The following is a 72,089-nucleotide window of genomic DNA, read 5'->3' on the forward strand; positions in this document are numbered from 1 at the left end:
ACAAATGGATCAAGATGGTTGTTCACACCAGACTGAGATAGTCAGTGCACTATTCATTTATGGAAGGGGTATGCAAATATCATTCTGATTGGTCATTTCACAACATCACAATAAATTCACCTTCCCCTTGGCCTTCTGTCCATCAGTGAGATCATGTACTTGGTGTGGTACAGCACAATACACAGTGGCATTGTTAGAAATGCAAAGCAGTGTGCTCAGCTATCAGTGAGCAAGTTCAGTACACGTTATCATTGTAAATGTACATGAAGGATTTAGCATTTATTTCTGCAATGCAACTTACCTTTAAAAACAGCAACCAAACACGGGTCGCACTGTTTATATGAGCATATTACCCTGTCTTCGTAATGCTTTAGTGATAGCGCAGACAATGTACTGTTGAGTTTCTTGCAAGAAAAACTGAATGAAAGCCCAGTTCAGTGTTGGCATCGTATGGGCATTTTTGGACATTTGCACAATTTCTTTTCGTGAAAACAAATGCATAGTACATGATAACTTATTCACAATCTATTGAAGAAACATCAGTTGTATTAATAGAAAGTAATAGAAAGGTTTGGCTGGTGCAAATATCCATATCTACACACCTGTTTAGAATATCTAGCATGGATCTCTTCACAAGGTAAGGTAGATAACCACTGTGAATCCCACGACTTTTTGCCACAAATGGCTCAAATTTATTACTGACAAACAGTGTAACTACTTAATTTCACTCCCTTTCCTCCATGACCTAAAGCAACATAAAAACAACAACAAAAAAACAAAGTTCATTGGACTGCTTCATTAAAAATGAAGGTCAGGCATATTCACACACGGGGCGCTCTACTCCATAACGCCCGTGTAGAAAAGGGTGTCAGTGTCTGGATTGCCCCGCTGTTTGAGAGGCGAGAGGATATCCTTCAGGCCAGTCCAGAAAAGCCCCACCTGCAATGCTAAGCCGCAGGTCAGGGTGTATGTCACAGGGGTCACTGTGGGGCGTCGGCGATGATGTCACCGCTCTCTCTCTCACTGGAATAAATCAACAGCGATGTATTCAGCTCGCAGTGTGCCACACCCTTCAGTGGGGATTCGGGCACAGCTGCAGGGAGACAGGGAGAATGTGAATGTAAGGCCTCCGTGCTCAATAGCAATGGCAAGGGACAGAAATTCACTGTTTAGCCAAGGGAAATAATTACAATAATAATCAGTGTAATTCATAGTAATGGTCGAATTGAATTTCACAGCATTGCTCGAAGCACTTATATTTAATGAATGTAGCTTGTGCCTATTTACTAAAAAGGTTTTTAGCAGAAAATCGATAATGTAACTCCAAATGCACAGCTTCTAACAATGATTGCAATTATTTGGGACTATGAAAGAATCTAGTATTAGCACTTTTTTTAAAACATGAAGAAATGTAATTTAAATGCAAAACCTGCATTCTTTTTCCAATCTGGTTGATGTTTATATTTTAGTGCACTGTAATTGTTTCACCTTTTCACATTTGTTTAACATTAGCTCACTAAAATCTGTGTTTTTCCTTGTAAATTGGAAATGCACCAGTGCTACGGTATTATTCTTTCACATCACTGTTCTGGGTCACGGATCTTGTTTCTATACCATGTAAAGGACAACTGTGCTCTTAGTCTATGGAGTCAGTACACACTGTCATACTGCACGGGCGTTGGTGGGTCATCCCACCTGACAGCCAGTATCCCACCACTCCCTGCTAAAAATGAACAAAATAAAAAGCAGAAGTATCAAGACATTTTTACTATTGAGCGTTATATTAAGTTTTAGTCAACACCGAGTGATATAGCCAGAGAAAGAAAGAAAGAGAGGTGGAGAAAAGAGGGGAGAGTTTGGGGGAGAGAGGGAGAGCGAGCGAGAGAGAGAGATGAGATTGTGGAAGGTTTAAGGTTACAGGATAATTTCCCTGTTGTTACCTTTAGGCTGCAGCATTACCAGTCCTTCTGTGTTTTTCCACAGGGAACAGTACAATCTGTTATACTGTAATGATCACCAGCTCTTTCCCGGCCAATGATTACCTGTAATTAGGCTTTTTCCTGGGCTATTACCCTAACTGGCTGTTGTGCGGCGGAGAGGAGGTGTGTGGAGCCGGCTTTTACAGACTCTCCGGCAGAAGCACTCCACGCCGCTCCATTTTTGAATTATCAGGTCCCTTTCCTTTTGAAGTCTCTGTTAGCTCACCTCCTCTTTATGAGATGGCGATGTACTTAAAGGTCAGAGATGGATCAAGAGGTCCAAAAGAGGTCTTTTCGCTGAAAGCACGCCGATGCTCTCGCTTCCCGGCTGAATGGTCTTCTATTAAAAAAGTGCATCTCCCCTAAGTCAGACACATTCACACGTTAATGCACCGTTCCATTTATCTCAGAAAAATGCAACAATTCAAGAGGGAATTTACATCGAGGGCAGTAGTGCTTTCAATATCATTTTGGGCTTTTTCTGTTACGCCAGATTCCAGCTTGTTTTATTTACTATTTATATGCAGTTTTCTCTCCTTTTGACAAAAATGTGGCAAAGTTCCTATTTATTGCTGAGATTTTGTAATTGCCGTATTACCTCTGAATCTGTCGCTGAAATTGTGTGCCGTAATTTTCGGGTAAATAAAGACCCAGAAAGTAAAGGTGAACATTTCAAATCCATCCATGATAAAAGGTCTTACTGTATATTTTTTATGATCATGTCCATGTTTCCAACCAGTGAATACATTCCTAAATATCACAGGGTTTGTCTTTTTTCTTTTGTATGTAGGCTTTATATGGAATTAAATATTTTAAGTATTGTTTCTATCATGCAATTCTGTCAAAATATATAATGTTAGTGTCTCTCTTTATAAACAGCTCTCATGAGGGTGCTGGGATCAGCATCGGTTCAGTTCATTAAGCTGTCGTGTGCACTGTGTTTTACAACATACTGTTTTCTTTTTACGTAAGCAGGTGGACACAGCTTCCATTAGCCAGGACTTGCTGATCATAGAGCTGAATCATTATGTACAGAGGGAAGATGATCTGGATTCTCGAGAGACACAAAAGTTGAGGAGGCCCAAGATTCCTGAACTTGAGGGCTGAAAGATGTTCTGATGTATTGAGAGGATGAGGTTTAAAGACATTGTTCCTTCAGGCAGTGTGCTGATTTTTGCCAAACAAGGGCTCCAACAATGCTTTTTTTCTCCCTAGCTTCTCTCTGCCCTCCACCTGAGGGGGGGGGGGGTGAGGGCGGCACTTGGTCACACCATGTTTCATCTCCGGTCTCCACAGATACGACGCCCTCCTCGGTCATGCGGTTTTGTTTTGGAGTGCCCGCCCTCTGCCCGGCACATGATCCAAATGGAAGGGGAGTCTTAGGGGCTCCTCTTTCAGAAGCTCCGCTCCAGTACTCCCACCTGGGTAGGCCCATACCACTTCAGATTCCATCTACATTCAGCATGCAATGTGAAAGAGAAAGCCAAAGCCAGCAGAGCCGGTTTGGGTTGCATGTTTCTGCGCTCTTTGTTCTCTCTCTCGGATATTGGCTAATGCAGCGGTGTTGGCGGTGGGAGCCCAGTGCACCTGTTTCTCACAGTCTCTAGCTGGTTTCCGCTAATGGTGATGCTGGCATTGCTGTGTTCCTGCAGCTATGGGCGTACCTTCTCCAAACCAGACAGTTAAAACATTTTAACATGATTCATGGCACAGCAGCGCTGATCTGTGCTTCTGTGAATTGGTTGGACAGGTTGAATTCTTTTTGTTTGTTGTCTTAGGCTTCTCCACTGTATTCTTTCAGATTAATCTGAATCCAGACATCTACACCCAGCTCATGTCTTTTTTGTCATCTCAGGCTGGTGTTGTGCAATCATTAATACTGAATCATCTGACTTTACATACATTACACAACGTTGGGATATCGGATAAAAGTAACAGTTCCATTCTGTAGCTATGAAGTAGACAGTCCATTGCTGTGGGTTTGGCATGGGCTCACAGGACTGCAGTGAAGGCTAATTCCCTTGATGGACAGTATTAACAGCAGCCTTTATAGTTTTTTGCAATTGCTAAGACACAAAAACTGGTACTTGTGGCACAGTTATTGAAACCACTAACTCATGTAGCCTATCTATTGACCAGGTGTGCTAAACCATAAGCACACTGTCTGCTTTACACTAAGTTTGAAATTCTAAAACACACTTTTTGCAAATAACTAAACACAGTTATCTACATTAGACACATCATTCAAAACTAAAAGCCTCTGTGTGTTGTTTGTTAAACACTGCCATTGAAATGCCAATTTGCTTTCTTCTGAGGGAAGGAATTCAGTTAGTCTTTAGTATAGTGCTCAAAACGTGCAAACATGTAAACATTCAAGTATGCATAATAACCATGGCAGGATCAATAAATTTACTGTGAATTCGTATGCAAGAGCTAAAGCATAGGGGCTATTTAAACACTGAGTCATGGGTTAGGATCTCCCATATTCAAATTGTACTACATCATTATTAAGTACTTATGCACAGAAATGCCCTGAAAATGAGCCCCTTTTTTTGTGATGGTGCTTTGTGTTAACATGCGAACAAACAAGCTTATATATACAGCATATATAAACACCTACAGCTGGACATTTAATGAAGTGATTGAGGTGAAGTTGCTGTTTGACCACCAGTAGAGTTTAATGAAACTTTAATGAAATTGTGTCATGTATACTGTTTCTGTGCTGGTGAAACTGGTCCACTGTAATGGTGGAGGACCAGAGAGTAAACGTGGACATCAGTTAGAAATACGTCTCACACAGTAGACTTCGTTTCCACACAGCTACCAAGGCATGGAAAAACCCCACTTCAGAGACCACAGGTTTCTTTAAGATGATAGAGTCACAGTGTTATAGCCAAATGATGAGCCAAGCTGGGCTGAATGGCCCCTTCTCATAATTAAATGTTCAGATGCTCAGTTAGTAGAAACAGTCAGAAATTTGCAAAGGCAGTACGGACAAATGAATTGATCCAAGGACTCTATAAATCTGCAATTCAAATGCACTATATCCACAAAGCCAGGCCAGCCAGGTTTGCATTAAACATCAGTACAGTGCACTTGCTGATTTTGCTGAAATGGTTCCTATTAAATAACTTCATATTAATGTTGTCATTATTAGTCAAAGATACTGTTTATAACAATGTAATTATGTGACTGCACTGACAGATAGATGTGGAAACTGGGAATAGTGCTAAGAATGTATTAATTCCAGATAATTAATCTCCCCATGAGCAAGATGAAGTCCACAGAGGAAAAACTGTCACCAATGAACAGACAGGTTCAGGTACAACCGTTATTAGAACATATCTCAGTTTGTACTTCCCCTGAATAAAAACTGAGCCTTGATTTTATCCAGGCTTTGTTCTCATCCCATGTTTCTTGCAGAGAGCACTGTCCTCCCAATCAGCTGTGATTATTGGTGATCATTAATATTTCTAAACATACCACAGCAGCGTAAACTGTATCTTTTGTTTCACTCTGCCGGTAACGACACAATTAGGGTCGGCCGCGCTGAGAGGAGGCGGCGTGAGAGCGGGTGTCACATCGATTTGGCTGTGTATTTGTTTAACTAATGTAATCCCCGGACTCAGCCTGTTTGTCTAGCGCCCGCTCATTCAGAACAGCAATGCATCAAAGCCCGGCCTATAAAAGCCTGGCCCTAATTCATCAGCACCCATACCTTCTATTATTATTATTGATAGCTCTCGCCTTCAGCTTGTCTTTTTATGAACAGATGCGTGACAGATGACAGTGACCCGGCGCTGCGCTGGATGCTGTTTCGTTGGGCGGCCATGCCAGGAGCGATCTGCATGCCGGTGCTGCATATTTATTGATCTCCATTGTCCCAATAAGCTGATGCGTGTCACATTTGACAGCATTATGTGGAGAGGTCAGCACGATGGGGATAATGAAACTGTTTAAAAGATGGATGCTGTTTTCTACAACATTAACCTTGCAAATAGCTGTCAGAGGCATGCTTTTTCGCATGGGTGATGCCAGAGCACCCACCCCCCCTCCCGCAAACACCCCCCCACCCCTTCAACTTTGTCATTGTTGACATTAACATTAAACAAAAGCCCAAACCATTAAAGCCTAATATTTATATACTCCACTGCGCTGAGTCCAGGCTCCGTGGCAGTCTAAATGAAAATCTTATTACCATCACGCTGCGCTTGTGGCAAAATCCGGAGTAATTCCAAAATTGTCTTGGCTGTCAAAAATGTTTGACGGATTAAGCAAAGATGATGTAAAAGTCAAGATAGGTAACTGCATATTAACTGGCAAAAGCAGAACCCTTGCTAATGCCTAGATGGCAGTGATCTAGTATCAAAATATCATTTATAAAGGCACTGTGTGAAAAGGGTGGACACTGTGGAGTAAATGTCATTCAGACAATTAGCCGGTAGAGCAGCCTGTTGATGGTAATATCTCTGACCTGCATGAACAGCACCACACGTAGTTGATGGTGATGAGAGTCATAACAGCAATAACAATAACGGCGATGTGAAGAATTGCTTCAATGATTCTGATTCTTCTAACTGATTTAAGAGTGATGAATATGTGTGTGCAGGGATGGATGAGGTTTTATGAGCTCATACCGTCTTGTGACTCTCTAACATGGGCACTATAATTTGACTCAAGGTCAGGCTTGATGTTTTGAATGCTGCCTTATTGATATGGCTGATATGGGCCTGAGGTTAAAGTTGCAGCATTTAAAAAAACAAAAAACAACTGGAGAGCAAAAAGAACCAGGAACATCAGTCAGCTGAGTGAGCAGTAAGACCTAAAAAGTGGTGGTAAAAGGAAATGACATTAAAACTGCAAGATGACCGGCAGTTCTTCACCTCTTGAAAGGTTTGACTTGACGATTAATATGAGAACTTTTCACCTCCATGATGCCTGATAGATTTGGAGTGCTGTCAGAACCCCAGTTATCCTACATGGGCAAATTACAGTTAAATAATAAACTACATAAGTAAATCAATGAAAGAGAACACACAAAAGGTTCCATCCCTCAGCCGACACCCAGTGGAACACAGGCAGACCCCGAGCCGGAAAGGTGGGTGTTGACCGCAGGTGGAGCTTAAGCAGGTAGATGGAAGCATAGATGCATGGTGCTCTGCACTCCCCCGCACCGCTGCGGCTCATACACAGGGCCAGTAATTAAAGGCTTTGGTCAATAGGAGGGGATAGATGGCTGGGCCTGTCTGTGGTTATAGGGCCCTGGAGAGACAGAGACACCCGCCATCCATCCTGCTTCCCCGCCACCCTGCATGCCGCACAGACATGCAACCTGTGATTTATTCATATCGCACACTTCAATTATTCATAATATCGCACCTGTGTGGATGTGACAGCCTGACTGCCTTTGTGTGGGTGTGCGTGTGTGCATGTGTGTGTGTGTGTGCTGATAGTGAGGGTTACGGTAATGCTGTGTGTGTGTGTGTGTGTCTGGGTATGTGTCTATGTCTGAGTGAGTGCTCATGTCTTCATTTTCATTGTTGTCTAACTTCGTGTCTAACTACATTCAGCCAGTTTAATCTGAGTACTGCTATTATGCATCTCCATTTGTAAGAACCTTTTTGTAGGGTAAATAAACTCACTGGAGAGCCCTGGCTGTTATCCTGTCTCTCTCCAGGTCTTCTGAAGCAGTGGGTGAAGCTCTGCCTGTTAGGTGGTAGCTTGAAGCTTGAATAAAGTTAGTCCCCATTGGCCCACTGACCCCAGCACGTGCTCGCTGAGGTCCACAGGCACTGGAGAGGCCCGGAGAGAGGTAGCAAGATTTCATCACTCTTTCTCATTTCCACTTCCCGCTTTCTTACAGCGATCATGTTTTCACTCAAGTCTGCACTGCTGACAATTCAATAAAATGCCTCAACAGCAGACGTTTCAAGAACACGTAGTGTCTGATTTTATCACATACCACATAGTTATTGCTCTCTCTGGAAGTCCACCTCTGATCTGAGGAACCTGCTGGTCAACTGGAGGGCATGTGGATTTCAAAACACTCACTTTGGCCGTTATTCAATCCAAAAATGTGTTATTTCATCGTCTTTGTATTTTTTGGTCACTTTTTAAGACCATTCTTAGCTGTTTTAGGATATAAGGAACAGGGACCAGACCTGACATCCAGCTGAGATCTTATAAGGTATGGTGAACAGTTTCCCCTCAGTGTGAGTGAGGATCTGATGTCATATTGGTCTGGAAAATGGTGAATCTACCTGTGTTCTGGTTAGGAAAGGGGGCGTAGGGTGGCATTGGTCATTTGAGTTCAGATACTACCCCTGTGGGGGTATTAATAGCAGCTGGCCACATGTAGACAGCACTGGGCCTAACAAAGGGTCAGAGGTCAGGCAGCCACTGCAGGTAACCTGACCGCACGGGTTTTAACCAGGAGGAAGAGCCTTTACAAATGGCAGCCTTCGCTAATCACCTCTGCTGAGGAGAGTGGGGCAAAAAAAGGGAGAAATAAATGTTTGAGTGAAGAGGTTGAGGCAGAGTCATTTAAAGCCGCCCTGCAGCCTGTGAATAAAGGCATGAAAGAGGCTCCAACAAGGGGCGCCAAGTGAGCCAGCCCCAGCTCCGTAAACGCACAGCCTTTCTCCCCACTGATCACTAATGTACCTGGCTCAATAGCCTCGGCTGAAGAGCGGCGGGCTGGTGCAGCAGAGTACAAAGACATTGAAGGTGTGCACTTTCTATTCAATAATTGGCAAAGAAGCTTCATTTCACTGACTGATTTCCTGTCTTTTTACAGCTTTTAACAAGTGTGATGCTTTTAATAGAGGTTTGAGTACAGGCTATTCTCCGAGCCGCCCCCCCTTCGCCTGCTCCACCTTCCCTTATTTTTTAAAGCAGCATTAACCATATTTTTCTTTTTTTTCCCCTCTTTTTTAATATCTCAAAACTCCTACCTTTAATCATTTCTAGATGATCTCCAAACAAGCGGGCCATTTCCTACATTCAATTACTCCCCGAGCAACATCAAAAAAGAGGGAAGGGAGGAAAAATGAGAAACATCTTTATCCAAAAAAATCCTCTGAATGCTTCAGGGGCTTTCAATGAAAAGTAGTCATCTACGAGACAGCTTTGACTATCACGAAATGTTTGCTGTCTTTTATCCGGCCTGAGCTCTCCGGTACAGATGGATCATGGAGAGGGGCCGAGCATAAAGGCCTGTGAAATGGGCCTGCAAATTACTACATTTTCACAGAATGCTGCTTTTATTACCAAGGAAAATATATCAAAAGGTACTTCACAGAGAAAAGTATTTTAATAATACATTACTTTCCTTATAACTACTCTTAACCTTTAGATACAATGCATTTGGGATGAATACAGCTGTCAAGGAATGGTGTCACTGTAATGAAAGATCCCATTTTTATTTACAGTTGGCTCTGTGGACTCGGCAACCCGAGTCAGTCCATATAGCCACGTATATACGTCTGATCTTTTGGTTTACGCTCAGTCCTCAGTGTGAAAAACGAATGCCGAAAACTAAGCTAATGCAGTGAAATGTAAAAATTGGTTTAGGATTGGCACTTCAAAATGACATGTAGAAAAACTGAAAACATCTCATTTAACAGGTGCTTTATTTACAAAATTGCATCTGTATTACAAAGAACATTTCTGTCCATATTGAAAAATGACTGGATCAGTCGACAGGATCAGATAAATTATATTAAATGAGTAATAAAACGAGGGTGCAGATGCTGGAAAAGGTAAAAACACCTACAGATGAAATTTAATTTTGTGTATTACCGACTTGGCTGAACAACAGTTTGTACAGCATTGTCTGTGATTAAGCAATTACACTAATGATTTCACATGACTGGTTGAGTAAAGCATTTTCCTTTGTAGTGTTCTTTTCAACCTTCTCTCCTTGTGCATAACACACTACGCAGTACAGCACACAGTGTGGATGAGAAAGGTGTTCAGTGTGTACAGTGAAGCCATGGCTTCTGGTTCTGATGTGTTTTCCTCTTCAGACCCCATCTACAGTATCTGATGCTTCTCTGCTAGTGCTTAACAGCACATTTGCTTTATGGAGAGATTATCAGAATGACAGGGATCAGCCTCTAGAGCCCTTTACTGAAGAAACATTCGCTCTCCTGAGTCGTAAACAGGTGTGTGTTTACCTCTCTTCAGTCTTAACCCGCCTGTCACCCGACTTTTGGCTGAGAATCTTCAGAAGCACAAACCCGATTACATGCACTGAAGAGAGGGAAAAATAACAATCTCCCTTTCATATTATCACTATTACGTCATGCATATGATATGGATGTATGGATGTATGGATGTATGTGTATATACAAATGAATGGAATTTCACTGAATGCGGATGCTGAATTAACACTGAGGAAACAAAGCTAAAAGCAGATAAAACAGGAAATACCATAGTTAAAATGTGCTGTAGTTTACCTGAATTTCTGCAGGTATAAAAGATTTGACAACCTGGTCCGGTGTTCCCACCAGCTGTTTTTTCATACTTAATACATTATCGATGTCCCATTTTAAACCGTGCGGCATTATCACGATTTCATGGCAGGAATTTAATTGACAGCAATCTTAATTGGCGGTAAAAATGCCGGCGGCCAATGGCATGCAGACCCTGCCCTCTCACATTTTGTACACTGCTTTAGGGGATTGTCAATACTTTCTTCCACAGCGTTACTGTACACAGCTGCATTACGGAGGCCAGGCACAGCGATATTAATGCATGTTGCATGGTTTGCTAGGAAATGGCGATTATAATTGTGTGTATTAACAGCTGCCTGTGGTTACCGTTCTGATGGCAGGCTGTCACGGCTAAACTGATATTATGATGATTTATGTGTTTCTCTTTATGTCTCGCAGAGTTCTGCAGAAACGCTCTTTGTCTGTATTTGTGTAACAAAAGCCTCCCCTGGTTCTCGGTCTTTGCTGTGATGTCTGCTGCAGGACTGCACTGAGGTCAGTTTCTCCTGCCCTAATGGCTGGCGGGAGACTGACAGGAGACTCGTTCAGAGACCCACTTTGGGTACATTCCAGCCAAATCTCTAATATTGCCAGTGGATTCAATAGTGTTTTAGCGAGATGGTTTCCTATTTGGAAAATAAATGTCTCTGTAAATGAATATCATATATTCATTCTCTCAAAGCAGGAATAGCTGTTTGTTCAGACAGCAGGCATCATGGATCTGCCTGTAGATGCAGTGATGCGATTTTCATCGCATTGAAATAAACCGCATTCATTTATCATACTCGGGACTTGTTCACCCAGGATTTCTATCTGCCAAACACAGCACTGTGGCTTTATTCATACACTGATAACCACCTCAGTCATTAACAGCAATTTTTACATTTAGTAAACATTTTAACTGCTAAGGTGTGAAAAAAATCAAAGCAGAACAGTTATGCATATTCTTTTTATATGTAAAAATAAATGATTGTAGCAATTGTTTTTGGACTTTTTATATACCTGAGCATTTATCCTGACTATGAAAGCAGGAGTAGGTTTGATACTAAGAGCAGGGAGTAATAAAAGGATAATAAAGAGTAATAAAAGTCTGAGTAATAAAAGAGTAATAAAAGTTGGTCATAACTATATGTATATTCCTAGGGTCTGAACATTTAATTTCATCTTGATATTTTATAAACTACAATAACATAATGTATGAACAATAGTACAAAACTATCATCACCACACCCTACGTATTGTCTGGCTAGACAAAGTGATGCTGCAGTTTGCATGCTAATCAGAAGATATATATCACTGCCCATGATATCAGTATCCCTACACAGTCAGTGCAGGCTGTGTCCCTCTCATGGCCATTGTGTGGGCAAATGGTACATCTAACTGGTGGTCCAAAGCCGCACAGAACAATGTCTCCTTTCATATGTGGGGCAGAATGCGTGGCTTTGGAGGCCTGACCCTTCTTGTCCCCCTCTGTCCCGGACCTGCAGTTGCACCTGACCGCTGCAGAGTCACCACAACCCTAAGGACGGCCCTTGACTGGCAGCCTCTCTGCCCATAGGTCAGGAAAGTGGAGCCAGGGGCGGAGTCTGCTCGGTACCCTCCCACATTTTCAGGGATGGAGATTCACAAGGTGGCATCAAAATGGGATGTTATTTCTGAGATGAAAGGTAGCCAAAAAGCAGCACTTCATTCCACTCAGGCTTGTTAAAAACCATAAACCAAAAAACAAATGAACTAAAACACATACAAACAGCCTCAGAGTGAGTGCTAGTGAGGTACCTGTATCCAACTCAACTGCTCTAGCAATCTGTTTGCAAGGTCATTTACATCCTACCAAAGGGAAAAGATGTTAAGGCTGGTATTAAAAACTTAAACCCAGACATTAGATTTACTTAAAATATCAGTTGAAAAAAAAAACTTCTGTATATTCTTTGAAATTAAAAATACAGTCCAAATGGACTTTGATACTCCAGGAAAAAAGGCCACTGCAGCAGTAATGGAGATTTCAGCCAAAATAACCCACTAATGGCTAATGGTAATTATTGTGGACTTTGAAGCTTCACAATAAGGAGATCAATGCGAGAGACAAGTAGGTAGTATTGCTATACTTTTAACTGACATTTGGAGAAAGCACAGCACTAGAAAAGGGGAATTACTTTAGAGATGCTGCCGCACAGTTTGCTCATTTGTTTCCATAATTCTATAGCTTGAAAAGAATCTAATGGTACAACAAAGGTTCCCTGGGCCTCGGACCTGCACTCGATGAGGACATCTTCAGTACTTCAGTGCTTTAAACTCGCACTGTCTTCATAGGCTTTCAGTCAAAGTGCTCTTACAGTGGCAATACACAAAAAGGTCTATGACGCAAACTCGCCTCGTAATGACGCTAACTTCTCCCCTGTTCACTGGCTTAACTTATTGTCACATTATAAATGTTATGAATCATTATCAGACAAATCTGTTTCTTATTTATCTATCCGCGGAAAGAGATATTTTCAATTCGATGCCAACACTTTCTAAAACAAACAAAAATTAGAAAGTAAGGAGTCACAAATTTTTTTTTTTGTTTTGGGAATTATTTCTTGCTGTAAACCATACAGACAGGAGACACGCTGCACAGTCAGTTATTTTCATCTGATTATTGCTGAGTGACACAAAGCGTAACAATGATGCACACTGTTGCTCAAAGCTGACAAATAACCTTCTGAGACATTAATTTCATGCTAACATTACACAGTACAAGTCAGTTTCTGGCTTTTACTACATGAACTACTTATTGCACAAAAGGGACAGAAAACGTTTTCATCTCTGGAAACTTAATTTAGCAACCAGTGACGTGGAATGGATCGGTTATAGCGTTTATGTTTGTCAGTGTACACTGATATTATAATGATGCAAGAAAACTCTAACTGACCAATAGAAACAATGGATAGCAACTAATAATTTTTAATAAGTACTTTTCGTCATAGCACTGCTGCCTGTCATGCAACTAATTGCTTTCAGGAACTAAAATAACACTCAGAATGTGATAAGCTGATTGTGTGATTTTCATTGTGTAAATTACATATTCATCAAGAATATTAAAAAAACAGACATCTCATAAATTTGGTATTGGGGTTGTCATCAAAATTGTTAGCCACATATCAAGTAACATTAGTCCTTAACACTAACAGTTAACTGCAAGTGGTACTTAATTGTCACAAATACAATTAATCAGCAACCTAAAGAAGTGAAAGAAATAGTTGGTATTGAAAAGGGTGAATCCTGCAGAGTTAAAGATATTTACCCAGGGGTTAAACTCTGTGACTGTTATATTGTTATACAGCGGTCATTCTGGCCCAGCTCCGTTGCTGCATCTCTGTTCAGATTTCATGCTGCTGTAGATGGCAGACGGATGGAGGCAGGAGAGAGCATGCTGCAGCCCTCAGCACTGTGACTCTCAGCTCTGTGAGTCTCAGCACTGTGATTCTCAGCTCTGTGACTCTCAGCACTGTGACTCTCAGCTCTGTGACTCTCAGCACTGTGACTCTCAGCTCTGTGACTCTCAGCACTGTGAGTCTCAGCACTGTGATTCTCAGCTCTGTGACTCTCAGCACTGTGACTCTCAGCTCTGTGACTCTCAGCACTGTGACTCTCAGCTCTGTGACTCTCAGTTCTGTGACTCTCAGCTCTGTGACTCTCAGTTCTGTGACTCTCAGCACTGTGACTCTCAGCTCTGTGCAGAAATGCCAGCTCTGTGACTCTCAGCACTGTGCCTCTCAGCACTGTGACTCTCAGCTCTGTGAGTCTCAGCACTGTGATTCTCAGCTCTGTGACTCTCAGCACTGTGACTCTCAGCATGCTGTCCTCAAACAGGTATGGAGAAAAAAGGTATGGAGTACTTATATGATCATATTTATATGTGATATTGGATTGCACATAAAAATCATTAAATATATGTGATTTGATCCTACTGTGAAGGAAGCATTGGTCGCCCTCTGTAACTGGTAGGTAGAAAACTATGAAGGTCATTTTCTTGTGTTAAATTCAGGTAAGGTTTCTCACCCACAGGAGGAAGTCCACTCTTCTTCTGTCCTTATTGTTGTTATGAACAATTAATTTTCTCTTTTGATCTTTTTGGTCATAAAACACTGATAACAGGCACATTGGAGTCCCACATTAGAGTCTCAAGCCAAAGCCCATTAGACCCCATTTCTGAATACAGTCAACTAAAGGAATATTCCCCCTTGTAGCTTCCTGCCAGTCTCCTTCAATCTGTGTCTGTAACTCCACGCTAAAGTCAGCATAATCTTCACAATTATGAAGCGTTCAACTGATGATAAAATAGTTTATCAAAACAGCGAAGTTTGAGTAGTGATCATTCGCTGCATATTTCTGTCATGTGACAGTATGTTGTTGTAAACTTGTTGAGACAATGTGAGTAGATCTTTGTTTATAATGCCTTCATAATTACTGTGCATTCTGATATGATTTGTAATTTAAATATTTAACATTAAAGCTTTATCGGGCGAAGAAGGAGTGAAATGGACCACTGGAGTGACAGGATGCAGGGGCTGTGGCGGTTTGGCTGGGAGATGGTCCTCTTTCCTCAGCAATATCCTGTTTGACTTTGCTCTACCTGAGAGCCCCATTGATCTGCTGCTGGGCCCGCCCGCCTCCGCCGAGCCCGGCTCATTCCAGCGCGGATCGGTTTACCTTGTTACCTTGTAGCACTGCGTCCTATTCCGACCTCCACCTGGTTTTTCCCCACCCTGTCCTCTCAAATGCCGGCGCTGCTCCCCACAAAAGCCCCTTTGTGTGACGCTCAGCCACAGCAGGGCACGGCAGACACCCCCTCCTCCCCGCCACGCTCCAAACATCACTCATATCTCCCAGGACCCAGCGAAATTGGTGATGGATATCTCCAATCCTCCTATCGGGTCTTTGATGTGAGCCAGCGGCTGACGAGCTGGACGCACCGGCAGGCCGCTGATGATTGACACAGACACTCCCTTATTAGGTGCACATCCAGCATCCAGCTCAGCTGCATGCAAAGGTACAGAGTGGAGCAGACAGACAAATGCTGCAAATGAGCACAGGCCTGAGCAGCTCATTTAAGGCCTGCTCTCCGCAGCTTCAAGGCCTGCCACTTCAGGACAGCTCCAAATAGCATCAGGTTAGTTACAGCACAGACAGGGGAAGAGGCTCATGAAGCCTGCATATCATAAGAGATTATATAGCACTGCTGAAACTGACCTGAAACCATCTCAGTCCTATGAGTCTGCCATTAAGCTGAAAGCATCCACTGATACTGGACCTGCCTCATGCACAGCTGAGAAAAATGCGTTGTCAAACTTTCACCAGGCAACAAGCAAAGCAATTCCACAAGGCTGGTCTAGCCATGCTTTCCCCCCAGGCACTGTCTCTGTCTCACAACCTGCATGAAACAGCCGGGCCGGGGTTTGCATCAGCTCCTTTTCAGACTTGTTTTTGTGCAGTAAGACCGAGTCTGTGCCCAGGAAGCACGTTTTAAGAGGCTATGAGTGGAAAATGTCTTTAATGTTGCTCTGAGTGCGCTTCAGCAGAGCACTGTGCATTGCATTATGGGATACGGACGCCAGCATCCTCATGAAAGCCACGCTTTCATCTCTCTCAGCCTTTGCCAACAATACGCCCTCAAGAACAGCCTCCACAGTTTCATACACCGACTGATGCCTATCTCCTTTCACTGTAAACAACCAACAATACAAACACTGGAGTAAATAGAATGGCGTATTACATTTCCATATAAATGAAAAAGAAAAAGAAGCTGTGAGCATCGTAATACAATGTGGCGGTTCGCTGGGAGGCTTCAGGGCTGTTTAAAGGGCTTTAGCACAACCTCCTTAATCATTTATTAACAGAATGCCAAATAGACTGAAATTCGCACCATTCTGAGTGTAGAATGGAGGTAATGGGTTCAGCAGTGCTCTCCCTGAGCTCTGATTTATGTCTTCAGCATTTCTGTTTTTTTTGGCCTTCGCTCATTGTGTTCTTACTCATCACCACAAACAAAAGGCTGTGGAGTAGCTACTGCTGCCTTCCTCGGATACAGCCTCACAAACGCCTGGCCCAGCCTGCTCCGCAAGCAGCATGCTGTACAGTTCCGTGAAAACAGTTTCCTCCACTGAGACGCTGCCCTGCAGTAAGTAAGGGTTCGAAGGTATGAAGAAAACAGACACGAATAGCTAAGATCAAAACCCAAAATATCTGATAGCAAAAACTCGCAAGCATGTGCATATGCACACATATACCCCCAATACACACACACACACACGGATGAACGCACACACATACACATACACACACACACGAACGCACACACACATATACACACACACGTGCTGGTTACCAGCAGAGATCAAAAGGAAGTGTTAAAGCACACCGCCAATTGATAGGCCTAACTACGGCAGTGCTGTAATATCAGAGATTGGTAACGGTAAGTGTACCAGCAATCCAGCCACAGTCACAATGACATGCTTCTCTGTTCTTTATTGTGAATCCTTCAGCTTTACAATTTAGGTAAAAATAATTACATTTTAACAATATATTATTTTAACAAGAGTGAATGTTATCATATTCCACAAAGTGCACATAAATATATCCATATTTGTGCACCCATTCAATAATATATGGATACTAAATAAACATTTGTCCTATAATTTAATATCTTTAACATCAAGGAGTCAGCAGAACAGCATGCTGTAACTGATACCTGCCTATTAATGGAATGATGACCCACAGAAAGACTGAACCCACTAAATACAGGCATGTAAATGTCACATTTCTGACTGTAAATTAGGTGATTCCTGGGAAGGGGGGTTATTGACCGTTGCTAATGGAAGATACAATGTGTTCATAGTAACAAATACTTTTGTTTGATCAGATTTCTCTGATAAAAAAAGAAACTGTCATCATTTTAATGAAAGAATGTGTTTATTTATATGTCTGTGTTTAGTTTTTGCAAGTACATTCCTACCCAACAGCAATGCATGCATTTAATGAAATGTGGTGTTTTCACAAAATTATGAATAGGCCCATTTCAAAGCCCTGTCTTATCTTTGTGGGCTGGGCTTTTCTTTAGCAAATAAATAATAATATCCAATCATCTCATGACTGTTTTGGGGGATGAAGAAAATTGGAGGCCTGTGGATTTTGCTCTTCAGGCTGTAATGTCTTCTTTTCAACAGGCAACAAATCAAGGTCACAAGGTGACAATTGACTATATGGTGATGCTGTATAGACTATTTCTTAGCTATTAGCCCACAAACGTGGAAAATTTCAAAAGGTGTGTGTAGTGCTTTCCCTGTCAGAGACATTATTTGACTATAAACAGCCTCATAAATATGTGGGTGTCTTTCTTAGTTATTACCTACATCTGAATGAAGTTGACTGAAAGGTAGCTATAGCTACAAATTAAATCAGGCTAGCAAGCTAGTCTAATTAAACAAGTTCACCTCATCACAGAGTGGGTCAACACACTAAATGAAGTGATTCCTGCCGCCTCTCTGTAGGGGAGACAGTGAACTATAGGCGCTTTTGTTGGTTAGCTAGCTGTTGTGCTTTGTCTGGAATAAAAGACACATCAGGGACAGAGCTAAGCCCACTCGACAGGAGCCCAATGATTAGCAACATGCAAGGTTAGTAAGGCAGTGGTGCTCATGTAGCAACCGAGCTGGCTTTACACATCTGGTCATGAAGGTCTGTGTGTATCCTAAACACAAGATATCACATGCAGATAGATGAGTGTTTCAGGATCAATCAGCCTACAGGCTGATGAGAGTAAAGCAGTAATGGAAGTATTTCGCCGACAGACAGACACAGCAGGGCAGCAGTTCCACCAGAACAGTCTTCAGTCTGAGTAGCAATGAATTTGAAAGAGTCCATCTCCATACCGCAGTAACTATCGGAAGTTGAATTGTATTATATCACATTGTATCCTGTCCATTTAAGCTCATTGAGGGTCTTTGGGTTGTTTTGGATTCCTTGTATCATAGTCATCACCAGCACCATAACTGGTCCAAATCTGTCATCATTTCCTAAATAATTGAGAGTTAAAACAACAAGCCAAAATCAAATGGCTGACCTGGCACAAATGAATTTGCTAACATATATATACAACCAATAAACATTTAAAAAAAGATGCATCGTGTCAACACTCCGGCCTGAGCTGCTTGGTTTCTCCCTGTCTGTCTGTGTGGGCGTGTCTTTTGTTTTTGTTTACAGGTCCTTGTGTTTCCTGGTCCCGCCTGCCTCCCCGCCCTCCTGTTACTCAGCCACGCCCATCACCTGAAGCCTGTTCCACACACCTGTGTCTCGTCCCCTCATCATCCGCATCCCTACATATAGCCTGCTGTTTTCTTTCTTCTTTGCCAGATTGTCTCAGCTGTTTGTTTTTAAGTCTGCTCTGTTTCTGTTAGTTACTGCCTCTGCCTGTCCCGGATTTCTCTTTTGTCTGCCATCTTTGGATGTTATCGGTTTTCCTTTGGATTTTTGGCGACTGAGTTTGTGGCTACTGATTGTTTTCCTGACTTGTGATTTTTGGACTCATTGAAGATTAGCCTTTTTGTACTGCCCGCATTGTCTGTGCTTGGGTCCTTTCCCCGCAAACCCTGACACATTAGGTGTCAAGTATGTTAAAATTATATTCACCACCAGCTTTTTCAGTGTGATGCCTAGAAAGTCCGTATACAATAGCATGTAACAGCATTAGTTGTCTGACTTTCATCAGGTCTGTGATTTTCCATGTTGGTTAGGGTTTGGTTTACATTACTTTCTACAACTTTATGAGCTGTGATGGCACCTCTGCCTAGAATGGTGCTCTGAAAACATGAACCTGGGAAAATGTTTGGACAGACTATGGATTTATGAAGTCCTTTGAGAAATCCTTTTAGAAGGAGCTTTAAATTAATGGTAACCTCCAATTAGATATGATAAATAATAATAAGATCAAGTACAGAGTTTTTTTTTTTATAGGTAGAAACCATTAACCTTTAAAAAATACAACAGAAATGTGCATAAAAACACCCTTACCAGATAGGGCAGAGTTTGAGCTGCCCTGGGGCCTTGCTGTGTTTGTGAAGAGAGAGTACCATGCAGCTGATAACGTTACCGAACCATACTGATGACAGACACTTTTCCCTCAGCAAATTTCTAATCAAGCATTCGCAAGAAAAGGCAGAAGTAAAACATAATTTCGTTTCAGGTAGAGGACGGCCATTTGAGGAGATCACATCAGGATACAAAAAGGCTTTTTTCACAGAGGTAGCTTAAGGCTCTGATACTGTGATGGGAGTAACTTCATTTGAGTCGTTCCCAGGTCGGGTAAATGGAAGCGTGAGCCGTTAATGCAGGCTCTTAAGGGTGACCATTGTGTACAGCAGAGCAAATATAAAACAAATATAAAAGAGTGGCACTCTGAAGACATATGAACGTTTCTGTTCTTACAACACCAGCATGGCATTCAGACCGGACATTAACCAGCATGGGCTATAACTCCTAACAAACACAGCACAAAACCAGTGCTGTTAGCTGCTAATCATCCAGTAACATCACTGGTAATACCTGATCTGAGATCAGAGACCAAGTGAGCTAATCAGCCTGATTAACACATTAAACACAAACACAAACAGAGTGGCAGAGGACAGAGCGGTTTTGTGGTAGTGTGACGAGTGCTTCAAAGTGTTTAAAGGCACCTGAATTGTAGTTTAAAAGAATCACATTAATTACTGGAAGAAATCTTCATTACCATAAAGGTGGTGCTGAGGATTACAGGCCACTTCCGAATTCACATTAGGCACAATAATAATATGAAATAATTTTTATATATCGTCTGTGCAGTTTGCACACAGCTAAGAGTTGCATCATGCTGAAGATGAGGGTCATTAAACTATATGTGCAGCATGAAACATTGTGAGGTACTCATTGCATAACTCACTGCATTGAAACTCAGTGATAAAATAACTCAAGAGCTTAACAAAGCAAAAATAAAAACAGCCTGTGACCAGAGCAAACTGTACAGAATGTGATGTTGAATAGAAGTGGAGTGTGCTTCAGTTCTGTGGAATGCAGCTCTGCAGCTGAGGCTGACTGGCTGTCAGCATGCTCGGTCCGGATGCTTGGTCCCCCTGCCCCACTGTCTGTGCTAAGGGAGCTGCTCAGTGCAGAGCGCCTGCATGTTGTGAATTTTGGGATCCTAAAGAGCATGTAGGCAAGGCAGGAGGTCGTGCCACCCAAGGCCTCGCCCCGCCAGCCTTGGCCCTAAGGTTTTCACGTCTTTATCACCACACTTTTTCGTCACACACACCGCAACAGACATAGAGAGAGACTAAAGCCACATTTCCGCTGTAGGCAGTGAAAGCAAAGTGGAGCACAAGGCGTCTCTTTGTGAACTTTTCTCATTCTAATAGAGTTCCACGAACAACAGCAGTGCTAGCTATTCTACCTTCCAGATTCCCCACTGTCAACATACAGCTTTCAGTATCCTAAAACATTTATTTTAAATAGAGACATTGCAGCAACAATAACTGGAAAAATGTGGAAAAATCTGTTGCTCTTTTAGCATCTGTTGCCTGGGCGGTGAGAGTAACGTTAGCAGCAAAAGCCACGGAGCACGAGGTGATCCCAAAAGAACTTCCAGATGGATTTTATTCTAATAGCGTCATTATATGGCAAATTAAAAGGCGGGGTAAATGGAACTGTAAAATTTAAATGACTCAAAAACCACATCTCTCAAGCCTGAACTGTCTTTAGTGCGGCAGCTGACACGGTAAATGAGAGTCATGCAACTGCAATGTTAATCATATGTTCATCAAATAGTAATGCAGGGATGAATAGTACAGCAGGGTGGCTGTACACATCACTATCAATAATTTTAATACTCCAGCTGAGAACATAATAAGACATGAACAAAGTGGTTTGCTTTAATCCAGCCATGGAGCTCTCTGCCCGGGATCATAGCCGTTTGCCTCTGCTCACTGCCGGCTGCTTCTGCAGGGGGGAAATAAAGGATGCTGCTGTTTCTCTGCCAGGGGGTGCCTCTCCAGCAAATCTGCACCTCTCTCAAGATTTCAGCGCTGCTGTTTTCTAGACTATTTTGTATCATTTCGGACTGTTTGTGGCTTCTCCTGGCATTGTAAATAGTGTAAGGTCTTAATTCATATTTGTCTTAATTCACGTTAAACCACCATTAATAAGAAAAATACAGACATTATTCTGTTATATCATACATCCATGCGTGAGCTTCTAACAGCTCTCTGTTGTAATACACCTTATTTGTGTATTACATTGTCTTTCTTATGTCTAGTTTGCTTTTTGTATTGTTTTAGCTAGTTTGTGGTTGTGAAGTCTTTAAAATGAGGATAAGGCCTGGTTTGGAGTGTGAAAGACAGAGAGAGATACAGCGAAAGAGTGTGTGTTGGGGAGTGGGGGTTGTTCTCTCAATGGACTTGCAGGGGTCAGCAGGGCTTTGACACTGACTGAGACCCCTGACCTGCGTCTGGATGTCCACCGCCACACGTGACCGTAACCTTTGACCTGCAACAGGCTGTTGTGTCCGGCGCAGCTCACTGGAATCTACTGGGCACCTGGTGCATTCGGGATCCCTGTGGGGTGGGGGGTGGGGGATGGGGGATTGGGGATGGGGGGAGGGGGATGTTCTGCTCCATGTGTTCACTGCTTTACTGTTCATTTATTTCCAGTTTCATACATTCGTAGTGCTGGTTAGATACCTTACAGTAATGTTTTATGCTTATACAGTTATATGCTTAAGCAGTTTTATGCTTATACAGAAATCCATACATCTGCATCTATACCTTATCTGTCTGTTTTTGTTTCAAACCAATTCACCATCAGTGAGAGTGACATTCTCAGTATTTTTAAAGATGCAGCAAGCAGTAAACGCTGGTGATATCACGTGTGAGATGAGTCCTCTTCTCTTGTTTTTACGAGTGGGCTGCAGAAGCCCGCAGGAGAGTCACTGCCTCAATAATGAAGTGAGAAACTCACTCAATTGCCATTATCAAAACAACTCATGATCCTATTTAACCTAACTTAAATAACACACACTGAGCTGCCATTGTAACTGAACCCCTCCTTTGATTATAATTATCTCTGTTCTTTTTTCAGCATTAATTATAATGCCACCATGTGCTTTCATTGCACTCCCCTTGTTGGAGACAGGAGAGAGAGGTTAGCTTGCTCTTGCTTAGAACAAATGGAATTTCTATTTTCACTTTGTTTTTTTTTTTATTTCTTACACCTGCAACTGGCCTTGTCTACCCTGACATTTATGTGGATTTACCTTTCATTTCTCTTCATTCATCTGCAGAATGAGTGTGTGTAATAACCTGATCACTCTGGGAATATCGCCCTTCCTGTTTACTCACCTCAACAATAGGCTCATTAATGAGATTTAGCCACTCTGGTAATTGGAACACATCCATTTCAAAGCCAGATTTAATGGCATTTCTTATTTCGCTGCATTTGGGGGGAAGATTAAAGTCTGTCACAATGCCTATTTACACTTCTATTTTCTTCATTTTAGAGGTGGTCAATTTGTAAATTATTTGTTCCTTTCTTTCATGTCCAGCATTGGGTAGATTGTCGGGGCCTTTTAGTTAATAGTGGCGGCAGCCTGAGCTCAGTGCCCCTGGCCTGGTCCATTGTGTGGGTCATTCTAGACACCCAATAGGCCTTTTATTACCTCCCAAAACATCAAAAGCTGGATAAGCACCTGAGGTGGGGAAAATGGCATTGTATGGGTTTTCCCTTCTCTTTGTCTATAATTGTTGGTGATTATTTTAATAAAGAGGTAGCGAGCGGCTTCACTGGGCCGCTGAGATGGGACAGACACCTTCGCCTATCAGGACGCTCCATAACAAAGCCGTCAGAGAGCAGGACTTACACATACAGTGCAGTTACTGCCACACGCACAATACACACCATCACAATCACATCATCTCCAACACGTAAACACACACACACGGACAATACACACCGTCACAATCACAGCATCTCCAACACGTAAACACACACACACGCACAATACACACCGTCACAATCACATCATCTCCAACACGTAAACACACACACACGGACAATACACACCGTCACAATCACATCATCTCCAACACGTAAACACACACACACGGACAATACACATCGTCACAATCACATCATCTCCAACACGTAAACACACACACACGGACAATACACACCGTCACAATCACATCATCTCCGACACGTAAACACACACACACGCACAATACACACCGTCACAATCAAATCATCTCCTACATGTAAACACGCACACACACACGCACAATGCACACTGTCACAATCACATCACAGACACACACATGCACACACACACAGAGTAGTACCGACCCTCGGATATTTGGTAACAAACCCTCTGTTGCCAAGACACGTTGATTTTTCTTATCATATTTCTATATAAACAATTGTGGTTCGGTTAGCACGTTGGAGCAAGCAGTGTGGCTTCTATTACAATGTCAGTAATATTGTACATGACACTTCATAACAAACGGGTCTTTATTAATCTCCACTAAACAATAGCAGCTTTGCCACTAATAAAACATCCCCACAGGTGGGTTGCCATGGATAATGTTGTATGAAATTCTGCATTTTCTCAGCCTGACATAAGAGCCATTTTACTGCCAAAACGTTTTTTTCCCTTCGGTTTTGAAGAAACCATTACTGCCAGCAGCCATGTAATCATTCTGTTTATGAAGACAGCAGCCAAATCACAATACTTACCTTCTGAAGACCTGGCCAGATCAGATGCAGACATTTCTGAACATTGTTTTGCAATTTATATAATGCTGATACGTGCATGGCCTGTAATTGTTTGAACGTCTGATCAAAACATAAGCATTTGTTCTGCATTCACTCTCCAAAATATCATTTTCGCTTTTACACTGGAACATTTGAAACTGTGACCATATTCGCATTATACATGTATACTTGTATCAAGAAACTTTTTCTTTCTTAAAACTGTCTTTGCAAAAAAGATTTGTGTTTTAAAGCTAAAGAATCAGTGAAAGGCAGATAGAGATAGGACAGGAGATATTTGGAAGCATTAGCAGGTCATCACACCTGACAACCATGTCACTGGATTCCCTTCTTAAAGTGAATAAAATAAAAAGCAGACAAAGTATAGGACATTTTCCTATTGATATATTTATAATATATACTTATATATTGAGGTTTATTCCAGCCTCACACAGAGGGAGGGGGAGGGAGGACAAGTCAGAGGGAGAGGGAGGGAGAACAAGTCAGAGGGAGGGGGAGGGAGGACAAGTCAGAGGGAGGGGGAGGGAGGACAAGTCAGAGGGAGAGGGAGGGAGAACAAGTCAGAGGGAGAGGGAGGGAGAACAAGTCAGAGGGAGGGGGAGGGAGGACAAGTCAGAGGGAGGGGGAGGGAGAACAAGTCATAGACTAAGTCTGTTGGAATCAGATTATCCAAATTAATAAAATAACAGGTCATCAACACATTTATGTAATGTGCAGTTCCATGCATATGATGAACAGCATTTTGAAATATTTGAGTTAATACTATATAACAGAAGATCACAGTTCAGTTTAACATTTCCAGAAAATTCCTCACTCACATCAGAAATAGTTATCACAAGGTTAATTCTTATCTTTGCTTATATGTGATAATCTTTTATTTGCAGTTCATGCAGAACAAAAAAAAAAGCTACATTCCCATTAGTCTGGCACTAATGGCAGAGTAAATTTGCTCTGCACATGGATTTAATCTTGATACATGCACATGGACGCAGTCTTGCTCCACTTAATCTTATCTCATTTTCCTCAAGAGAAACCTTTTTCACATATCAAGCACAAAAGTGGTTTCACAACATGACAGAATCAGGAGTAGTGCTGCTGGTGCCATTTCATTTCGCTGTGAACTGTAATGCATTTTATAAAAATTTCACTCATATTTGTGTGTCATGCCATCCGTTATGTTGTCACCATACACGGTTCTCTGTGCCAAAACAACTGATTTCCTGAAGAGGAAGTTTTCCCATGGTGAGGGACGGCAAAAGTTGGAGGCATCAGGAGAAGACCTGTGATTTGTTTGAAACTTTATGGTGCAAAAGCCCCCAAATCAAAATTGCATCAGCGCGGCGAGTTCTGAGTGAATTCCAAATCAGACCTGTATTAATGAAGTGGGTGTGCGAGGGACCTGAGGAGGAATGGCAGTGTGTATTAATGACGTGGGTGTGCGAGGGACCTGAGGAGGAATGGCAGTGTGTAGCCACAGGTAGTGAAATACGAGCCAATATAAATCACCGCTCCTGCCGAAGCCTTCGGGGTGCAGAGGTACCCACTTCCTTCTGCTTCACCTCCCTGCAGCATTCTGCTGAAGACGGAGGCGTTTCAACATAAGAAAACAACACTTTAGCCCAGAGGGTCCCTCCTCACCGCCACCACATCAATTCAATTCCTTGTTATAAAAAAAACTCCAAGCCGAGAAACATGCTATTTACTTTCTGGACTGGAGCTGTCATGGGCGCTGCTACCTGCATCTGATGATTTACAGTCTGCAGTGGAGATCCAGAATGGGATTGATTTAGGGGGGCAGGCTGCATGCTGTAAGTAAGAGAAGTGACAGGACCTCTGACAGGGAGCGGATTCCTAATTCTCTGTGTGTGTGTGTGTGTGTGTGTGTGTGTGTGTGCGTGCATGCGTGTGTGTGTCCGTGTGTGCGTGTGCGTGCGTGTGCGTGTGTGTGCATGCAGAGTTAGGGTGGGTTGTGGCTTAGGGTAATATTCTCAACATTGAATACAATGTGTGGCGTTCACTGTGTTCCAGGTGAGGTAGAAATGGTATTGCAGGTGTTCACACATGGCACCGAAAATCACGTTTAAGTCTTACTATTGCTCCTTTACATAATATTAAATTGTTCTAAATATTTCATAAAATATAATGATAAGACACAAGGCCGACTGATATTAAGGCAACCAAAAAAAGAACAAGGTATGTTCTGAAACAAAGAGATAGAAAATATAGTAACACTGGGCCTTTGTGACTGGTGGCAATGACACAACATCACACAAGCAGTCAGTGCTCTGGATTTGCATGGACATGCACATCTGTCACAGCACAGGAACGTATCGTTTATTCAGTCATTTCATTCATTACTTTCTTTCAGATCCCTTTTTAATCTGACTGGTTTTTCCTTCCTTGTGTCTTGTAATCATTATTTGGATTTACCCACCAGATCCCCCTAATACACAGCAAAACGCATGATACCGCATCACTATGTTAACCTCCATGCTCCCAGTCCACTTCGCAGACCTCACGCTAACATGCTAACATGCTAACATGCTAACCTGGAGCCAGCCCACGGCATTGTTCCCCTGTTCGGGAACACTCCTGTCTGGATGGAGACACTCTCTGCCTCTCAGGTGCGCTGAGCTCAGACTGTATTACAGACAGGACAGGCTGAGTTCTGCCCACAGCACCACCCATCGCCACCATGGAATCCGCCACCTCCGCGTCTCTTCAGGGGATAGGTATACACAGGTATACACAGGTATACACAGCTTACATCAGCTTATATAACTGTCTCACCTTCCGACATTTTCTCCCACATGTCATGCAGGTTTGTGTGTCCCAGATGAAGAGGTAAAACCTAGAGGTCATCCACCTGATCACCTGATAAGGAGTGATCCGCAATCCTCAAAATCACGATGTAACTCATCAGTCACAATGTTTGAGAGCACGACCCAATTTTCAACTTCCAGAATGTTCCGGAAAAAACGCAAAGTATAAATGTTGAAACTTTGGAGTTGAGTTTACTACAGTACATTACCATTTTCCTTTTGTGAATACTGTGTGAATGGAAACATGACATCAAAAAGGTAATGTTTTATTTAAAAAAGTGAGAGCAGTAGTGATCCATTAGAATGGTGGATGTTGGGAAATAAAGGCTAATGTATGTAGAGCCAAGTCTGAAGTGGACCTGTCAACACTGCAGTTAAAAAAGTGAACGTTAGCAAGCAGTTTTATTCAACCAGGAAGAAACTATATAGACTAGAATGACTGTAACAAAACATACCCATCCTATCACCTTTAATCACAGCTGGGCTTTTAGCAGCAGCAGTTTAGGTTACACCCCACCAGCCCCGGCAGTCCTGGCGCTAATGACTTTAACATCCTGACCTGTGCTGCATGCTGTGTGACTCAGACAGACACGCTCTCTCAGTGGCTGGTGGCTGTCGCGGCCCGGGAGCCAATGGCAGCAGCGGTGATTATGGCGAAGACAAAGGCCTGGCTGTCTGCGCCATGACAGTGTGTGTTCCATCAGCCTGCAAGGGGCTTTCCTCCCATCCTCCCCATCCATCTTCCCACAAACGCACAGATAATAAAACCAACAACAAACAACTACAGCATTAAAAGCCCAAACACAAAGAGGGAGCGGGGTTTTGATCCGGGCCGCGAGGAATGTGGGGAGTTTGCTGCGGTCTCCTCTGCCCGCCTGTCGGCAATCTCTCCATGGCTGCCGTCGAGACAGCCGGCATGACACATATTTGGTGTCAGACACTGGGGTTTTCGTTTCATTCGCTTTTCCAGACACTGGAGATGGCCCCCGAACGAGGGAATCGGAGATGATGCTTGCACACGCAGACAGCAGGAAGGGTTCTGAGCTCAGGGGTAGCCCATTCATTACACACTGCCTCTCCCACTGTGGCTCCAGGGCGTTGGGCACGGGGGTCTCGCTCACACAGAGAGCGGATATCTGCTCACTCGCCTCTGAGGGGCGTTTGCACAGCAATTAGAGGGACACGGCGGTGCAGACAGCAGTGCACTGCTCTGCCTTACGGCACCACAGGCTGTCCACGATCAGACTGGGTGGAGCTGTTCCAACCGGACCTCACATGGAAGTAAAGCGTTCCTCCACACTGTCCCATCCTGCTTCGCTCTTCTCTCAGAGGGACTGCCCTCCCTCTGACACCTCTCCACTCTGACTTTGCTGAGAGCTGAACACGCTTGGCTTTTGTTCAGTCCAGTTCTGTTCAGGTTGTTCCTCTGGGAGGCCCTTGGGCAGGGTGTGGCAGTAGCACACAGAGGTCATACAGCTCACCTAAACGCATTCACCTGTCTCCACCCTCCGCCCTCACACTCCAGCCTCATACCTGTTCTCACAGGTGTTCTCTGTGTCCAGTGGAATGTCTTTGTGACATCATCCTTTGGATTTCACCTAATAGACTGAAATTTTCCCCCTCCCCAGGAGGGTTATAAATCTCATCACTGCCTCGACTTTCATTCATTACCCTTCTGGGCCAGCTATGAATCAACACCAATCCTGCTTTTCTCTTCTTTTATATCATAGATTCAGGTAATTTCCAAACTTCTCATACACGACTAGCCACTCCAGTTACCAGACAGTAGTATCAAGAAGTTTGGACCACAGTCACCATCTGTTTTAGCAACAATACGGAAATAAAATATACTATAATATACTGAGAAATCTGTTGTTCAGCCCAGAAATATATTGGAAATATAATTAAAATACATATCAATAGAAGATTTCAGTGTATAGATCTGAGACTACAGCATTTTATTTTGAGTCTATACTTTATGTATGTTAATACAATCAGTTAAATTACTCAAGTTGTTGTTATACTTAATTTGAAAGTTGAAATGCTTACACTCTGGGTGCTTGTGCCCACACCTGCAGGTTGCATGTAGAATGCTATCCATGTGGCCATTGGAATGCCAAAGTCCTATAGTGAGAGTATACTACAGGATGAAGTAACCTCATGATGTTTTTCCTTATTTATATTATTTGGCCTCCTTCATCCAAAAAAAAACTCGTTATTTTCCCAGTTTACGGAGTTACATTGAAATATGACCTCATGGAAAAAAAACTTTGTCACCAGATATCCGTCTCCTGGAAAAGACTGGGCATTCCAGTGTCTCCCGGGAGATGCCAGCGGAGAAAATTTATGCAGGTGAGGGTGTGCCGCTGCGGAGCTGTGCTCCGAGAGTAATGCCGCCTGCTTTGTGTTTGCGGGAGCATGTCATCACCTGCATGTTTGCCATTCAATATGCACAGCCTTTTCCGTGTTCATTCACACAATGCATGAATATTAGCGTGCCAGAGTTTTACCTGGAGCCAAAGGTGCCGAGTTTCAGGTGAAGCGGGGGCAGGAGTAAAGCCGTACGGCCGAGAGGGGCCGGCAGCGGCTTTGTTCTCTCATCCATCACCAGACGAAGCCAGCAGAGCGCCCTGAAAAAAAAACACCTTTTCAGAGTCACCTGTCCCAGCGCTGACAGTGATTAACAATGAGAACCCAAGACTACCTGACCAAACGTGGCCGTTACATCCAAGCACTGGTGTCAGGTGCTCTCCTCACACTCCAGAGAACATTAGTAACTCATCCAAACTGACATCCTTCCCCCTGCAGTCTTACATGCTATAAAGACAATCAAAGCCGACCATGAGAGTGTTGATGGAGTTAGAAGTGTCTAGAAGTCAGATTTCGGGCAGAGGAAACACAATATGCATTAACCTTGTTAACCCATTTGATCCTAAATTTTTCCCAGATGTGTCAATACATGAATTTTACACCTTGGGTAGCCTCATGACATAATGTGTATCTCTTTTAAAAAAAAAATTCTCAGAAAAAAATAAGAAAATACTTTCAAGAAATATACCTAGAGATTCATTTCACACATAAACTATAGAAAACATGGATAAAATAAAAAAAACATACATATTGTGACTCAATGTAACTTTGTTGTAACATTTATCTTAACAATATTTTTAAATTCAACACAGTTTCAGTTTTGAATCAGGAATGTCTCACTTGAGTTCCACTGCATTGGGTTATAATCACTGCATCACATACAGTAATGCAATACCCCAGATGAAGCCCATATCCAGAGAAACTTACATTGTAGCTTACACTGTTTGCATCCATTCTCACTGCAAGATATTTACTGATGCAGTTAAAGCTAAGAGTACAACAGCACTGCCCCACCGGAGCTAAACCTGCAACCTCTGGGTTAACTGCAGTCTTCGCCATAGTCGTCCCAGCATTGGGTGCTGTGATATACAGGATCACAGCCTGCATGCGTAACGGCATCAGCTGAGCTGGACAGGGCAGGCCAAGCGGGGGAGGCTGGTTAACTCTCACAGCAAACACATCCAATACATGTCCCTAACATTTGAATCACATCACCAGAACTGACAGCAGGGTTCTTCTTTGAAGGCAAATGGCTGGAGATTATACAATGCCAGGTGAATGAGATGGGAATTCAGACACTTAATTTGTCGTTTTTTTCATGGTTTTGGAAAACCCCCTACCTCCCACCCACCTGCTCCCCACCACAGCCACCCCGCTAAGCCGCCTGCCGCAGACCCGGTGCGTCTGCACGTGTGCAGACAGCCTCAGTGAAACCAGAGCTCACAGCATGGGGGAGCGGCCCTGGAGACAGACACAGCTCTCTCAGGTGTGTGTTCGAGTGTATGTGTGTATGGATATACACATGTGCGTACATGTCTGTGTGTGTGTGTGTGTGTGTGTGTGTGTGTGTGTGTGTGTGTGTGTATGTATATGCATACATATGTGTTTATATGCGTATACCTGTGTGTGGGTGTGTGTGTGTGTGTGTGTGTGTGTGTGTGTGTGTGTGTGTGTGTGTGTGTGTGTGTGTGTGTGTGTGTGTGCATGGCGGGCTTGTGTGCGTGTGTGTGTGCATGGCGTGCTTGTGTGTGTGTGTGTGTGTGCATGGCGTGCCTGCGTGTGAGTGTGGAGGTGTGTATGTGTGTGTCTTCCACACTACTCCAGCGCACTTGATGAGTTCCGCACTGTTTTACCATGTTCCAAATGACTGCCTGGCTCTGTGACGTAAAACACAACGAGGGATGTAAGGACCCTCCCAAACGCTGAAGCCATTTGTTTTGAGCAACCCCATTAGCTGGGTAATCTGCTATTTGGTGACATGTACAGTTCAGTTTAATCACCAGATTGCCAAAGCTATGACCTCAATCACCAGCTAACTTTAAAATAGCTCAGCCTACAGCCTGGCATGGCTAACAGGAAGCCATTAGAGCTGCAGCAATTACCATTTACATCCGTACACATAGTCCCTATTTTATTTTAATCTGTTTAAGTGCATTTTCTGCAAGAGGTTAAAATATGAATCCCCCCTTCTCTTGAATGAGGCTGGTTTTCTGCCTGACTTGAGAGCACAATTTACGACTGATTTAATTTGTTCTTCACAAACATTTCTAATGACATTACCCTGCTGCATACACTGACTGCCTGCCTCTTATTCCATTAACTCCTAAATCGGGTTTAAAGACCATATTGATGCTGGATGTTATTATGGGTGATTATCAAAACAGACAATGGGCCAAAGTGTTTACTAACTGGTTTATCTGTAATTTCACATAACTACAACAGATGGTAATGCCACAAATTATAAATCAACCTTTTCACTGCTGAAGCACATGCAGGCACTTCGTTACAGAAAAACTCAGCATCCGTAAATAAATGCATTTACAAGAACCGTCAGCCGTTAATTGAAATATGTACCTTTTGCCTTTTTTTGGAAGGGGGGGGGGGGTTTGTGTACCAGCAGTCCTAGTGTTTATGTGGTGCTGTGTGTCAGTGTGGAGGGACAGCAGGCTCTCATGGTGATCTGTTCCTGTTTTGGAAAGTTTCGCTATTTTGCAGCTTGACAGAGATAAACAGCCGATCTGCATCTGCGTGCTCTCTCTGCGCTGCAGGCCTGATCAGGCTGATTATGTCATTAACCCCGAAAGCCCTCAGAAAGCGTTACTCACTGCTGAGGGATAACACTGCCGCATCACTGTCTGCCTCTGCCAGTGCGCATTCAGAAGACTTCCTTTTTATACCTCATCATATCTAAGGGACCTGAAGCATTATCTCTGCAAGAGGTCCTCTAGAAAAGTATGTTTATATGCAGTATGGGCTTTGTCCCACCAGCCTGGGTTTGAATCCATCCCTGGGCACGGGAGACCTGAGCGGGAGACTGAGGGAGGCAGGCAGGTTTTCTGCACATGGACCACACTGACTGCACACCCACAGCATTCCTGTGATTCACACAATGTCCTGAAAACCTGAGTCACCGGTGAAATTCAACAAAAGACCCTTAAATTCATCCATTAACTGCAACATGTAAAATGCAAGAAAAGGTTTGTCATAAAATGCACTGTGTTAGATGTGATTGTGAATTTGCATCTCATATGACCATGATGACCATATGTGATTATAGGCATTTAGCAAATTTGTCTAAGAATCTGTTGCAATACATATAGCACCAAAAACCATAAATAAAACATGCAATGTGCTCTACAAAGCTGGCAGAAAACAGCACCATTTCCCTTCATTTCCAGCACTAGTATATTAGCTGACAGTTTTTTACAACTTGTATACTGTAGTGTATTCCCAATCCTTCATCCTGGCATGGTTAAGTGCAACCAACTGTAATTACAAACCCGTATTTGACTCAAATGCACCCATCCAATTAAAAAAAAAGGACAAAGACCTCTTGTTTGAATTACACAGAGCTGCAGCTTGATGATTTGAAAATTGCCTCCCCATATTTTCCGCTGTCCTTCCCTGAGACCCCTAAATGTGTAAGTGGCCCTGAGAGGGGGGTGAGCGCACGGGGGGTGCGAGCCGGGCCCGAGCACTGATAGATATGCTAATGCCTTCATTCACTCCACTTCTGCCTTTATTCCCTCAATTAAAGCAAACGCAACTGAAACTGTAATTAAGCCCGGCCGGGGGAAAAGAAGGCCTGCTGCTTTAATGAAACCATATTGATTTTTCTTTTTCATTTCAATCGGTTGCCCATAACATCCTTGTGGGGTGAGACAAACGGACGTGCCGCGTGCACGCAGCTCACATTGTGTGCCCCGTCTAATTAAAACCCCAAACAACAACAGCAGCACGGTGCAGAGAGACGCACAATCAGAGCAACTGCCTCGCAGTCACCCGCTCTCTCCTGCCTCCAGACTGTCGCCCGGGCTAATTAAATGACCGCGGTTCCCAATGCACTCAGAGACTGGGCTTCATAAAGGTATACAGTTGCATTGAAAATACAATAGATAAATAATTACTAGAAAATGAAGAGGATATATCTATATAAATCAATTGGCCATAATTGGAAAACATATCAAGGCATTAGCTGATTTTAGCCAACGTCTCAAAACTTCTGCTTTCAGGGCTGAAAATAAACTCAATTCTTCAGCGATCATTTTGTGCTCTAACTCGGGTTGGAGATGGCATGACCTTGTCTGTACTGTAATACAAATCACTTTTGCAGTAAAACAGAGTCATGTTTGAATTTAGGGAGCTGTTCAGTCCTACTGGTTTGCTGTGTGTGCTTAGGTTTGACTTTGAAATGTAAGCATTATTTTTTCACATAGCATTCCACAGTAAATCTCTATTTCTGCAGAACTCATATTTTATAATAAAGGAAAAAAAAAACACTTCAATTCTTTAGAGGAAGCTAGACACCACAGGGTCAAAGGGTTTCTCTAAGCACTGAGGAGACATCTCCATTCTCTGTGTTAAAGTGTACCACTATTGGTATAACTGTCACAAGCATGGCAACTTTAAGCGTGCACACAGGATGCTCCTGAAATAACTAAAGCCCCAAATCTCTCTGCAAATGGATCAGAGTAGAACTTCAGCGACCACATGGCTTACTGGCCTCACTCATGCTGTAGGTTGACCTGTATGTTGTACCTCTATATCAAACCAACACTGAAGGCCTAGAAGGCAACGTGTCTCCACTTCACTTCAAGACACACGTGTCCCCATATATAATGACCAGCTTATTAATAACACTTCTGATTCTGCACTCAGTCTTTTCATCACCTGCTTCGCATTCAAGCTCCTCAAGCAAAACGCAATTACGTATAGTTAACTTTCTCAGTGGCTTCCCATATGTACTTAACAGCCAATTACTGCAAATCACAGCCCCCTTTGAAGAACCATTTCCCAATTACAGAAATCAGAAAATTACAGTAATTTCAGCTAATTTCACAAGCAGAAAAAGATGTTTTACCTTTCAAAAATGAAGTTATTGCATGTTGTAATTGCAACTGAACGATTTCTTTCTAAATCTTTGTGTGAGCATGTCGTGCGGTTGAGGGGACCGTGAGGACACACACATTGCCTGAGTGCTGGCTGCAGGCTGCCGGAGGCCCTTCTGCAGCCTTCAAACCACAAAACACAAAGGAAAATATAGCATAAGAAATAAAATCATTTTTAGAGCTCCCTATAGTTCAATAGGTGTTCATAATGCAAAGAAAAATTCACTTCCACATTTTCATGCTAAAAGCGATTCGCTGTGACATCAGTCAGTGACACTCTCCCTCTTTAATACATGAGCAATGAACAGACCTTTTATGTCTAACTGTGCAGAAACTGCATTTATGAACATTTTAGTTCAAAGCAGATGCAAGTCTTGTAGAAAGACTGTAGAAGATAAAAATTAGCAGGCACACCTTGAGCTCCGGTTGGAGTACGCTGCAGGCTTTTTGCTATTCTCTTGGCCGTGTGGACGAAAATGAAAATGATCAACAGCTATTCTAGAGAACAGGCTGCTGTTGAAAACTGTTTACATAGTTTTAGCAGGTGGTTTGAGAACAATAATGCTCATACAACAAATACAATTCATTTAATTCTTGATTCTATAAACATTATATTCAAGTTAGATTTAGCCTGTTCTTTTGCAAGCTACACACACTAGACTAATAAAATAAATATCCATTATGGCTCAAGATCGCATATGTAGCCATCTATCCATCAATGATCGTAAGGAACAGTACTGTTATCTAATCTAATCTAAGATTAGAAATGTTAATTTCAGTTAGTATGACTTTTGTCCACCACATGTTCTAATGAAAGAGGTGTCCTGAACAAAACATTATTTCATTTTAAAGATCATTATCTTAACCTTGATAACCTTATTATTTTTTTCTATCAATAATTGATCACCACTCAGATCAGCCTGTGAAAGCTCTAGCGTGAACTCCTTCCAGGAGCTGCATAAAGAATCATGTCAAAGAAAACAACGTTAGTGGCTGAATCTGTGATAATACAACATAAAAATCGTCTGTTAGCAGCGGAGTCAGTCTTAAATTACTTTAGCTTTTCTGAATACAGAGAAGAAATGAAGCATGAAAGCAGAAGCCACAAATAGGTGAGCTTTATACGGCGGGTTTTAGCCAGTCAAGCGGTGAGTTAACAAGGCCAAGATTAAAAACACATTTCTCAATACGCATCCTGCCTGAACCAGTTAAATGTGAATTACACTGAGATTGAAAGCACATTAGTCTAAATACTGAAGCTTTTTCACAGTGCTTTCAATTCATGAAATGTGCAATGAAACACAAAATTAGCCAAAGCGAATATCACCATCTAATGGATTAATAACAAAATTTGATAAAAGCTGTTATGAGGGGTAAACCACTACAAAGAGAGCAGAGAGAGAGACAGGGAGAGAGAGAGAGAAAAAAACCTTATCAGAAGCATCACCCCTAATGGTTTTCCACATGGGGGAAAAAGGTAATTTAAACAAGTATATTGTGTCCTTATTGAAAATGTTTTGTCTCGCTCGCTGCTGAAAATGGCTCTAACCTTTTTCCTGAATAAAAGGGACCGAATAAAAGAACAGAAAAATATAAAAGCCCATGCCTGGCATCATCTCTGCAAAGCAGTTACAGACAGACAGAAAATGGTGCTCTCCCCCTTTTGTGTAATTAGATGAATTAAAAGCACAAAGTAGTTAATGTAACTGTTGTCCAGGGCCCCCGCTTCTTTTCAAAACCTCCCCCCTCTCACCCGTCCATTTCAGCCGTGGAAGCGGGCGGCCCCCGGGCTTTAGCAATGCGGAGAAGAATGTCGCTGGTAAGTAAAATTAACAAGCTTAATCTGTATGGAATCTGCTGTGAGTCACGGGTGAAATGTATCTCCAGCAACAAGAGGCTAATAATTCCCCCTCTCCCCTTTTTATAAGCCTAATAGATCTTACAATAAATTAACTGCATTTTAGTTTGCAGCTCCGGCTCCATTAATCAGCACAAAGAGATGTGTAGTCAAGTTACACTAGAAAGAACTCAACGGCCGCATCTCAGATACGCAATTAGGGCCCATTAGCCCGACTCTAATTGGGCCGAGGATGTTGATATTTCAAGTACTGTTTTATTAGGGTGTTTCGTTTCTTTTGGAGCGTCTTCGCTGAGCGCCGGGGTCAGGCTGACAGTGGTAATGAGCACGGGGGGCCTGGGCAAAGTCATCACAAGGACTATGCATTAAAGCGGAGAGGGCAAAGAGTAGCACCACACTTCCACAGAGAAAGGAGAGGAGGAGGAGAGATTGGGAGGGATAAAAAAAAAAACCCGGCTGAAATTAAATTGATCTGCTTGAGGTGCCACATTTAATTGTTAGCCAACAGTCGGACATGACATCTTACCTCGGCCACATCTCCCTGCCCGGCTCTCTCTCTCACCACATTAGCCCACCGCACCGATTCAAATTCACAGACTGGAGGCAGACAGTCTACCGCTGCTGCCGACACGACATCTCCGCACCGCTCCCCTCTCCCCCGAAAACAGACCTGAGTCATCACTCTCCTCCACAACCACTCAAAGATACGGAGAAAGGTCAAACCAGACAAGGAGAAAATTCCATTTCAAACCATCGCTTTTCAGCTTTGGTTAGTTTAAGAAGGCGTTACCTGATGTCTTTATTCTAATAAAAGAGAGTGACGGGGTAAAACAGACGGAGAGGAAAATGCCTCTTTAAAAATTAAGACGTGTTTCATTTTTCAGGAACAGCAATGTTGTGTTTTTTTTTTAAACCGCCACAAGCAGATTATTAAAAACAATTGCTTTCATTACAGTCAATTAAGGTATGATTCATTTGTCCACATAAACAACCCGCAGAAGAGTCCTAACGGGATTCAGCGGCCCGTTAACCCCTAACGCGCCGCAGAGCCAGAAACTCTACAGCTCTGTCACACACGGCGCTCCCCTGTCTCAGAGGGGGACCCCGGGATTGGATGTGTCAGGGCTGCTCTGTGGGCTGGGGGCTGCTCGATCAGGGGCCCGGCCTGCGTGATCCGGCTGGGTGGGAGGGGAATTAGCCCGGCGACCTGCACCCGTGTGGCGGCCGCTCTCTCTGGGTGCTAATAGAATGTCAGCCTCAGAGCCCCGTTTGGAGGGAAATGTCAGCTCAGCCTTCTCCGACACAGAGTCAAACAGCATGTGGCAGCCATGCGAGGTCACAGGCGGGCGCTGAGTGACTCTGAGGAGCGTTAGCCGCGTCTGCGCCGGCACGCGGCGGCCGTCAGAGAGATTTAATTTCAATTTTGACGTCAGGTCATGAAAGTATGGAACATAGTAGGCTTCCCTTGGGTGAGTAGGCTGGGGGATGGAGGCAGGGACTGACATGAGGAGACGCGACTCTTCATAGATCCTTCAGATTCGTGCTGCTCATTGCTGGAAACTTCTCAGGCCACACTCATTCATTCAATCATTAACTAATATGATTTGATTTTTTAATCCCTTTTCAAAGCTCCAGACGCCGCACATGCCTCGCCGTGCTTTTACAATGAAGGCGGAGGCCTGCATCTCTGCGTGATGCTCAGGAACGAATGGCAACATCCATGTCTGCAGTTTTTCCATTTCTTTCTGTCGATCTCAAGCTTTTTGAGTCAGGAAACTCACAGATACCAAACAGTTGTTGTTCAAAATGTTCATGCAAAATGAAGGGGAACTTCCAGGGCACACAGCAATATAGCATCCTGATCCCCGATTCTCCATTTCTTCCACAAACACACAGACGTTACTAATAGAGGAGATTTTAGCATCTCACTGTGTATCTGCCAACAGGCCATGGAGTGTGGCTGTTATCGGCAGCAGCTTTGCTCAGAGCTTGGCAGCGGGTTTCCCTGTGAGGTCCTGATGCTGGCAGGAGGGGGGGGGGGGGGGGCGGGATCTGTGCTGTGTGTGCAGAGGTCTGTCAGTGCTGAGCAGCACTGACACAAACCAGCACGTCTGCCAGGCTGGGGACCACCTACAGCATGGCTTGACCAAGCCTGTCTGACCAGCACTGCTCTGAGTCATCAGTGCTGATTACTCCCCCGATCCATAGAAATCCAATAAGACAAGCACAGCGCTCTCAGAATAAAGCCCCTAATTAATTCATTACAACATGTTCTGTCCTTCCACTCACCAGTCTGTGTCTGATTGCTCCTGTCTGCTGTCCCTCTCTCGGCAGCTCACATTGAAAGGGACGTTAAATAGCAACTTTTGAGCTGCAGATGGAGCAAGTGGTTATATATCAACAAAGAATTGTCTGCAACCACAGTATATTGCTGCCATTCACGCTCCATTGGTTTGTTTAGGTGAAGAAGTTTCTTCACAGCATAACACATCTTAATTCCCCTGTGAAGTCCAGTTGATGAACAGAATTAAACAAAAATAAATACGCTTTTCAGGTGTGTGACACACGCAGGTGGGAAGATGCGGAGAGAACATGATATATATATATATATATATATATATATATATATATATATATATATATATATATATATATATATATATATGCATATAAGAGGAGACATGCACAGCAGGACCAGCCTACAGCAGCTGGCCATGGAGGCGGAGGAGCTTGCTGTACTTTCTCTCTTAAGTAATAAATTCCCATATGTTGCAACGCCGTACAATGCAAGTACAAAGGACATGGAACAGAAAAGAAGTACCTTGAAAATGGTTATATTTGTCAGCATTCAGTCTCAGCACTGCTGGGCCAGCCCTCGTGGTCAGTAAATCTTGCAGCAGATTTGTTAAGCTGGCTACACTAGCTGCGGTGCTGTGGCAGGCACAGAGGGGGCTGCGTGCCACCTGTGCAGACTGCATTAGCGTCTGCCAACCGGAGCGAGCATCTGCAGGCTGTCACCAGGGCTCCTCTCCACTTTAAACAGATGCTTGAGTGACAGGCCAGGCAGCGTGATCACAGCTCTTAACGTCTCAGTATGTTTACAGGGAGCAAATCAGAGATGCATCTTACTTCTGGGGCTGTCAGTGTGCCGGGGGGGTATCGCCTTTCCCTGCTACATCCAAGCCTCCCCGAGCAGCTGCCGCTTCCAGCCTCTGACCCATGTATTTGCAAAATGAACACGGTAAACATGCTGCATAATTAAGTGGCTTAATGTCTTAAGTAAAACATTTTTCCCCTCACAGTGGAGACAGCAGGCCGAGGATGAGCTGAAATCTGCACTCTGTCCACAGCACCGCCGTGTAGGGAGCTGCTCTGCTTTCAAACCCACTCACGTGAACAGCTTCGCCTCATATAGCTGTTCATGAGCTTCAACCCCTTACTTTTTCAATTCATTTATGGCATATATGTAGCAATCAAATGCCCATGTGTTTAACGACACAGAGAGGTAAGACAAATGATCAAGCATGGCAAAAAACACAGAAGGCATGGTGATGGCTATCATGTATGATTGGAGTTTTGCTCTTATTTTATAATGTTACCATTTCTGTCATATAAGCTCTAAGAGGACACTGGGGGGGGGGACCTGTGACCTGTGTGAACCTCCTTTCATCTCTTAGGGCAGTTAAATGTACCGTGCAGATCGATCCACGGATGCTGCTTCTCTCTACTCCTCATGTGGCCTGAAAGCTTTGTAAGACTGCCTCTCCAGCTCTGGTATTTGTTTATTCCCATAATGAATGCAATGCCTGAAAAATAATTCTGAATAGAACAATGTAAGTATGCACTGATGTAATAACGTTAAGCCTCCTCCTCCTTATGACTTCATGGTTAATCTCACAGTCTGTATAAATGTATTCTGCATAATGGCCTGGGGTTTTATGCATTGTTAAAAAAAATCAATACGGGATTTTCTGTCCACTTCTCTACAATATTTGGTTTCTTGTGGCGTATTTGTTTCCTGAGAAGCTCTACATAACAACCATCTAATCGAAACATCAATTTATTATCTAAAAGCGCTTGTTCTAAAAACACGTCACCAGCACATTTTCCTGGAAGTTCACAGGAGCAAATGTGTACCTGTGACTCGAAAAGAAAGCTTCAGCAATGCTCCCTTTGCTACGAGGCTCCTGTGTTTGGGGCTCCTGTGTTTGTAGCGGTCAGATTAGCACATTAATACAATCATAATTATAAACACTTGATTATGGGAATGTCTGACCGAACAGGCTGACGACTGAGGAGGACAGGCGCTGTGTGGGACAGGCAAATGGCGCTTATATCTTCTGACATCAATTCATTCAGTGTCACATTTCCATCTGAAATATGTCAGATTTGGGGGGGCATGTCAGGGTGAGCCATATAGCCTCCATTTACAAATATTTTTTTGTAAATAACAGATCATGTTTTAACACAGCGGGTCCCATGGGGGGCGGGGGGGAGTCGTAGCCTGTCGGAGGATGGGGGGGTGACACGCACTCGGAGGAGACTGAGACCCGAGCAGCTGCATGGCTGTGTGCTGAGAGGTTCTGACCCAGTGCTGGTGCTCCTGGGGGATCCTGCCTTCTGCTGCCCAGAGGAATCCCCCCATTAACCCTGCCCCCCCCCCCCCCCCCCCCCCCGCCATGATGGACTGCCGTGTGTCCTCGGGAGCTCCCGCAGGGACCCTGCGACCTCTGACCTCAGCCTGCCTTTACCCTTGACTTCACTTTCTTAAAACGCACTAAATACCCTTTCATTTGACAGTGCTTGAATTAAAAAGGCCTTCAAGCTGCATCATTTGCCATGGACAATGAAATATTGATAAATGAATTACTAGCATGTTTGATTTTTATGGGGGTATAAAAAAGGCGGGTGGAGGGGGTGGGGGTTCCACTTGCAGTAATTGTATAATGATCTCTGACTGCAGTACATGTTTTGCATGTAATTTGTCACCTTTCCCCGGCTGGGTTTCTGCTGATAAAGGTGTGGAAAGAGGAGGAACAGGGCTCCTGCCCTCTCCAGCACAGAAGGGATCTGCTACTTTCCCATAAATCAGCTGCTGAAGTGTTTCCTCAGGGGGTCAGACTCCTCCTGCAGCGAAACAACCCTCCCTGTTCAACACACAGAGAAAGACGCTTAATTGCACATGTTCACTGTTTTATTTCATTAAATTCAATAAAGACTGTAGATGTGAAATTAGCTATGGATCACAGAACAGACTGTTTGTTGGGGAAAAAAAAACATTCAACTAGCAGTCAAAACTGCAACTACCAATGCAATGCTTGCATTCTTTTTCTCTTTTTAAAATTGCATATGGTGGGTGGAATTTGTATGTTTTTGCATATCCTCCAACCTGGATGTCAGGTACCCGGCACTGCTAGGCATGGTGTTGAGTCAGATTAAATAAATATAATGCATGCATTTCTGTTTGCTTATTTATAGTTCCTTTCATCAGGATATTATCTAAAAACAAAACAAAACAAAAAAAGAAAAAAAATTGGCAACTGCATACCAATTATCTGTGTCCAATTTGATCTGCTGCCACCTAGCCTGGAGAGAGTATCTAGTATATTTACTTCAGAAGCTAAGTCAATTAATTGCCTCACTCTAAAACAAACACAACAGAAATCCCAACCACCAGCCTATTAAAGCAGCGAGCGGGCTAGATAGCTGCTTTTAGATGCAACATTTACATGTAATTATCGTCTTATATAATTAACTGCTTTCAGTTAACAGCCGTCTTGCAGGCGGGCAGCATTGCTTTCCCAGACGAGCTCTCTGCAGAGGAGAACACTGAGTGAGTAATTAGCGCTCTGCAAGCCCATGTTAATGGAAGTGATCTAAAAAAAAATATTAGCGTGGGGAAGATGGGGCTGGGAAATGAAGGGGGAGCGGGGGGTGGGGGGCGGGACTCTCTCCTGCCAGACAGGAGTAGCACACATGAGCACACGGGTAGAACACAGACACAAAGTGAAATGAACACAGCAGTTCCCCCAAAGGGATCAGTCACTTTCTGGTTAAACTCTCTGCACGTTGATGCTTGGCGTGTGCAGCAGAAATGATAATAAAATGGAAGAAGGAACATTATATTAATTACTTTAATGTACCTTTGATCTTTTCTATGTTCTCAACCATAATTACAATAATTCTCGGATTCAATCATCATTTCTCCCCAACTTCTCCTGCAACTCTTACTTTTTATATAAACATGTTTTTTAATTAATTTGGATGATTGCTGAACTTGCCAAATCGTGTTTGTGCATTACATTACATTACGTTACATTACATTACATTACTTCATTTAGCAGACGCTCTTACCCAGAGTGACTTCCAAAGAAGTGCATCACTACGCTAAGAGTAGTTATCGCAAAGTATTACAAGAGGTTAGTAAGTGCTAGGCTAGTGTAGAGTGCTTTTTTTTTTTACAGTAAATGAAAATAGCAATTGTGCAGAAAAATTAAGACAAGTGAAGCATTTTGAATGTATTATCAGGGTGTGCATGTGCATAGGGGTTAAACCTCATCATGTTAAACTGCACTGATGGGCAGAGTGTAAATGCAGCCGCTGTCCTGTTACCTGCCCCTGCCCCTGTCCTGTTACCTGCCGCTGTCCTGTTACCTGCCCCTGCCCCTGTCCTGTTACCTGCCCCTGTCCTGTTACCTGCCCCTGCCCCTGTCCTGTTACCTGCCGCAGTGCTGTTACCTGCCCCTGCCCCTGTCCTGTTACCTGCCGCTGTGCTGTTACCTGCCCCTGCCCCTGTCCTGTTACCTGCCGCTGTCCTGTTACCTGCCCGTCCTGTTACCTGCCCCTGTCCTGTTACCTGCCGCTGTCCTGTTACCTGCCCGTCCTGTTACCTGCCCCTGCCGCTGTGCTGTTACCTGCCGCAGTGCTGTTACCTGCCCGTCCTGTTACCTGCCCCTGCCGCTGTGCTGTTACCTGCCGCAGTGCTGTTACCTGCCGCTGTGCTGTTACCTGCCCCTGTCCTGTTACCTGCCGCTGTGCTGTTACCTGCCGCAGTGCTGTTACCTGCCCCTGTCCTGTTACCTGCCGCAGTGCTGTTACCTGCCCCTGTCCTGTTACCTGCCGCTGTGCTGTTACCTGCCGCTGTGCTGTTACCTGCTCTACTCCCTGTGTCTTCTATGGACAAGTTGATCTCAACTGACTGACCTGGAATAATGAACTTTTCATTAAATGTCTTTGTGCTCACAAAAGGGCTCCTCTTCATCACCCTGTTCATCTTGACTCATTAGTTCATTTGTTTTAAACCTAATTTGACATATATTTAAATGACTGTGTTTTTTTGGAAATGCACGTATAACATGTCTGTTTATGCGCAATGAAGGGCTGAATGCTGGCCTCAGCTGGTCGCTTTTCCCATCAATGAAATTAATGAAATCTGATCTTAGTAAGGGAACCCCAACTTTTAGAGGAGACTGCTGAAACAAAACACCCCTTTGATTACACTCATTAAAGCATAATAACTTTGATCTTTCTTTAAATATGAATTCATTTCATGGAATCATATGTGCTGTTGTTGTGTTAAATAAGCTAAATGTAAGAGTAGTTGCTCTCTTCTGAGGCCCATTGGCACCATCTGAGATTAAACTATTTTAATTGATCAAAATTAATCAGATTTAATTATCTTCTATTCTGATGTTCAGCTCAGCATTTCTTCTAAAAAATGGAACAAATAGAAAAATTCAGGAGGAGTCAATTGCAACACCCAGATAAAATACAACAGTAACACATCACTTACCACTGAGCTGCAAATGTAAGTTTTACAGAGGAGAGAGGCTGGGGAAAGCATCTCGACCTGACAGCAAGCCAGCCTGAATTGCTTGCGGAAGGAAATTATTTAATTTAATATTTATTTTCTCTGTTATGTAAATACCTATCATGTTAAATTAAATTTTACTTTTTAGTCAGTGCAGACACGTAAACCAAGTTTATTTTCTACTACAGTACAACTGAAATCAGTGGCGGCTGATTAGAGAAGCCAGATAAAGCCAAGTCTCCTATAAAATTAATCCAAGAGGTTTTTTAAGATATTTTAATACATTTTAATGCTTAATATAATATAATAAATGTTATTTAATATTTTCTTGATACATAATAAAAAATGGTTAAATATGAAGCATTAAATACGCTTACGGCTGATGTTTTAAGTTGAAATACAGAGTAGCACCAGCTATCCAGCATCTTAAAATCCCCGCCTGCACTGTTCAGGTCCGCCCGGGGAAGCCAGGCTTCCCACTGAATTCAGAACTGACGCAAGGCGGGATTCCCGAAGCCCCTCCGAGAATTTGTGCGGCAGCGGGTCACTTTTGGCCTGTTGCGGCCGGTCAAGAAGAACCTTTGAGACCCACGGGGGATACTGTAACTAATTAATCATAACTGTATTTTTTTATTTTGTTCACTCTAAAATCAGAAAAGGCCTGATTTTCTTTAAAAAAAATGCCTATACTTGGTAACTGATGACTACGGTCGCGCTAAAATAATGCGTCCTGGCTGCCGCGCATTGACCCTACCCACTTCTCTATTACTTGCTTAACCGTTACCGAGTCGTGGCTGAAACTAATGCTAACACCTGGCGAAAGTAGCATTATATAGCCTATATTCATAACCTAAATTTGGTCCCGCAGCAAATACGCTGTTTCTTTCTGGTTGAAGAATGCGTTTTATTTAACAGAACAACATGATACTTCCATCAATAAAAAGTAAAATGTTTGGGAAAAAAAACTGTTGGTGTATGGAATACTGTTACGGGAACGGTATTTTTAGGGTTAGGTCCACCTTATACAGGTATACAGGTGGGTTACAGGTGAGCCATTGACCGGAAGGAGGGAGGAGGAAAAAAACGCCGCGGCAACTTCGAACCGAAAGCGGACGCTAGTGCCGGTTGGATGGGGAGAGCCCTGCGCCATTCAGCGGTTTGTTGGGTTTGTTACCGCTGTTGTCGCCGGGACGTCGATTTGTTTCACAGAAAATCACAATATTGTGTATTTTCAGAGGCGCCTTTCCCGTTTGGCCCCTTGAAGCCCAGCGTCTGATTGTCGCCATTGTTTTTAAATGAAAATAATAAACTGAACTAAACAAACCACCGCTGTGGAGCCCAGAGGACTGACCTGGCCCGCCAGGAGATCCCTGAAGTCAGAGTGAGTGTGTGCGCCTTGATTATCTTGGATTGGGAGGTATGCCTCCTTCCACCTCTGGGTTTGTTTGTGTTTATTTATGACTGTATATACTCGTGCAACACAAAATGCGAATAGTTCCCTTTATACAGCCATTTAACAACTTTTAATTTCTTCCCGGGGTAGCTGGTTGTGACATAATAAGTTAGCTAAACATACTGCGGGGTGGGTGGGAAGGATTGAGGCAGCAGAGATTTTTGTGTTACATTTACAGTTGCAGTTAGAGAGCCATTTTAAGTGCTGGATTCCCTCACTACTACCTAACTCGCTATTTTGACTACCAGTTAACTTGATTGAATCTATAGCATTAAACCAGAGCATAGGACAAAACCTCCTATTTATTTAGTTCTAATGTCGGGATATACAAATCTTTCCTTTCAGTCCCTCTGGTATAAGAAGCTAGAGTTGCTCACTGGTAACTTGGTCGTTATGTTCTGTTGACCCAGGCTGCTGACATGGTAAAGAATGGGATTTGATCTCTATAAGTTTAACAGAGCTTGCAAAAGACATAAGAATTCCTTAGATCACGTCAGTAGAATTGTTCAGTTAAGTGCACTGGGCAAAATATGGATTGATATGCATATAGTTGAAGAAATATACGGAAATACAACGGTGCACCATCCTTGCAGGGTTGACAGGAATTGGAATTTTTATTGTGACTGTCAGGACAAGGAGTTAGTCGAAGTAATTGCCCTTTGTGACGAGGTCCTGATTGGGCAAGTTTCTGGTAAAAAAATAACCCAGAATAATCTAACGGCCTCAATTATGCTGTCGTGCTAGACAGACCGAAGTTATCGCAGTTCCTTTTTAGCATGGAAGACAGATGAAAACAGGACGTTCATGCTCAACTCTCCATTATCCTACATTATGTCGATGTTAAGAGGATCCTTCCAGACTTAGTTTAGGCTTAGTAAATTTATTCTTTCTGTTTACTGTTGTGTGTCGTGTACTATTTTCATGCCTTAGAAACAATATGCATGTTTATTGGCAGTAGGCAGTTTGCGGCAAGAGGACAGGATTCAACTTAGAAATACTCATATATCCTTTCCCCAGAAGTCACCAAGGCCAACGATTGACGAGTGATTTGGCCAAAAATGTTGCTATTTACCACAGTAGTTGACTGTGTCAAGAAAATCAACAAAATAAAATAAAAGTCTTTTAATTGTGTTTGATTTACATAATTGGTTCCAAGCACAGGTGGAGTCCTGCAGCTCAGACCTGGGTTTGAGTCTGAGCCGTTTCCTGTGCTGAAAATGACTGGAGCGCAGTTAGCTTCTTTCCACTGTGGTAGGGTGGGTTGCATTGACCTGCAACTGGCCAAGGGCCAGTGAGTCACTCAGATGATGTCAAGTGCCTATCCTCAGTTTGGTGTAGTGCATTGTGGGATAGTGCCATGTAGTACTGTATTAGTAGTGCAGTATGGTTACAGTAGTACAATAACATAAAAGTATGAAGCACATGAATATGCTTGGTTAAAACACTCTTAAAAGTGTTTTGGTCAAATAAGCTCCTTTCTTGGTTACAAAAATCTTTTTTTTTCCTGTATGGCAGTATCTTTGCCATTGGATAATACCTGAAAATCACACCCCACTTAACATAACATACATGGTCTGCGTGGCAGAGGGGATATTAAGCAGGTTACACTGCACATCTAATTTTTTAACTGATTAAAATTCAGTGAAAAAAGCAAAGGTTGGAAGAACACAGCCCTGGTGTGTTGATAATCTTGCACATATTGTTTGGAGCTTTTCTCTGTCCAACTTCAATGCCCTATACAGCTATGACAGATTCAAATATTTTCAGCCTACTTTATTTGGTATTTCAGCCTGAATGTTGCTTTTCATTTTGTTACTGTGAAGCTGAAGTTGATTTTTTGGACTCAGTTTTAGTCCTTCATATGTTTAGAGCATGTGGCATTTTGCTTTTTATTTATCCATGTAAATGCTATAAGTCTGTGTTTAATACCAAAATTATTGTTTTCTTCATATTTTCTACATCAGCAGCTTTAGGGGTCAAATTTGTCTCCTCTCTTGACCCTGGCGGTTACTAGTCCTTTGTTTCACATTTAAGGGAAGGAGCCCACATTCAGAACCAGACTGAACATTCTAGCAGTGCTGTGTTACAGCATCTCATTGGAAATACTGTCTGGTCCATTGACTTTGCTCTACAGGAGGGACTTGTAGTCTCTCTCTCTTTCTCTTGCATTTTCCCTGAATCTAGCGTGTGAAAGGTAGTACTTAGGATTGGGTCTGTTAAAAAGGGAAATGTGGGATTTGAACCGTGTTTCAATAATATGGTGCATTCCTGCTTCTGTCTTGGGAAATGAGGGGGACTTTCTCCTATTACCATTATTTTTTTCTATCACTGCAAGTTATGGGTGTTAAGCAAGACCATCTAAAATGCATGAAGTACAATGCAAATCAGATAAAAGTTGAATGCACATGCACACTGCTTAAATGCTCCTAAGTGGTTTATTACAAAAGGGCAGCATTTCGTTCTATATGGTCTTTGACAGATTGACCTGGAAGGCCATATAGGTTGGAGTGTTGTTCTTTTGTAATGAAATACTCAAGAGGATTTAAAAAGTATGCAGGTGTTTTCATTTTTCTTCTGCTTGAATTATACTCACTTGACATTGTGACTAATTATTTGATATGAGTATGATTTCCATTTATCTTTGACACAATATTATTCCTACGTGAATACCGCAGTATTTGTATATATATTGTATGTAACAGGTATTTTATGTGGAAAGAACAGTTAGAAAAGCTTGCCATCTGTTGTCACATCTAAGGTTTCAGAGGTGGCTGGGATTAGTTTTGGCCTGATTGTGCAATATGCACCTGGCATTGTTTGACATCAGTCCTGCGAGTGTGCCAGTCTCTAAGGCTCCTGCCTCTGCCTCCTGCAGGCTGTGTAAAGCCAGTCTGTAGCCCTGTTAGCACTGTGACACCGCAGCACTCAAATGAAGGAGAAACCTGTCTTATAACCCTGTGATCCTGTGGCAGTCTAGGTCATCCTGCTCCATTCCCAAATCAAACTAACCTCTTCTTACACCAGCAACGTAATACATAACACTGGCAAAGTCAACAGCATTGTTCTCATAATATCGGTCCTCCAGCGTACCCAGGTGTAAAATATAATACAACTGGGCCAACGGGTTCAAAGACTCACATTTGAATGACTGCCAAATTTCTATCAGAGCGATTGCTGTAGCTTATATTGAAATTACGATACAACTATGCAAGTCAGTAAGAATATCTGCTGGCTTTGTTCTCTGCTTTTCCATCCAAGCTAATAAACACTCAGCATCTCTCCAAAGGCCTTACCTCAAGCAGTGGCAAAGCTTCCTTCCTGAACCCGATACCCTCCACAACAATACAAAAATACTCTATCCTCTAAAGACTAATTGGAGCTGTTCACCTTTTGATTATTCAGACAGGGATATTCATAGTCTTAAGCATATTTGCACTGCTTTTGAAGCTCTGTAACCTGAGTAACTTTGTAATAAAGAAGAGAACAAAAATCCGTCACTTTGTTTATTATTTGACCAAAGACGTTTGTGTGTCTCAGAGAGAGAGAGTAATCCGATCAGGTGGTCTGTAAGGAAAATCAGAGTACAACTGGAGCGGGATTCAGGGGATGTCTTCACCCACAGCCTCTGTCTTTGTTACTGATATTCGGTGCGTGCGTGCCTCTCGACATCCTTCTGCAACCAGCGACTGCAAACAGTCTATAGTATTCAAGGAAAGTAAATACATTTGTACATTTCTATTTCGTGGCAGGATCTGAAGGGTGGCATAGTTCAGTGGCTTTTAAAACTTGGTTGCAGTGCCATCTACTGGCCGATGAAGCTGAGCCTAAGGCCTGAGGCCGGGTCCAGATCGAACTTGGCCCAGAAAAAATAAACAGTTCTGAAACATACAACCCATTCATGCAACATGAGCACAAACAAATGAAAGACAGCTTTAGTGCTACTTGGAATTTGGCAGTTTCATTGGCCTCAGTGCTTCCAATTTGAGATGGTATCAGTGATATCATCACTGTCCCCAGCCTTCTAGTTTCTGATGTCCTGTACATTCCTGCCTGATCTGAAAACTTGTGACAAAAGACAAAAGGGTGTCACTTAAAATGTCCTTGTTAAGGTCCTAATGCAGCCTAGCTTTTTGCATAGAAAACAGAAAATGAAATTGTATTCCTTACCGTCAACAGTATGTTCAGTCAAATGAATGTTTATATTCTTCAGAGTCCGTCAGAGTGCAGTATTCAAATCAGCATTTCATTCATTTTCATCGGTTACATTTACAGAACAGCAGAATGCATATGTGTTCCCTGTAATTACTGCAGTAATTTAATGAAATGCATTTATAAAATCAGTGGCAATGTCATGACAAAAGATGTCTTTGAAGTGCATCACATTACATGTGCAGCGGTCAGTTAGTGTTAAGTGAACAAGCCACCGGGAGGTTACAAGTTTGAATCCCAGGTGGATTCCTTGTTACTGCGTTGCATCAGTAAATATTTAGCTGGGTAAACTAAACATTGATTAATATGATTATGTCTGATTCAGTGTGTTGCCTGATAGTTGTGCTTAATAGTGACACAGTTTTGTACATTTAATGGTGTAAGGGTTTGGGTTTGTGTTGTGCGGGCTGCTAGCGCAGTAATACCGAAGCTTGTAAAACGATGTGTTCGCTCAGTGACTGACCGGCCAGGTGGCAGTGGTATTAATGACCCCGGCGAGTCTGCAGACTGCAGGGGGGTCAGGGGGCTCTCTGGGCGTACCGCCTCTGGGCTGCAAAGCGATACCTGATGGCAGAGGGGTTGCGACCTGAACTCCTACTGCTCGCCCTCAGCATCTGTCTCCCCAGGCAGTGAGCAGCCATAACCACTACCGACAAAGGGCCAGACACAGCACTCCGAGCGGCCAAGGGCCGACAGCTACGCTGGATGGTGTTTTGGCAACGGGAGCTTCAGTAGCAGTGAAAGTTGAATTTACTCTTGTTTGACCTGTACAACATCAGCGTGAGTTAACATGTCTATCTGTCCACTGACTGTACCTAAAGTAGCAAGTGCTTGCAGTCACTGTGTCCAATATGAAGCTTACTTTTGGCATATATTGACCTGGGACAGTTGCATAACACAAGTGCCTCTCATCCCTTGTGTTTGTAATATTCACGATGATTACAAAACAGGTCAATGTGAAATGCAAGGAGAAAGTAGTTACATGTGTAGTAGTGGCATCCTTTCCACATCAGAGAAATGTGAGCAGGCTAGCAGGCTATTGGAAAAGAACTAAAAGAAACTTAGTTTTAATTAAGGAGTACACAGTAACTTGCCCCAATCCTGGGCATTAGTGCAGTATTACTGAATCTGTGCATCCCAAGCTACACCAGCCTACCTGTGTATCTATGCTGTCATGCAGAGATGCAGCCAGACAACAAAGAGTACGCTGGGAAATGTGAAGAGCATTAAAGAAAATCTTGCCGAGAGATACCGGTGTTTTTGTTCTCCAGTTATAGCTACTATATCACTCCAGTAAATAGAGGGATAATATTACAACAGAGAGATGATTGATGTTTAACATGGTAGGATAGACTTTGGGTTCAAAAATATTTGACTGAAAGCCGAGAGCAGTCGGCAGCAGTGTGGGGACGGGGAGGGGAGCGGTCTTTGGCCCGCGTCTGGGTCCCTCTCCGCCAAGCTTCCCGCCTGGTGTCCCGCACGCTGCCGCCGTTAAACATGGCGTCAGAGTCGCTTCCCACCTCGCTGCCGCAAACATCGAAATGATACAAAAGAAAAGCTAAAAGCGTGTTTTCGGCCCCCTCCCCCTGGAGCGAGGCACTCCAAGGTCTTTCATTTGTGCTTTATTATTCCCTGCTGATCTTTGCTCATTTTTCACCGGTATTGCATTAAGTATTGATATTGATTTCTTGTAAATGGTGCTGGAATGGATGGCCCACACTTTTTTGTTATTGTTCTGCAGCACTTGTAGGTAATTTATTACAGCTGCAATGGGACCTGTCCCTTGCTGCCAGAGCTCTGATTGAACGTGCCAGGCTGCTGGACATACCTCATTTTCATGGGCAACCATAAAACACAAACACGAGGGGGGCTCGGAAAACATACAGCGATAAACCAAAAAACGCAAACTTACCAGCACTCTCCATCTGAAAGGGAGGATCTTATATGGTGTGCAGGGTTTTATCTGTCATTATTGTGTGTGTGTGTGTGTGTGTGTGTGTAGCGTGACCTCTGTCAATACCTACACACTTCTGCACCCCCAGTCAGGGCTCTAACAGAAGAGTGGGTCGGTGACCTGAACACCCATCAGTTCTTTAGCATCTACAGTAGTTTCAGCAACAAATTTGTATTTGGACTTTATTTCTGTGCATCTCTATTTTATGGTACATGATTACGACTCATTAGATGTCCTAGTTTTTAAATTCTTTAAGTTCTTAAATTCCCCAAACTAAACAGGAGAGAGAAAAGTTATAATGATTTCAAACAGCGTCACCTGCACTGTTTGATTCCTTAAATTCCAGACATTTTCAGTTGCTGGTTGGACAGAGAGCAGAGTGTGGATGTGGCTTAGGCCGCTCTCAGTCCGTCCCATTCTAAACTGTAAACTAAAGGCAGCATTTGTTCCGCAAATGTGTATCCCTCTGATATCACGCCTGATCTCTAAAAATCCCCACTGTCCACTATATCAGGGAGTACAGGAAGCGAGTGATCACAGCAGGCCAGAGAGAGGTGTTACATTTTCAGTGGCACAGAGTTTTGCTCATTCAGACAGCATCACTCAGTACACATGGAGTGAGTGTGTATGAGATCCATTCCATGGGGTCGTTTCTGAAAGAGCAGGAAAGGCCTCTTGGTTGCCATCGGATACTGCCTCCCTCATCCTCCTCTTCCTCAACCCTCGTGTTGCTGGCGCTCTACAGAGAGGAAGTGTTCTCTAGGCAGGAAGTGCTGCTGGTGCAGACACAGCCCACTGTATCTGGAGTGACAGTTTGGGGTTTATTGCAGGTTTAAAGAGGATTAAATTGCTCAGTGGTTAAGGCCTTTGCCGTGAGCACAAGCTGAGGTGTTTGGTCCGGGTTCAGTCTCTGCTGTGTCATCAGCCAATAATCGTACTGTGGCAGAATGAGTGGCTTTATTCTGCCACTGATAGGGTTGGGTGTGTCTGCATGGGCTGGTCATCTCACTGCTCTCCAGCACCCTGCCCTCCAATGAGCGCCCGCTCCACTGTACTATTCACATCAGAGCATCAGGGCAGTTACGCTAACGTTGGGATTGATTGGAAGGCAGCAGTGCCAATGTCCATCAGGAAATTTCTCCCCCCAGTGTTCAAAGGAAACCTACATCCTTGCTACGCTGGTATAGAGCAATTCCAGAAACAGGGTTACATAAAAGGTATAAAACACAAACCGGGGAGGCCACCCTCCAGTCGTGGTGAACGCTACCTGCGATCTGTGCTTTCAGCTTGGATAAATCCATTAGACCTCAAATCTGCGTTTCAGACATGCGTCATATCGTTTATGTAACCATGAAATTATGAGTCATGCCTTTTTGATGTTTGAGTGTTCTGCTATCCCTACAGTACAAGTTTGTTCATCCAAAATGAGGATCCTTTCCAGTTGCATTAGATGACATTTCAGATGATTGGTATTACTTGCAGTCCAAGGTCAGCGGATATGAGCTGATTTTTGTATTCTGCACTTTATTGCTAGCTGCAGCCTGGAAAAAGTTTCTTTCTAATGTTAACTATTGATTTAAAAAAGTACAGATGCTAAAGGAATAAAATGACTCTATGATCTCCTGTCACTGAATGATAAATACATCCAGCCGAATGACAGCACAGACAAAATGTGCCACAGTGTGTTTTTTTTATAAAATTATTGTAACGTGCTTATTCCCTCCAGTATATTCTTATTTTTCCAAGAACAAAAATCTAAATTGACATCGTGACACATTACTGTTATCCAGAAAAACACTGTTGTCATCAGTGGTGTGTGTGACAGTGCTGGGCTCCCTGGTCCCCTCACTGCATGGAAAGGAGCTGTTGAAGGGAGACGGATGGGCTTGGCTGGGATAACCACCTGGACCTGCCAGCGGCAGAATTAGGCTGCCGCCTGTGAAGTGCATTAGTTCTGTCAGATGCGGCACTAAGATGTTTCCGCAACCCCGCTTATCCCAACCCCTGCCAAAATTTAGCTCCTGTTCCGAAACAATTAATCCCATCCAGTCCCGGTACACAGGCTGGCAGCTGTTTTTGGCCACTTGTTCCCCCCCCCAATGAACGTAATTACAGCAATCGAGATGAAGAGCTGCGCTTTGAGAGTTTAATAAAGTACAAGTGTTTGCTATCTCTGTATAGATCATGTTGCTCCGACTCTGAAAAATAGCTCTTGTGGCATAATTTAGATCAATCAGAACATATAGGAGGACTGTGAAACTCCTGCCTTGGTTCTGCTTGCCAAATAAAGTCCCCAATAGCAGCACACAAATTAAACTATTTCCCCTCCATTAGGGCTGCTTCAGTACAGCCCAGAGGACAAAATGTGGAACTTGATTTAATTTTTCAAATGGGGGACTGAATCTCTTACTTCGGTTGAGCAATTACTTTGAATATTTCTGTTAACCACCACTACAATATAAAGGGCAGCTCAGCTTTGTGTGTCTCTGATTATAGCGTTGAGCTGGGAAAGGGCGTTAGAGCAGGGGCTCTCATTTCCTAAGAGGTCACATTGACTCAGTAATGAAGGGTTCAGTCAAAGCTGCATTTCAGTTGAGTTACTTTTCTCTCTCTCTCTCTCTCTCTCTCCCTCCATCTCTCTCTCTCTCTGTCTGTCTCTCGGTTTCTCTTTCTCTTTGGGGTTATCAAATTATCCATCCATTGTATGATTGAATTTCTTTTAGCAGCCCAACATCTGTGGCTAGATAGTGTTCAAAAATGTACCTGTGAACAACCATACTGTTTTGCACATCCATGTCCTCACAGCCTTCTTACGTGCAAGTACCACAATAGTTGGATGAAACCTATCATTCAGAATCCCCACACAGACTTTTTTGTTATATGTATGTGTGTGTGTGTGTGTTTATGTACATATATACATTATAAAATATGAAACACGCTATATATAATCCATTTCCCTTTGTTCTCATTCCTGTCCTTATGGGCCTTGGATTCAAAATGGCAGCTTGTTCACCCAGCTCAGCCATATTGCACATCAATTTTCTCTCCCAGCACATTACAGTCTGATGGAGGAAATAAAACCACAGTCGACTATTGTGCTATCGCCCCATTAGAACATATCAAGTAACGAGGGAGTAAAGCAATGTCATTTTATTCCCTCTTAAGTCTTTTTATACTCGCTGCAAAACAGTAACAATTTCAAAGCCCTTGAATTTCTCCAAGAACCAACAAATCGCATCAAATATGCATGAGATCTTCAGCAAACAATGCCCAATGGTCGCATTCCTTTTGAATAAAAGCATTTCCGTGAGATGTAAGGGACTTTAATATTGCCTTAAATATTAAAAGAGAGAACTGTACCTCATCTATTTTTCATTTATTGGGTACAAATGTAAGGAGCCATTAATCTTAAAGAAATTACTGACATTTTCATTTGAAATAAAAAAGGGTACACTTTATCCAGTGGTAATAAGGAGTGGATTTCTTCCACCCTTACAAAGGATGGTTTCTGGAGTGCTGCAGTTGGAGGAGGTTTTTTAGCGTCGCACAAATTGTTCGTTTTAAATTCAGACCATTTCAGTTATTTCTGTGTGAAAATCTGCATCCATGTAAGTAATCCATATGAATGTCCGCTCCTAATGAAGAGGCTTCCTCCAGAACATTTGTGTTACGGCAGTTAGCAGACATGGCTACTTCGCTGAAATTCATTGTGAGAATATTCAGCAGGTATCGCAGTGCATGATCAACTTCTTTCCTCAGCATCGAAAGTGAAAATATGAAAGGCAGCCACCGTACTTGCCTGGAGGCTTGCACTCTGTAATTACTGCGCAATAAAGAAATGGTTTTGGTAATGGGGGAATACACATTGGTCCAAATGGCCCTGCTGGAGGATTACTTTGAAGGGAACCCCCCCCCCCCCCCCCCTTAACACCCCCCAACACCCACTGCTGCCAACCACAATCTCAACTGTGGTGCAAAACCCACTTCCCAAGCAGCTCCCTGGCGGAATGATTCCATTGAATTATTAATCCAGAACTGTTGATATATCATCAACCGTGTACATACATTCTTGGAAAATGTGTGTTACAGTAGGCTGGGATTTATAACAAAAGCTTGACATATGCTGCTAATTCACCTTGACAGTCTTGTCAGTTCAAGCTCCATAAATAATTGATACCCAGGGCTGCAAGTTCAGCTAGCGCTAGTGCTTCAGCTGCTGGGCTCCGCTGGCATAATGGATGAATATTTGTTTATAATTTCTGTACACAGTGGTCGTGTCAGCTCCCCTGTCTCGTTTGCATAGGCAGATTGAGATGCAGGAGGTGTAATGAGAGCAGGGATGATAAATAGGCCTCTCTATCTGCCACCGCAGTTCTGTAAATGTTTGATTAGTTTTGAATGGATTACTGTTAGATTATGTGGTTCAGGGGTTAACACGGACACCTCTCCAGCTCCGGCTGATCTTCCCCTGACAGCTCGGCAGGCGGGTGCTGCCAGAGACTGGGAGAGAGGGTACCCTGTTGTGGGTAGATTTTCGGGCAGAAGTGCACCTCCGCCTCTGATGGAAATGTGGTGTCAGAAGCTGCTGAAGCTCTCCTCTTCTTTACTCACGACCAAATTCAAATTTACGAGGTAAGAATTCAACATGTGTCAGTGGAACAAAAAAACACACGCACACACACAGACAGTACAAAATTAACCTGGAACAAATAAGAGGCAAATATTTGTCAGTCTGAGCGATTTAATCATCAACAGAGCTGATCATTTAGCATTTCCTTGTTCTCGGCAGCCTGACTACTTAATGCCTCCAAATAGGCACAAAGTGGTGGGGTATCTGTGGCAACGTCGGCCGGAATAACTGCTGTGCACCGGAAATGTACAGCTGCCAGCAACTCAATATAAAGAGAATCAACAGCTTAATTATGATTAAGATAAGTCAAGATCCCTCTGCCACTCACAGACATCCCTTTGATGCCAGTGTTACACTGTGGTTTTGAAACGGTGAAGGATAAAATCCACATTAAAAGGCTCGGAGACAGCAGGCGCTGCGCCTTGAATAATGCATGGAATTCACTCATTGACCAATGTCTTACAAGTGCTACAAGCCGAATCCAAAATTTAAAGAAAAATGTGGTTTGAAATATAATTCCCATGCCAGCTGTAGATGCCTTTTGTATGACATCTTACCAGGATGGGAAAAGATACCTGCGTCCCCCCCACACACACACCCCCGTGTTAGACATCCCCCATTCCTGCCCAGAGCCCCATGGATATTAAAATTTCACACTCAGGTGGGCCTGAATTGTTGGGGCCGCGGTGGCTTGTACGCCGATCATGCAGGTGATTGTATGGGTAATGAAAGAGGGGGCTCCTCCCGCGCCCGTGCCCTGTGATGGGGCGCGCTCCCCGCACCCCCACGCTCCCCGCACCCCCCCCACCCCCCACCCCCCCTCTGCTCCCTGCACCCCCCCCCCCCCCCCCACCGCACACCGCTCCGAGCCCCGCGCACTGCGCCGTGATGGATGGCGCTCAACTGGTGAGGTGAGAGAGAGCCCATCAGTTCCGCAGCCCATTACGGCGCGGGTGCGAGGGGGGGCGCGGGGCGGGCTGGCTGCCAGGTCCCCCCCCCACACACACACCCCCCATCCCCCCGAAACCCTGACAGCCGCCGTCGCGCTACATTCCCCCCAATCTGTTTGGTTTCCTGTTGTGACCTTTCATACAGTAAAATATATTAGAACAGCGCGGTCTCATTAAAACAGTGCATTAACCAAAGACTCTTTTTAACTAAATGACAGCCAAAGGACTGAAAGCTAATAGCCACAGGCAGTTAGAAACTTAACTCATGAATCACACTGTTAATGCTGCTTGATGCTTGAAGCCGTGTGGGCTCACGACAATCTCTCTCTCCCTCTCTCCCTCTCTCTCTTTCTCTCCCTCTCCTTCCTTCTCCCTCTCTCCTTCCTCCCCTCTCTGGTAGTCCTCCGAAGGGGAAAAGCTCATTACTTTCCCTCTGATGGGAGAAAATGAGTGAGCAGGCAATAATAAAGCTTGAATTTTTCAATACTGTTAAAAATGGCGGCTGTGACAGCTGAGCGCCAGTGCAGGGGACAAGCCGAGACACTCAGCAGAGAGCCACCGAATTAGCACCACCATACATCATAAAATCTAATTAAATCAAAGAGCAGAAGGGAATTAGTTTTCTGTGACTGAAACCGCTAGCAAAAGAGCTCTATTAAATGAACTGTAGAGGGTGGATTAAATAATTCACAGTGAGGGATTTTGCATTTATACAAAAATTGTGCACTTAATTGTCCATGCTATATTACAGATTTGGCCTTATGTTAACAATGTGCCTTAAGCACACTGACTGGAGCATATCGTGCACATATTAAACTAAACGTGGCCAATAAGGCTTAAAACACAGGCTGAATTAGACAGCAATAATCAAAGAGCTTCACTGCCTGTGCTTGCGGTGGCTGGGAGCACAAGACAGGAGGGGTCTGGGTTACAGTGTGGAAGAGTCGTACTTTTGGGGGTGTCTGTGAATAACAGACACAACATGTCTCTCAGTCTAGGACAGGCCGAGCACAGATATGAATTGGACACAAGGACTTAAAGAGGAGTTCTTCTTTAAAAGAATGTTCCCACTAAGGACAAAATAAACCCTGAAAGGTCTTAGAGAGCTTTGATCTTCTGTACATATACTCTAGTATCAGCACAAAATATTTGTGTTTCTGCTTTGAAAAGCAGATGGTATTATAATGCACAGTGGAAGATGGAAAAGCACCTGTATAAAGCCATGAAGACTTCTGGGACCACCTACTTCAGCTATTACAGAAGAGCCCTAATATACATGTTTCAGCTGTGACAAGACTGTTCCTGTTTGAGATGGAGGTTGGCAGAAAGTTCCATTTGCAATAAAGATAATTACACCACTTCTTTCGCTAAGATTAGTCACTCGTACACAGTGATAAAAATTAAGGTATTAAGTCAGAATGTGTTAATTAAGTGGGAACAAAGAGAATGGTTCATGTACTTAAGTAAATATGATATTCACTTCATCAAAATGCATTTGATTGTGTCATGTGTTTAATGATGTGGTGTGATGTAGAAAACCAATTCAAAGCAGACAGGAGTGCTGCATAACCACTACACACCTAATTACAGTCTAGCATGCTGCTGAATAATACCTCCTTCATTCTCAATATCAATACCCCAGGAAATAATACCTTGTGACAAAGTAATATTTTAATACATGGTAAACCATAACTTTATGTATTAAAAAAATAAAGAATATGTTGATTAATATAAATAATCTATATTCATGCAAAATCTAGTATATTGAGCATATTTAATACTCTATAACTTGCTGCCACTTTGTGGTTTATTAAATGTGTATGTGTACACATGTCATTTTACAATTTACCATTTATAATAAACTAATTTATGCCACATATTCTTTTAAATTAAATTGTGTCCCTTACATTTATTTTTTATTTATCTCACATGCCACTTTTCTGTGAAGGATTACATCATTGCATCATTCAAGAAAAATAATACAAATGCATATATATTGACTATAATAGATGCATATGCAATTTTGTTGCTTAGATACATCGTTGTTAAATCAGTAGAGAGTTTTTCTATTCAGGACACTATACACTGCTTGACCACTATGATTATAATGTGTGTGTGTGTGTGTGTGTGTGTGTGTGTGTGTGTCTCTGCATATGTATGTGTGTGTACGTGTGAACGCATGTGTATGTGTGTGTGCATGCGTATGTATGTGAGTGTGTGTGTGTGCACATGCATGTGCATGTGAGTGTGCGTGCGTGTGTGTGTGTGCATCCGTGAGTGTGTGTGTGTGTTTGTCTCTGCATATGTATGTGTGTGTACGTGTGAATGTGTGTGTGTGTGAGTGTGTTTGTCTCTGCATATGTATGTGTGTGTACGTGTGAATGCATGTGTATGTGCTTGTGTGCACGTGTGTGTGTGTGTGTGTATGTCAGTGTGTGTGCATGCGTGCGTGTGTGAGTGTGTATTTTTTTTTTTTCCTTCCGGCAGCCTTATTCTCTTCTGGCATCAAGGAACACAACTTTATTATAGTTGCTGTCAATACCGTAATAATAAAGGAATGCTGAGGGCAGAGAGTATCGTATTACACTTTTAACAAGAATATACTAGATGCACATTCAGTGAATATTGAGTTTTAAACTTGTCTTATCGTGATTTGTGGCCTTGTCAGTGCAAATATTTTTCAATGTCATTGCTAAAGCCGGTCCTGTCACTAACACGGTCAGCTGGGGAATAGAAGCCATAACACAATGATCTCACTACTAATGGGAGCTGTTGAGACTGGCAAGGGTGATGAAGCACTATTTAGTTATAGGGACCATATTTCTGCTTGGGGACATTATTATAAAACACGGTGTTATTTTGTCAGATTTCAATCATGTTTCCAGCAATTTATCACAGCGGCGTACAGTGGGCACATGGGTAATGAGAGATTGTGTGACTCCGGTCGAGAGGCCCCTGCTTCCCGCGTGCCTCAGCGCTAACTCCTGCAGCTACCCCCATCCCTCTCCCTCTCTGAGCAGCACTCAGCGGGGTGTGGGATCACAGCCCAGGCTGGGGTATTCCCCGGGGGTGGGTAATCAGACTGCTCCCTGTCTATCTTTATGCAGGCAATGAGAGAGTCGAGTATCATCCCGACTGAAGCCGCAGGGATCCAGAGTCTAATTTGTTCCAATAAAAAGTGATAGAAAAGCCCTTTATAAACAAATGTGTGTGAATGATGCAGTTGGAGAGGGTGGATTTACTCAGCGTACACAAAGGTCTGGCCTGACAGGTTTTCACACACACGCCTCTCTTTAAACCGATAGCAGTCCTGGACATGTTTTTACTGTTGTTTTTACTAAAGCTTGTCAGCTTTCTTAAGGATCACCAGTGCTCACCAGCTGATTCCTTCTCACTTAATTGTGCCACTTATTAACCTGATCTCTTGGCAAATTAACTAAGGGTTAGGGTTAGTGCTGAGTCATTTTTATTAACAAACACCGCAGAGGTTTTTTGCATTAAAAGCAACTGTTTGTAACAGAACTGAAATTAATTCATGAGAAGGTCATAAAGGCAGAGCTGCTACATCAGATGCAATCAAGTATTAAAGTAATCCGCTTGTCATGAGTGGACTGTTTTAAGTGGAATGCTTTTCAGTGGTCCAGAGCAGTCAAACACAGGTCCAGGGTTTTTTTTTTTTTTTTTTTTTTTTACCACATGGCAGTAGGCTCTGTGCCCCTCCTGTTTGGGGCTGAACTGCAGCACAGCCTGAAGGGTGAACTCAGCTGTGCTGCAGACTCAGACGGCCTTGCAGCCATGAAACACGCTGTTCCTCAGACAGAACCTGGAGCCTAAATGGAGGCAGATCCTCGCTGGCCAGGGGAAGTGCTCCTCACTGCGAGATAAGAACCTGAGAGTGAAGCGTCTTTCAGGCAGTCGAGCTGAATGGGCTCTGTACCGCAGCCCAGTAATCTGAGGATCAGATTCAGAGGGGTGGATAACCTGGACTTTACTGGTCTTCTTTTTATGGATTTGCCTTAGAGAGCCCGAGTGGGATGACCTGCAGTCACCGCAGTTCCACAGAGAGGTGGCCATGAAGTGCAAAAATCAAATGAGAGAATTGGTGTTTCACTGAAATACATGCTTCTGCACGCTGAAATAACCATGGTTTGTGACATAATTCAACCAGTTAAAAGCGGAGCTTCCATGGTAAAACCTGATTATTAAAAACCTGATTATTAAACATTATAAAACCAGAGCACAGTACGGAAACGCAATCAGCAAATGACATCCGATAACAGCAAAGTGTCATATATGAAACTGAATACTTTTTGTAATGGTACACATAGCAATGTACTGAAATTGTTTAATAAAAATAATTTTTAGGGTGTCAACTGTGATATATGTTTTATTGTTTACCACCACCTTTCATGGTAATAGAATGTGTGGAAATTAGGTTTAAAGCAAGGTTAACCCTTGAGGCAGTTTAGTCAGGTGAGTTACAGTTTGTGTGTGTGGCTCAGCTACTGCTATAAGGTCCACTCTCACCTTGCAGTGCCTGTGACACCTTTGGCTTAGTCGAATTTTAGTCATGGATGCAACCATAGCCATGTACCTCACAAATACATGCATGAGAAAACCCTGGATTATCACAGAGCCATAACAGCTACAGTAAACCCCGTCTATAAAACAGGGGACATTAACTCACACATTTATTTTCTCCAATGCTTGTTTTAAACTGAAAGTACACATTTTTAAAGTGTAGGATGGAGTTAAGTAGCATGTGATATTATTGCTGTGATTGGGTTAAGGTGTCTGTCGTGTGATTGACACATCTTTCTTTTTTCCAGTAATGCTGTAATGCTTGGCTCCATGGGAGCTCCTTCTCTCCTAGGTCTGTAGTTGAAGCAGAGTGTTGAAATCGCAGAAATTTTTTGAGCCCATAGAATTTCATGTGAGGATTCCTTAAAATTGTTGCCACTGTTCTGTCACACTGTCTTTTAAGTGCCTTTTCTTTAATGTTTTCAGTAGATTCTGCAGGTTTTCTCAGTCACCTTCAGTAAAAACTTTCATTTCAAAGAAACCTGCAATTTTCATATTTCCTGCAGTTGCACTGAGGGGCCATCGTATGTTTCTTTGCCACTGAAAATCATGTCATAGTCATAATGTGTCTGTCGTGGCCTTCACTTGCTTTCTTGTGGCTCATTACTTCCTGCAGTTTAGCGACGTGCTGCATCATTATGGTGGATTGATGAGTATGTGAGTGTTCATCCCTGTTACTTCAGCACCCACCTCCTCCCGCAAGGGAGACGGGACGTGTGCAGCGTGACCCGTGTGACCTTCAGCATTGTTGTGTGGCTCATGCAAGATGTTCTACTGCTGCATCTGCATGCGTTCAGTGTATAGGTTTGAAACACTGTTCTTTACAACAAAGGGCTGAAAAAAATTAATCAAAGCATTAAACCTGAAAAAAGGCAGAAAAGCGTCCCTATTTTGCAGTGCCCCATTCGTGTAAACGTTCAGATTTCCGAAAGTTTAAGTAAATGAACGCTTTGTCTAATGCTCGCATTAAAGAGCACCACAAAAAGCGGGACATTATGCTCATTAAAATATCGATTCTAGTTTTTACTCCCTACAAAAAAGAACCATTTACATAATGCGTGTAATCTGAAATGGTGTGAATAACGGAAAAATCACTAACAAAATCCTACACAGAAGACAAACTGACCTTCAGAACAGCACTGTCCACAGTAAAGCTGTAATAGGCTTTTACCAAGCATGGCTTGCAGATGTTTAGCTTCAGATCCACTGCTTTTTGAAATATTAATATTAATAGGAGCCTGTGCCGAAGCCCATCGTTTCTACAGCCTGTGGCCCCGGGGTCCTGAAATTGCCATTACCGGCCTGCTCACACTGCCACGGAGCCTGCAGAAAATTCCAGCCACAGAACTATTCATTGAAACACTGAAATATCAGGCACAGAATGGACCTCAATTATTCTGCCCAGTAAGTGAAATCGCAAACACTACAAACCGCAATAACCGTGTCAGTTGTAAAAATGTTGCATTGCTTGTCAATAAGTTGAGAGCTGCATATCTATTGTGTGCAAAAAAAAACAACAAAACAGAAAAACAAACGGGCATTCCAATCAGAATGGCTTTGCAGGCTGGGCAGCTTGCGTTGATGATGACGTTAGCCACGGCTCATAAAATCAATCATTCATTACAAGCGGAAAGGCTTCCTGAGGAATATAAAATGTATATATCTGCAATCTTATCTATTCAGAGCTCCTGGGTGAGGATCCAACCTGCCGTCAGGGTTTATTGCTTTTTATGGGAGAACTACCAATGCATTGTTTCGATGAAAATATAAACCTGTATATCACCCATTCCACTTACACACACACACAGACACACACTCACACACGCGCGCACACACATCCACGTGCATGCACAGACGTTCACACACACACATGCATGCGCACACACCGCAGAGACAAAAGAGGAGGATATTATTAGTAGAGTGATAGTGAGCATTAAATACAGGCTGAAATTGTCATGGAAAATTTTGAACCAGTGATAAATATCATCCCCAGAAAGCACAGATGGGAGTGGAGGAGTTTAATGTAGGATACAGATACCCAAATCAGCTCATATCAACTCCCTGAAAGCTAATAAAAAGAGTCAAGACCAGCTCTCCTGACCCTATTTCCAGTCCAGATTTGTTTGATAAAACAGGCACCACCTCAATAAAAGCACAACAATAGAAAAAAAAGAAATAGAAATCAAATTAAGCAGCGGCAATATTGCAGGAACCGCGCGAGGAATTCAAACACAATGGCTTTTTGTGGACTTTAATATTGTCTCCAATCCGCACACAATACACATCCGATCACTGCCGTTCACAAATAATATTTATCACCCGAAAATCTCTCCGTCTAATGGAACTGGCACATTATTTGTATTTAAGGGAGCTTATTCATTTTTAATAAGGTCTGGGCACAAGTCACAGCGCAGAACAGGGAGCAAGTTTAGCCTTTGAAATCAGGCTATGAGAGGCCAAATCATATTTTCCAATCTCACCAGTAAATGTGCAACAGTTAGCAGTTAATTAGAATCATACAGAGATCTGGAATACTAGTAATTATAGTAAACTCATTCTTCGAGAGAAATTAACCCTGTTATTTAACTGTTACTCAGCAACCTTGTTTTCTTGTTTCTCAATGTCCTCAGTACAATAGTAGATCTATAGAGTAATTAAAGAACTAATCACTTATATGAAATATATATGTATGTAATGCACACCTCATTCACACAGAGGGTAAGAAGGGCATGTGATGTGGCCATCAGAAGGAAATGCAATAGCAAGTGTTTCAATAATAATTGACACGTAACATTTTTTTTTTAAGTCAAATACTTTCCATAGTTCAATTCTGGCTTTTGCTGCAGCGTTGCTGTATCACCACAAAAGCCATTTCCCCACACAGTGACATGATACTGTTGCAGGAGAGGCACCCTGTCAGCCTGCATCAGCGGCATCCCACCACAGGCGCTTCATGTTTAAACCAATTTGCCCAAACATTGACTGCAGATACAGATACCTGTCAGAGATACTTGTGAATTCCCCTTCTACCCGCCGCTAAAATGTAAAATGAAGTTCAACAGCGGTAAACACGCAGAACAATATCCTCCCCTGCATTCTTCAGACGTTTCCTCGACAGCCAGACAGATTAAAAAGCCCCCTTTTAATCCGAGCTGTGGTCTGAGAACAGATCAGATTCATCACTCTGAAAGGTGACTACTTCAGTTCAACAGAGTAACACTGTAATATGTTTATGAGTTAAAAAAAGACTATCAAATTTCATGTAAAATAAGCTTTCGTGCAGGAAATGATACTAATATTTTATGTCTAATTCAGGAGAAAGATATATTTCTTGCTACCAGAGAAAATGTGATTTGTGAGATGGCTCCCCATCATGATATCACTTGCCGGTTGGAAGATAAAATGTCGCTTAGGATAATGTAATTGGCCTTAAGGTATGAGGAGGTGAATTATATTCTGTGATTTATAATCTGGAAATTAAAGACTCACTCATTTTCTAATTTAATTCCATCTCCAATGGAAAAATGTTCACTCTGAGCTAAATTGGCGAATAATGTTGCTAATTCAAATGCAGATGTAATTTCAATTCTGGTTGCAGTTTGTCATGATTGACGAGTCCCCAATGGATCGTTACAGCTCCTGTCTGCCTGGCCTGCCGATCCTCCTGCAGTTGTGATGATAACTACAGGGGAAGGAGAAAGAGAGGTATCAATTACATTCACAACTACCTCCTCCCTGCTGCATCCTGCAGTGCTTTATTTAATAGAATCTCTTACACCAGACTTTTTATAAAGCTTCCAGTAATACACATATTTGAATTCAGTGCTCTAGCTATAGATTGATAGATAGATGTAGATATGAACGCTGCATGTATGAGGCCCATTTTTGCATGCATAATTACTGCCACGATGAATACTGCCATACAAGAACTCATTGGAATGAATCTCCTGTTATGAAGTTGATTTAATGTAGGGTAAATGTCAATGTAATTACATGGCAGTACAGGTTAAAAGCAACATTAATTTCACCCGCGGAGTGACATTCACGCTGCGACGGGAGAACTTCGCCTGCAGTTTATAAAGGTTTTGCATCGCACCACACTTTCCCCAGCTGAATTTCCAGCTCGGCCCGGGTTTGGGATGACCGGCCATTAAATAAATGACCATTGTGCGGTCACTTTTGTCTTCATGTCCCTAATCTGTTTCCAGGTAACCTGAGTGAGTGTGGTAACCTGAATGGAGGAGTTCCCACCTGCATGTGCCTCGGCTCCAAAACAATGTGCACACCATGGCATTACATTAAAGCACTGGTACGTAACAGACCGCTGATTTCACTATACTGGAATGAAATAAGCCAATAATAGCCGTATATTGGAAGCCTACTGAAGTAACTGTGTGTAGGCTTTGAGTTCCTGCTTCCTGCATAGGCCATAATTATAACTGAGAGATTTACAGTACTGTTATCAACCGTGTTTGTTACAGACTTCAGTGGCATGAATCTAATTTTATTTTGATAAATAATAAAATAGAAAAATGCAAAATGGTTTAATGACAGATATCCCTGTTTGTTTATGTAATTATGGGGGCTCTGAGCAGGTCAGATAAAGACCGTTTCCATCCATTGCTGTGGTAAAAGAAGCACCATGTGAGTCTGTACGCCTGCACACAGCTCTGACCGCAGGCTGGTCCTTATCAGGAGGCTCGGGGGGTACAGTGTCCTCTCTCTCCATGCGTGTGTGTGGGAGCTCTGTCCCCACAGAGGACCTGGCTGACCTGCAGGCCTGCTCAACAGCTGACCGTATCTTTAACCACTTGTAAGGGATCCAGGAGATGGAGGAGGGCTCTGGTTCTTGCCACCCGGCTATTGGCACATTGTTAGACCCGCTTTCTGATAGTGTGTAATTCGCAGTGGAGAGCAGCTCGGCGTGTTCCGGCGCGTTCCGTGGCTTAATGATGCCTCTGAGTTAATGGCGCTGTGCTCACCCCTTTTCTCCAAGCCTGCACTTTACTGATACCTCCGGCTCTCCAGCGAGAAAAGGCGTGAAAGCAACCATTTTCTCACCTTTTCTGCACTTCTTCCCCAAATCCTGAGATCTTACAGGACAAAAGCCAGGCCATAGGCTGTTGCTTGAGCACTGAGGGATTAGCTCCGCTGAAGGCTGGCTGTGCTGTCAGTGTGGCCCCGCAAAAGTGCAGTGCGGGACGGGGGAAGGCCTCAGAGCTGTGCAGAGCATGGCTCCTGGTTCCTCAGAAGCCACCTGTCCATGTCACAGTTCCTGCATGCAGGAAACACCCCCCCGGGCTCCCAGGTAAGGCTGGGGGAATGCATGTGTGGGGAGTCTATACCTGGGCGCTGTCTCTGACACAGCAAACCACACATACTAGGACACTGTGAGGAAAAAAAACACATTTAGGAATGGTTTCAAAGACTCGGGCTGGTCTTAACCCTCAACATTTCTTTCTTAACACACACAGCTGGGGATGGAGTCAGACGGTACTGATATTGTGCTGACTGATGTCTGGCTAACAAAAGTAAAGACATGTATTTACTTATAGCAAGATGCTCATTGCTTAGTCAGTCTGCTTTCAGGGCTTTCAGAATGTGATCTTACCAGAATGTGAGTACTTACTACTAAATGCATGTGTCAGGAAACAATTTCATATAATTGAAAGTCAACATTAAGGACTTTGTTGGCATCTCAATTTGATTTCTGATTAAGAAATCACCACGGTGAACTGCGTTTGGAAACACGAGAGAGCTCCGAGTGGTGGCTCCACACCTTCCTCACACACGCAAAGCTAAACAGAGCACCGCACTCAGCTTTGTTTTTAACTTAATAGCCCCATTTACAAAACGTCTACCAAATTAATGCAGGACAAACACGTCAGTAACCGAGCCAACTCATTTTTGCTCATTTCATTTGAATTATTAATAAGAGAGAAATATACCATATGCTCCCTGAAGAGCTACATACATTTATTTCAAACAAAATTGCTACTGTTTGGTGAAGAGTATAAGTAGCCTAACTGCTTTCAAAAGAGGTGACTTATACAGGGATTTAATCAGGTATAAATCAGCCTGTGTAATTAGGGTCACAGCTGCTGGGGAATGTAAAGCTGGCAGCCCTCGCAGCTCATGGGCCTCCATCACCTGATTTGCTTTAATCAGCTGTCATTAGTTTGCCTCACATCATGTTATTATGAGTTTGGGTAATATTTCCTGCTAACGGGACTGGGAGCGGGCCGTGAAACGAGGGCGGAAGGAGTTCCGGTGCTCTGCCATCGTCTGTCCCGCCCCCCCGCTCTCTCTCTCTCACGGCTTTAGTGTTTAATTAGCAGTGAGTGAGTTTAACTCCGCTGACCTGCACTCCCTCCTGCCCTCACGAACACTCTACCTGCTCTGCCCCACGTTACAGCTCACCTGTATGGGACGATCACAGAATCGGCTCCAGCACAGATGGTGTGCGGGTGATGTCTGGATAATGGAAGGAGGTGTTGAAGAATAAGGGAGGAAAGAAGGTGTTTATTGACAAATCTGAACTTGGTGGCACCTTTCCGTGCCTCCTGTGGTCTTCTCATATCTGTATGTCTGCTTTCGCCTCTCGTCAGCTGCGCAGACAGGAACCATGAGTTCCGCATACTGTAAATGCACATGAACGTGGGAAGGTGAGAGCTGAGCATGAGCCTGAGCCCTGAGATACTGTGCCACACAGCAGCCCTGTACACCTCTGCATCACAGACACACAGTGATCTTCCGTGTCCAGTGTGATGACAGACGAGGGAACTATTAATGTTTAAAAGTAAGTACAAAAAAAAGAGGAGTTGATATGTTGAAATGTTGACTGCCATAATTCCACATGAAATTCAGTCACAGACTGAATAATCCAACACAAAATTTTTGTACAATGCCACTCTAGGGCCTGACAGCAAATCTGTTGTGTGGCTTTGGAAAATACAGCCAAAGAGACCCAGAATATGCTTTTTCACACAATTTTCATGTGTATCACTGATTATGTGAGTTGTCTGATTTTTTTAAGTTTTATTTATCCAAATGCACAACTGCAGTCAACCATAACCTTTCTCTAATTGATATGTGCTAAATACAATTGGCTGTTCAAATAAAACTGCACAGACTCTGATTTAACTCTGAATTAAAATAGCATATTGTTCTGAGCATGTGCTTTTGACTGCAATTAACTGATTGATAATGTATAAATAATAACAAGTCTTATAAAAATGGAAGTATTGAACATGAAAGATATGATCATGATCATTTCTTCATAAAGACATGGGTTGCCACCTAGTGGCCAGCGAGCATTACTGTAGGTCCACACCTCCGCAGGCAATCAGCAGTATCACTGATGCTATGGGTTGCGATAAATAATTATCACTAATATTATTATCAACCATACACTTCTGTACATTGGAGATATATGAATGCACCCAAACCCAGCAACTGTTATTCTACTCTTAACCACCGATGCGTGTCTTTTAATTTCTGCTAGATAAACATGAATTGCATTTGTTTCGTGGTTGTATTAATGCCTCTTGAGAGTCTGCTGAGTGTAAAATAAAATAAGCTGTGTCTGCACTCCTGCTTGGTGCCGGAGGTTGTTGTTCCGGGTTCCTCCTGACGGGCAGGACGCAGGCCTGGCCAGCTGGCGTCCTGTTAATGTCATTGCCGCATGTAAAAATGAAAATTAGTTTGTGAAAACTGGAACAGGCGGCATGTTCTGTTGCCTGACAAACACCGGTCAAGGATCAGATTTGGCTTTTGGGTGTATCGATAAATTGTAAAATGGCAAATTTCCTGGTGCAGTAAGCTGTCACCTTTGAGAGTGCCACTACCAGCTTTGCATAAATGAATTATATTTGTCTAGTATGCCTAAATAATGCAAAGCAATACTGCCTCATATTCCTTTGGTAAATAACAAATGCTTACCGTTTACCTGGAACTATAACAGTAGAAGCGTTCTTCTCTTGCAAACATATTATGCGGGTAGGGAAATGGCATTGAAATTTGCTGATACCATATGCGGCACGTAGATAACTATCTAAGCTGTTTGACCTTACTGTTGGATAAGGGAAAGAAAGAACTTCACTGAGGAGAGCCCTGTTATTCACCTGTGTAACTGACAGAATGCGTGCTGTCAGGTATTTTTGTTCAGAAAATCCATGGGGTACATTATTAGAAGGGGGGTCATGCTAGGCTTAAAATTAGTTGTAATGTTATTTTTAAACACATGTGAACCACTGTCTTACTGTTTGTTATCTATGTCTACATCTATCTATAGTTATAGATAGATATTAAAATATGTGTTATACAAGTGAAAATTCTGCTACAGATAAATTGAGACCAAACCACAGGGAAAAAGTAATAAAACCATCACAAAGATAGAACTCTCCCTGTGTTATTAAAGATACATATTCTCCCTGTGTTATGAAAGAGAAATTCTCCCTGTGCTATGAAAGAGAGATTCTCCCTGTGCTATGAAAGAGATATCCTCCTTGTGCTATGAAAGCTAGATATCCTTCCTGTGCTATGAAAGAGAGATTCTCCCTGTGTTGTCAAAGAATAAATTTTCCCTGTGCTAATAATCATAGGTATTCTCCCTGTGTTAGAATAAGATAAGAATAAGAATAATAATAAGATAAAATTTATGTTTTTCCTGTGCTGTTAAAGCTTGATATTCCTCCTATGATTTTAAAGATAGATATAGTCTATTCTAAAGGTGGATATTCATATTTTGGTGCTGTTTTTCAGACCTGTGTGAAATCATGATGGCCATTAAGAGTCCTCTGAAGGTTTACAGTAGATGAATAAAATAAAACAGAAACAAAAAGAACTATTATGTGGCAGACTGTGCCAATTGCAAGATCAAAAAAGATTACAAACACATTAATTGATGGAGATTTCAGGCTTGCTTTCAGATGCAAGAAAACAGACAAAAGGGGAACTAGCCTCAGATCGTCCCTTTGTGTCTTTTGATTCGGGGTTAAGACTCCACAGTGACCTACTGCAGGGGCCTTTATTGAAAAACAAGGAAAAACACACCTGCTGATTTGAAACATGAATTGCGACTCAAGTACTGTCACCTTGCTGTTTTTGTGTGGGTGAATGGAGCCGGCTCCGCATGAAAAGGGAAAGGTCACTGCTGAGATGGGCCCGGACCCGCCTTCCACGGGACACACGGCTGCGCCGGATCTGGTGAGAGCCGAAACGGGCCGCGCTCCTCCCTGCCATGCGCTCCGCACCGCCACACGTGGAGCGGGACCACCGCAGAAAAGGACAGGATAATTATTCCCTCTAAATACTGCAGCCCATCTTGAAATGCAAATTTCTGATTAGCATCACGATGAGTCCGCATCCACAAAAGCCCTCTGCATAGATGTATTCCTACCTAGAGTAAGGCCGTCAGAAAGAAATGATTGACCCACAGTGAATATATTAACATTGTATGTATAAGGATTTATTTGAAAATTATAAACCCACACTGTTTAGAACAAATGGCTCTTAGGAACAGGGGGAGGAGGTGAGTTTTCCATGTGAGAAAACCAAAGCTCCAGTGAGATGTCTTTTTTTGTATTCATAGGCTACGAAAACATTTTCTGATGAATTGCTGTAGATTAAGATGTAGAATGTTAACTCTGCCACAAATCAGCCGTGGAGTGTTAGTGATGAGAAGGTAGAAGAAGAGGGATATCGTCAGGGTGCTCTGAGGGGGAGCTGCTGTCTGACGACACTGAATACGCCTCAGCAGACTTTATTTGGGCAGATCAGCGTGTCTGTAATTTGCAGTCCAGTTTGGTGTGGTTAAGTGGTGATTACGCCAGAAAAGTTTCATTGTTCAATTATTAACAGCTTTTTTGGAGGAGCAAAGGTGCGATTTTAGAGAAAACAGCCCTTGGCCCAATCCCCACTACATTATGTAAACTCATGAGCAGTTAGAGAAAGGGCCCTCTCGCTAAGGTGTTCCTCGCGCAGGCCGGTCAAACATAACGCTGCGACTGCTCAGCCTAAAGCAGCTGCTGTTGTCAAAT

This window comes from Megalops cyprinoides, chromosome 15 (genome assembly GCF_013368585.1).
Source record: "Megalops cyprinoides isolate fMegCyp1 chromosome 15, fMegCyp1.pri, whole genome shotgun sequence".
NCBI lineage: Eukaryota > Metazoa > Chordata > Actinopteri > Elopiformes > Megalopidae > Megalops > Megalops cyprinoides.